Below are 70,322 nucleotides of genomic sequence, written 5' to 3'. Positions count from 1 at the left end.
TTCGCAGAAGAAACATTTCTCTTGTGCTTTCCTAGAGCGCCTGCAGGGAGATTACTATGTCGAAATAAAAACCCAAACAAATAAACCAATAGCTGTTTATATTGGAGAGCCCAATTTCCACCTTGCTGCTTATTAGAGTAGGGCCTGTGCCATCAACAAGATTTTCTGGAGAGTAAGAGCAGGAAAACCTGCACAAGAATTGCTCCTGCTGGAAGACAAGGTGCTCTTAGGAAGTTGAGAAAAGCTTTTGCAGAAGAAAGAGCAATGAGAGTACATTGTATTGCATTAAGAAAGATGTGGAGAAATACTGTAATTTCTAAATATTTTTAATACCCATGTGCTTCCAATTCATTTTGCATCAGTGGTTCAGGTAATTTGACATCCTGCTGTTTTTCAGAGTTGATCACTGGGAGAAGAAATATTATTTCCAAAAAGCCAGGAGATCTCAGGAGGTGTGCATGCAGCCTAAGGGAGCTGGGGAGGCTCCTGGTTCCCTAGAAGTCACAGATAGGTTTGCCATGCAGTGAAACAGACTTCTTGGGCAGTAAAATCTGTAACTGGATCAAGGTGAGAAGCCAGTGCTCTGGGGAGGCTTTCCCAGCTGTGAGCATAAGGATGCTGGCAAAACCTCACCAGCATTGCCGTCAGGCTTATCTCTGTAAAAATCAGAATATAACTTGTGAATACCAGGGACTGGAATAGAACTGATAATTGTGAGCCAATCTGCTGTGTTTATATGTGGCTGAATTGTGTAAATGGCCCAAATAATCTAATCTCTTCTCTGGCCACAAAAAACAAGGGGAAATCCGAAGGCCTGTGCCTAATTTAATTCTTGGAGTTACAGCTGGGTGGTATAGCTGCTGCTCATCAACATGACTGTATGGAGAGTAGCTTTAACAACAGAACAACTCCAGTGCAGGAGGAATAACTACATTTGGGCAAATGCAAGCTGATAAGCTCAGTAGTATGTGAAGTTTGTCCTTCAGTCTGATGTGTGCAGGGGGGTCAGAGTAAAAGATGGCCTGTTTAAGCTTTTAAAATCCACAGAGTCTCATCCTCTGGTTTGTATCATCTGTAATTGACTGTGGTAATTGACCTTTCAAGTCTGTCTGTATTACCAATCCAGGCCTGGGAGAGTTGTTGGCTTTCCAGGAAAGATCTCCTGGTACTGACCTGGACACCTGGACAGCTCTGCAGCTGTTTGAGTATGGAACAAGGGAGGCCATAGGCTTGCCTATGCCCCCTTTAATTGCTAATCAGGGAAGAAGCAGACAGGCTAATTTGTCAATAGGCCTTATCTTTGTGAAAGGGGAGCAGCCTTGCTGTCTAAGGGTTCAATCTGCAGCATTTGTGAAGCCCATGTAATTAAAAGAGCCTCTCTCCTTCTCTGCCTCCTCTGTATGTGCAAACAGAGCTGCTCTTCACTGGAGTCTATGGAGAAGACTTCCTGCTGGAGAAAGAGATTTAAAACCTACAACCAATGAACACAATTACTTGGCTGGGTTTATTTGTTTGTTTGTTTGTTTTCTATTTTGCCTCTGTATTTTTCCTTGATATCCGTGGTGATAAAGACGGGAAATCAATGTGTTAAGAGAAATGCTAGTACAACTGGAGTTCAGAGTGAGCTTTTAGTATCTCTTAGGCATCTATGCCTCATCTCATTTGTTAACAGTAGCCAGCCAGGAGATGACAAACAAAATGAACAAATTATTTTTACATCAAGGTTTAGAGTGGCCTGGCTTTAAAAACAATATATTTAATAGTCTACTCAGTAACAGGACCTGATAACTATTTGATCTCTAACAGAAAGCTTGTGCCCATACAGCAGCTTTGCAAGACCAGAGCCATACTTAATGTTGTTTTTGCTGAAAATTATCAAAATCACATGATATAACATCAGTGTGGGAAGGGCAGGTATGGTAGGCATGAAGATGAGTGAAAGGCTACTTTAAAAAAAAAATCTTGCTGTGGTAGTATGCATTTCTAATTATTTAGATGCTACTGTTTTTTACTTGTTATTGGAAAATCTACATTATTCCTACCATCTTAAGAACCCAAACAAGCCACTGAGGGTGCCTTGTAACTTGCCTGTGAAGCAGCAGTGTTACACCCCAGCAATGACACTGCTGGCACTGCCCAAAAGAGAGTCATGGATAATATTCCCTGGACAATCCATCTTCTATTGCTCTTGCTCTGAGACTTGGGCCTGCCTTTCCTCTTGTAAAAATCTATGTCCAATGGGACTGTCACACTGCTCTCTCTCTCAGGAGAGCAGCTACCTAAAAGATAGGTAGGATGAATGAATCTGCTGACCTGAAAGACTGGAAGGTATATCTACAAATTCCAGTAGGTATTGGGGGGTATATATACAAATTCAGTGTCTCAGCCTGGCTTCTTTGCCTGGAGGAGAGGAAAAGAGACCTCCATGCCCATGAACATTTGTTGAAATTAAGCCTTCCTCTTCCTGTCTTTGCTTAAGCCTGAATCAGAAGACTAGGAATAATCTCACTGGGAGTTTCTGTGATGCAGCACTCCTTTGCTGTTGATTTTTCAGTGGCCAGGTTTAGGGAGCCTGGATAATGTAGCTGTGTAATATGCCCTTGCCTGCACTTTTAGGGTAAAGCAGAGGTAGGATGTGTCAGGGATGTGGCAAACTCCTGTGGGATGTGGTGCCAATGAAGGTACAGAGTTCCTATAGTGCTCCCTTCAGGAGCTGGGTGCATAAAAAATGCTTTTCAGCTCTGCAAAGGGCACAGAGTTATCTGGTGACAACCTGCACCCTGAGATCTGTGTTCTCCAGCCTGGCACAGCCCACATGTCACTGCCCTGTTGCTGCCCTGCTGTCTGAGGTGAGACCAACTCAGCTACAGCCAGCAGTTGAGCTTTCTCCTTTTGCCTAATCAATTGCTGAGATGAGATCTAGTCTGTGTTTCAACAGCAGTTATTTTGGGTGCAGCAAATCAAGTTTCTCCATACGGAATGGATGTTCCTTCCCAAAATTGCCTGTCATCCACTGTGTTCACATTTTCCATGGGTGAGGAGAAGTCATTTGACTTCTTTGTGACAAACAAGACTCAGTGAAGAAAATAGCAGTGTTATTTATTGACTGGTAATGTGCTTCCTAATGCAAAGACCTCTGATGCTGCATACCCTCCTGAAAAGTAATTTGCCCTGTCAGCTGCCCCTTATTGTTTGATTCAGGTCCTGCTGCTTAACTCAGTTTCTTAGTCTTCTCTTTCCTCTAGTTAATGTATAGCTGCAGTTTGCATCCTGCTTTGCCTCCATATGCCAACCACAGTTTGCCATTTATTCTGCCAAATTTATAGCTACACACTCAACCAACAATCTGTCTAGGTAGCCAGTATGAATTATGTGCAAAATGTTATTTCCTAAATCTGGATGTGATTATCTCTCAACTGTGTATTTCCAAAATAGCAGCTCCCTTCCAAAGAGAGCTGGTAAGCAAGGAGGGAGAGTAGGGATTTGCCAAATGTATTTGTGCTTCTGTGCTTAATGAGAAGAAACCTTTTTCCCCAGATATTTATATCTGAACTATTCAGTCTCAGACACTTGTATCTGAACTATTCAGTCTATCAATTTATCCTATTTTCTTGAAAAAATTACATGTTTAAGAAAACATCCCCTTTGATTTGCTGATGGTAATATCTGTCAGGTATGAGTTATTACTTCAAATTTCATTAAAAACCCTTTCAAGTTTAAAAAATGTAGTATGCTTAACATGAGGAGAAATTGCTGGGTCTGAGGGATTTCTCTATTGGCACTTTTATTGCTTGCTGTACAAGAGGTGGCGGCCCCACCAATACCAGTTCAAAGAGGTTCACTGACATGCAGGACATGTTCTGGCTTTCCAAGCCAGAGCCAAAGTGATTCCTTGCTGCAGTGGAGAGGATAGCTCCTGCAGAGCTCCTGCCTGCATAGGCTTTGTGGGAAAATAGCCTTATCACCTCCAGGCTGAGCAGGCTGTGGGGAATGTCTCCATGATTCAGTCGAGACAGGAGAGGCCTTGACCCCGGCCTGCTGATTTTTGGTTCCCCCACAAAAACAAATCAGCGTCTTGGCCAAACAACTTCCTCCCTCTCTAAGCCCAGTCCCCAACTCTTTAATTTCCCTTCACCAGGCCCACAGATGGGTTTTTCCTCCCACTCCACCACAGGGCCCACACGGCCTGGGGCGCAGTGCCTGGTACATGTTTGCTTTCACACTGACTCAGCTCTGCCCCTGTCCCACCTCAGACCACAGTGGCCCTGGGCTGAGAGGTAAGAAAACTGCTCACAGCAGAAGCTGAAGCCGTGTGAAATCTGACAGGATTCTGATAGGTAGCCAAGCCTGTACCTGAGGTCAGGTTTGTTGACAGGGTCACAACATGCAAGCAGCACATGCTCCAGCCTTCTGCAGAAAAGATGCCTTGTGTACAGATAACCACAGATATGCAGGATGGAATCCTGGGTTGTGCAACACCTGGCACCTCTCCAAATTATCTGTTTTGCACTGGGCTCTTCCAGGAGCCACTCAGAAAGTGTGTCTTGCCAAAGGTTGGGCTCTGGGTTTGGTAGCAAGCTTTTTTGGACTCAGCTCCTCGTGCTGTGATCCTTGTGTGGCTGGGTATGGAAACATGACATGAGCTCAACATGGTAAGTGTGGAATGCAAAATCAAGGCTGCTGTGTGATAAGGATTCCCGGGATGCAATCAGGACTCTGTCATGCTCATCTCAGTTATGCACAGAGCAGCACATGGAAGAGTTGGCCCATCATCTCCCTGTCTACCTCTCCTCTGTCCAGCTGCGCTGTGATCCACTCTGTTTCTTGCAGCAAAGGGTTCTCTCTGTTTTGCCAGCAGAGCTTCATGGAGATACAGCTGGAGGGGTGCAGGGTGCAGAATCTTTCCTGTTGTGACCTGCCAAAACTGCTAGCACTTGGGAGAACAGGCATCTTGTGACTTTCCAAGTTTCACAATGCAGAGTGAGAGGATGCTATTCTTTCCATATCCATTCTGCATATTCAGATTTTTCCATTAGGGTCCTTTCTCGGTAGGAGGAGAAAATTTTGCAGTAGGATCAGAAACAGGGAACTGAGCAAGGCAGAGAGAGGGAAACAACTTGTCACAAAGTTTTTCCAATACTTGTCTGAGAAGCAATCTTCTGTAAAGCTGTTTCCTACTTTCCAATTCCTCTCAGCACTCAAACTGTGAGCCCCGAGCTGGCAATCCGATGGCTGCTGTTTTGTGAGCTTATAAAGGATTTAAGCACACACACCTCACCTCACAGGCTTTCCTTCATCCTGGAGCATTATCTCTGCAGCAGTGTTCAGACTTCAGACTGAGCTCAGCTCCTTCTCATCCTGAGATGAGAAGGTCTCATCCTCGTGTTCCCAAAAAATTGCTTTTTGAGGGTTACATACATTAAGAAATGGTACAGTTAGGAAAACATGGTGTACACATAAATTCTTTCACTGGTCGTTCTTGATTCTATGAGTACTTCAGACTATTATTGTGTTTGTTATTTTCCAGTCAAAACAAATGCATTTCTTCTCCTGTCAATTCAGAGCTGAAGCACAGCCACAAATCCAGCACTGAAAAGCTGGTGTTTAGCTCTTCACACTGGTAACTCTGATAACCTGAAAATAACAAAATGTTTCTGTGCTGGTTTAATTTCTGCTGCTACATGGACTTGAGTATTAAAATACATGAATTTCAATGGGGAAAAAAATCTGGATTTTTTTTCTAATTGGCTGTAAAAGTCAAGGGAGGGGACATCAGTGGGTCTTCATTTTAGAAGTTCTAGACAGCTTGTCTGTATTTATGCTGTTTCAGGAGCACCCAGTTGCCTCTCTGAAAGGTGGGATCTGACTGAGGTTGACTAACCTCCAGATTTGTGAGATTCATCTGCATGGCAGTTTCTCAAATATTAATTTTTTTCTTCACTTTCCAAAGCTGTTCCTAAAAAGCCAATTGAAAATGGCAATAGATAGTGACTAGTCCCATAAGCCAGAGACAAATGAGTGGGCTCTCTTTGAGTAGAGGAAGATAAGGACAGACCAAAAAACTGCAATCTGTCAGACACTGGCACTTGCTAGTACGCTGTCAGCCTACTGTGGGGTTGTTTCCCAGAAAGTCTGTCCCAATTTATCACCTACTCTATCTCTAGGTCGGTGTTGTGCCTAGTTCTGCAACTCCTCAAGGAAGTGGTAGGGCTGACTCTGGGAAAGTGAATTTAATTGCTCCAAGTGGTACAAAGGAAGAGACTCAGCTGTGCTGCAAAGCATTTGTTATCAGGGTGCCCTGCTCACATGTGTAAGGAGAAAATCTCTGTTGTAATTTCTTTATCAAACAGATCTGACACCCCTATCTCTACTGCATACCAAATATTCTCCTGGGCTCAGACACAAACACTGTGGTGGTCTATGTAGTCTATTTAAGAGGCAGAAGCCTTTAAGTCTACCCACTGCTGTAGGTAAGCTTTTCCTCACTACTGAAGGTTTAATTAAGAAAATGTAATGGCTTTGGGAGGTATATTGGTTAATACACTGAGTTTCCAAAGAGCATTTTATGGTAGTAATATTGCTTTTCATCTGTCTTTCACAGAAACCTATCTTTACTAAGTCTGCCTTTCTTGGAGATAGTCTAATTGCAAAACAGTATTTGACAGCATTCTTAATGCCACCAAAGAAAATAGCCTCTCTCTTCCAGCCTTAGTCTTTGCCATCTAGTCTTTTTTCATGTTCACCTCCAGACCTGTTTTTTGATGAACAAAATTCAACAAAAGCCAGCTGTCTTGAAAGCTGACTGACCACTGCAGGTCACTGCAGGGAGGCTGGGATTTCCCAAGCCAGCCAGAGGTATTGCTGGGCATCACACTGATGTCCTAGTTCAGGATCTTAGGTAATGTTGGAGGTTGCATAGGGAGGCACTGATACAGCTTCTTGACAGCACAAAATGACAGCCTAACCACATGTTACCAATATAGCCCAGGGTGGAAGGAATTGTGGTCAAAAGCTTTGTTTGACAGGACAGACAAGTAGAAAATGTCACCTACATGGCAACAAATCACAGCCAGAATCATGCTCTGCACTGACCCTGACAGATCTTGAAAGCCAGAATCACATACCCTCCCACCTGTACAAATTCAAGCACGCTGCTTCTGCTGTGCCACCAGCAGACAAGAGTTCTCTCCAGAGTTATGGATTTTAATGTGGGCAGTGAAAATGGTGAAAGCTCCCTGCTTTCACCAAAAGAAGCACAAATCCTACCAAGGCAAAGGATTTCTCAGCTAGATGATTTACAGGAGGAATAACCACATAATGACAGGCATGAGACAAGTGCTAAATTTACTATAGCTCTGTACAGGCTAATCTTGCATAAAATGAAGACATTTAGTAATAGCCATGGCTTCTCATCCTGCTTCTGGATTACTGCAAAACATCCTTGCTGCTCCTTAACTCTTACAAAATCTACCATATAGATTGTGTTGTGGATTGTGTAGTATGTTTGGCAACATGCCCAAAAACACTGTCATCTCCCAGCACACTGGAAACACCAGTTGTTTTCCATAAACAGCTCCCTGGGGGTCACACAGAGGCTCTGCTGGGAGACAAGGGTTCCAGGCTCTTGCAAAACATTTGCCTTGAGGTGCCACAGTAATAATTGACCTGTACAGGAATGTCTGTAATAAACTGCAGGAAGGCTCTGTTTCTAATGGCTCCATCAGCACAACTGATAACTGCTGCTGAACTTGGTGAAACAGGTTGTTTACATAATATGGATTTTCCCGATGGTCTGATACACTGTAATACGCCGTTATGTAGATTGCAAGTGTTGGTTTTGGCCAGACAGCAGCACAAGAGGATCTTTGAGCATAATGTTGTTTTTCAGTTCTGTGTCTCTTGATGAGAGGCTTGTAGGGAAAGTGGGGTTTTCAGGCTTAAAATTTAATTCAGGGTGTGGACAGGAGAGCAGGAACAGCACACCCAGTCCCACATGCAGTGGTGCGAGCCACTGGCTTCACTCTGTCTCCATTTTTGCTCTGTCAGACCAAAGTAGTTTTTTGCTGATGGTCCGGACTGGTGTTTGGGACAAAATGTACTTGGCTACCTAAGGGCCTGGCTTGGGGTTCCCTGGAGTCAACAGCAGTGGCCTTTTGAAGCCCTCTTAGTAACTAAGTAAGTATTGGCTACCACCTGATGCCCAAATCAACAGTTCCAAAGAGCACCCACTTCCAGCTGGAGTCCTGTATCTGCATTCAAGGCCTTCAGCAAACTAGTTTTCAGCAGCCCTGAGCTGCAGATATAATGGGAGATGGTAGATCTGTCTAAATCTGCATAAGATCTTGATGCTGAAATCCGAGTTGCTGAAGGCTTTTTTAGTTGAAAAGTCTTTCCTGAGTTATGTTATGACAATGGTCATATGGCTTCAAAAAGAAAAGCTAGGATGGTCCTCGCTCAGGTGGATCCTTACAGTCAGAACAACTAATGATATGCTATTACAATGTTTTTATCCAGTTCTCCCACTGGGATATTAGAACACTCTCTTAAGTACACTAAGTTGAACTTCCAGCTGTTGCTGATCTCAAGTCAAAAATATAATCAGCTAGTCTGTGTGATGGTGTAACCGGGAGGTGCTGAGCCAAGCATGGGTATGCTGCTCCTGATGTCTTTAAGCATGCCCCAGCAGTGCCAGTAAGCACAGGATAACTGGGAACAGGAGCTGCTACAAACAGGTCTTGTCTGCTTGGCTAAAGATACAGCAAACACCAGTGGGGTGTCACAAATGAGGAGCAAGATAACCACCTTGAAACAGTTACAAATATTCCGCCTTCTCAGAGGGCTGTTTGGAATGTTTTTCTGTGTTTGAATGACTCCTCATTGTTCTTTTAGAGAAACACCACACAGAAGGGTGTCTGAGAGTCCCCCAGCACATCCCAGCTGATGCAGAATCAGTCCAAAGTTAGGGACATCTAAGGGAGGCCACAATAGATTTGTCACCCATCAGCAGGGCTGATGCACTGCTCCAGAGCAGGCATGGAATTTCATCCCATGATGTCCTTTGCTTCCCAATGCCAATCATGGTACTCCTCATGCTGGAGCTATATCTGTGCTTTCTTTTCTTCCTTTTTTTTTTTTTTTTTTTTATTGAAAAATATCTGGTAACTGGTCCCTGAAGAAGGTTCTGAAATGGATTTGGTGCATGAGACAGCTGTAGCAGATGACTTGACCAAACCACCTGAGAAAGGAGCCAGAAGGAATACAAATGAACAGAAAAGGAGTAAGAATTCCTCATAATTCCTCATAAGGATGCACCAATCTTCTTTAATAAGAGCTCTTGTACATCTTTACAAACAAGTTACGGGATGCAGAATGCCTACACAGACAACTAGTACTACTAATTTTATTTTTTTTTTTTGAATCCAGGTAGACCAAAAAATGCAAAAGGCCATATTCTGCAACATCTTTGCAATTCCTGTAGCACCATGCATGCCCTGGAGAGAAAGTCCACAGTTCTGTGGAAACATTAACACATCTTTGGTGAATTTTATGTACAGATTTATTTCTTCCAGCACACTTTAGACATTCCTACCCCCTACAGAAGAGTGTACAAAAGATTTCTGGAAAGCTGGGCTTTTTACAGAAGTAAACCAGGCATGCCCTGAAGCCCTCCTACGCGATACCAAACAAACACTGTGCATTCAACAGACCTGCTGGTTAATTATCTTGCTCATAAGTAATGTTTCAACCTTAGAATGGTTTTTGTTTGCTTCAAAAGCCACAAAGCCAAAGAGGAAGTGTAGGAGAACGTGGGCAGGGCGGTGGCCACGAGCCTCATGACCTCATCTTTTTCCACCATACGGGGATTGGTGGCTGTGCTTGGGACAGAGTTTAAATTGCCAGAACTCCGAGATGTCAGGCAGCAGGGGACGAGGGGAGAAAGCCAGAGCTGCTGGGAGCCAACTGTCTGGAGCTGCTGCTGGGATCACTCAGAGTGCTCTTGTTGTGGCTGACTCCTTCAGCACCAAAAAAGGTAATTTTCTTTTTTCTTTTTTACCTGACAAGTGCCAGTCCATCTGCAGCTTTAGCCTAGGAAACACTGAGCAGAACTTTGAAAACTGCTTCACTGAGCAGGGATGTTTGATATTTCTCTGTGGAAAAAGCTGTGCTTTTATAGGAGCAAGGTTGTTTAGCAATGCCAGGTATTGCACATAATCACAATTTTAAATTTGTGTACTGATAGATGTTGGGAGAAGGTTACTGAAAATCCTGCCACTGAATCATGCACCAGAACCTCAGAGCTGGTGCTTGAACACAGAAAGCTTTCTTCCTCATGTAATCACTGCCTGCCAGTGTCCTGTTTCTCCTGGCAGGCTCACGGTTTGTGCTGCACAATCCTGAGTTGATGGGACAGTGAATGGGATACACTTCTCTGTGAAACTTGAAATTGCAATACCTCTAACAGAGTGTCCTGTCTCAGGGCCAGCCTTTACTAATGCATTTAAATGTCCCAAGCAGCTTTCTTTTCTGCTGTGATTTACCAAAATTTTGAATGACTCTTGTTCATCAGTAAATTGCTTTAAATTCTCAGTGATTTTCCTTATTCTGGGAACTGGTCAGTAAGCACTGAAGTTTACTGTTGCTCTCCTAATTTCAGCAGGAATCAGTTATTTATTAAAATGCTATTGGACCAGCTATTTCACCTAATCTCTTGTTTGGAAACACAGGTTATTTTGTTCTGACTTCTGGATGGGGAAATGGAGATCTATAAATAAAAGCAGTTTATGTTCATGTAAACTGACTTTACTCAGCAACTCAAGTTAAAAACCCTAAAAACTAGTTTCAAAATAGCTGACAAGACAATACAAATTGTTTGCCTTAACCTGCCTCTTTTTCAAAACAATTGTGTTAAATGAATGAAGATAAACCAAAGCTGGTATTTATAACAGTTTTTCACAGAGTTTTTCCTTTGCCTATGCAAGTCAGTAGACAGCAGGGGTCAGTTCACCTTTTCAGTGTGTTTTTTCTCACCACTGCTCAGCTCTTTTTAGCATTCATTTTCAAAATTCTTGTAACTTTTTTAGTTGCTAAATCATTACAGGGTGGGTGGGAGGTGGTGACAGAAGATAGAAGAAATAAAATTAGCACGGGCAAGTTGAATCCATAGCAGGGACCTGGTCTTGGCATAGTGAAGTATACAAAGATAAAGGAAAAGCCTGTAGTGTTTTTGTGGTATTGTACTTTATTGACTTACTGTTCCAAAATATTTTCTAGGTAAAATATCACAATGAAGGTGGCAGTTCTGTGTTTATGCCTTATCAGCATCACAGCTGCATGGCCAGTGAGTAAATCACAATCACTTTCCCCAGTACTTGCATTGCTTCCTTTACACATCAGCGAGAAACACTGATCAATGTTTTTTCTCTTTTCTCCCTTCAAGGTGATTCAATCCAAGCAGCATGCCATTTCTTCCAGCTCCAAAGAAAAATATGTAAGCTCATTTTGTCTTTCTGTTAATTTTCTTTGATAAGTACTTTTTGATTTTTGTTTTGTTGTTTGTTGTCCTCCAAAACACATTTTCTGGTACTTGTTCTATGATTGTAGATGCTTGCAGAACATGTCCTTACCTGGCTGTTATGAGCTAGTTTTAAAGCAGAGAGCCACTGATGTCCACAGACTTTTTCCTGTGTCATGTGTCTTGGTTGTGGACTTTCATTAGTTCTATCTCCAGACCAGCACTGGAAATCTTTTTTTTAAATGAAAAATGTGTTAGCTGTTAATTAAAAAGAGAAAGAGACTGCAGTATGGCAAAATTGCTATAACCCATATTCCTTAGTGTGGATCAGATGTCAATATTTGGTGTTGGAGGAGCACCTTAATCCAATTTATTTTTTTGAGTGATGTAAGTGAACTGCACTTAGTCTTGTTATATAGCTCTTTAATTCATTCCCCATTGCTAGTTGTTTCCCTTGTAAAATCAATTCTTGGCTCTGAGAACCAACTACTGCATTTAGTTCAGAGTCTTCATGAAGTGGGAGATAAATGACCCTCCAGAAAGGGCCTAAGAATTAGAAGAAGCAATGATTGTTAGATATAACTCCAAATTCTACTCAATAAAAACAAGCTGGAGAAACTGATCTGAATTTGCCCAGGCTCTGCCAGTGAGAGAGGCACAACTCTCTATCTTATCTATCAATGCTCATCTGGGATGATGACTTGCTCTGTGTCCTCTTCCTACTGCAATGAACAGCTGAGGACACATCCCATACAGAAGGACTAGGTACTGCAGATGCCACATCTGCCTGAAAGAACAGGCTGGGATGCAGCAGTTTTCCCTGCTCCTTTGAGGATTAACCCCTCCTTTTTATTTTCTCTTTAAGGACTCCAGGGGCCATCACTTGCATAAGTACCACAATGACTATGTGAATTCTCAGTCTCAGGAGAGTCAGCAGCACCCACAGAGTGACCTGGCATCATCTCAGCAGGTACAGACACCTAACTGGAAGAGAAAGCACAGCATCTTTCCATGCCAATATTTTCAAGTTATGATTAAGTGCTTAAAGAATAGTCAACATGCTAATCAGCTCTACTGTATGTGCCTTTGTGTATACTAACATTGAGCTTTGTGTTGCTTTCAGACCCTTTACTCTTCAGAAGAAAGTGTGGATGTCCCAGAACAACTGGTAAGTGTTTTGAAGGACAGCATGTCTGTTGAGTGCTGTAGGGCAGCCGGTGTGGAGCAGCTCTCATTTTCCTCACTCAGGTGTGGTTCTTGCAGTAACATCTCCCAAAATAAAACAAAGCTCCAGGCAGGGGGAGGTGAACTCAGTGCAGTGCCTGCACATAGCTCCTCAACAGTGCCTGTGCCCTGGGCCAATAGGACAGGCACCAGTCTGCCCCTCTCACCTCCATGTTCATTTGCCTGATGTGTAATTAATGTTTTCCAGCCCTTTCCTGACGTGTCAAGCAAGAGCCATGAAGACGTGGATGATGATGATGATGACGATGACAATGATTCCAATGACACGGATGAATCTGAAGAGGTTGTCACGATTTTCCCCACGGACATTCCAGTAACTGAACCATTCCCCACTTTCCCTTTCACCCGAGGAGACAATGCTGGCAGAGGTGACAGTGTGGCCTACAGGATGAGGGCAAAAGCTGCACTGTTGAAGAATATCAAACTCCGCAAAGCCACCAAAAAGGTGAATAACACTGACCAATGGTGCCCATGTTCTTGGAAATGGGGAGTGAACTTGAAAATGGGCATTTCATAGGGGTTGGTTTTAAAAACTGATATGGGGAAAGTAGGCATAAGTGAAGGAATGCATTTCCTTTCTCTGGATACCACAGATCAGGGGTCTTGATGACTGCCAATGCACTGGGGCAGGAGTGCAGCTTGCTGATGCAAGCTGTGCCAAACCGCAGTTTGCACTGTCACGATTTACTTGCACACATGAAATCTGAGGCCAGGAGCAAATGAGAGTTTCTCATGTGAAAGGCTCACGTAACTCCATAAAACACCAGAGTAGCTCCAGGCAGAGGTTCATTATGCAGGCTTTGAGCATCCCTGCAGTCCAAGCAGCCTGCATTAGTGCAGTAATGAATGAAACAGTTCCTCAGGGGTGACAATGGCTCTTATTCTGCTCTCTAACACAGCTCATCTATGATGCGACTGAGGAAGATGAGAGCGACATGGATGCAGAGAGCCAGCACTCTGTCTCCCGGGAGGATCCTGCTTCCCGCAGGTCCCTGAGGAAGCACGCCAGCAGCGTGGTGTGGTCTGAGCGGAGCCAGGGGCGGGACAGCAGCGAGCAGGACAGCCACCCGCATGACCGGAGCTTGGAAAACGACAGCAGGCCCAAATCCGACAGCCACGAGGCAGAAGGGGACAGTAGCAAGTCTGGTATGAGAGGGGACAGCCTCTCGAGTGTGGAAAGCAGGGAGAGAAGGGACAGCCTCTCGAGTGTGGAAAGCAGGGAGAGAAGGGACAGCCACTCGAGTGTGGAAAGCAGGGAGAGAAGGGACAGCCACTCGAGTGTGGAAAGCAGGGAGAGCCGCGACCGCGTGTTAGCCGAGCTCTCTGACCACATCAGCAGCCAAACGCTGGAAAGTGCCGAGGATTCTCAAGATCGTCACAGCATCGAAAGTAACGAAGTCACCCTTTAAAAAGAGATGATAAAAATAATATTTCCCTTCTTTTCCAATCTCTACCTAAGGGGAGCAGGGAGTAGCTTCATTTCGGGGCACTGTTTGTTAATGTAGTTCGCGTGGTGGCTTTTGGGGTTCGGGGCAGTCCGTGGCCCCTGGGGCTGTGCCGGCGGAGGCTGTGGGACACGGTGGGACACGGCGGGCGAGCGTCGCCCCTCGGGCCCGCTGCTCTCTGCGCTGCCGAGCGGTGTTTTGCTGTAAATGGAATTAAATAAAACCTCAAAACCCTGTACTTGCATTACTGTTCACTGGGGCTTGGACCGAGCCGGGGGATCTATAATACATCTTCTTAAAATGATGTGAAATGGCTGCTCCTCACAAATTTAACCAGTACAACCTCTTCGCGAGGCCTCCTCGTACTTTCGCCGAGGATGAGCGGGACTGCAAACACCCAGCGCCGACCCTGCCCCATTGCCGCACGGGCGGTCCGGGGCTGTCCTGCAGAGCGGAGGGAGGCGTGGGAGGAGGAGAAGGACGGCGGAAAGGAGGTCCCGGCCGCCGCTCCCGCCGCCCGCCGGGGGGACTACATCTCCCTCCGCACCGCGGGCTTTGCGCCAGAGGGCGGGGAAGGGGCGGCAGCGGAGGGGCCCATGGCGGGCGGCGGCGGCTGCCGGCGCGGCCGGGAGCAGCTGGAGCTGGAGCGGCTGGGGCAGGCGGCGCGGGCCGGCTCCTGCCCGCCATCGCCGCCGCTCTCCGTCTGCTCACGGCAGGCCTGGAGCCGGGACAACCCGGGCTTCGAGCCTGAGGAGGACGCGGCGGCGGCGGCGGCGGCGGCGGGGCCGGTGCTGGAGATGGACGTGGAGTGGGGCAGCGGAGCCGCGTCGTCGCTGGGCAGCGGCACCGGGGGCCCGGCGGGCGGCGGGCGGCGGGCGCGGCGGGGCCCTGCGGGGCGCGGCGGGGCTGAGGGGCCGGGCCGCCTCTCGGGGCCGCCCGACGGAGCCGCGCCCCGCAGGGCGGCCTGGGCCAAGCGCCTGGCGCGGAGACTGCGAGGTGAGAGCGCCCCGGGCCGCACCCCGCACCCTGACCCGGCTCCTCAGGCGCGGGTGCCGCTTCCTGTAGAGTTGTTTGTAGTCTCTCCTCTGTAGTTGCCTGCAGTGCTCCTTTTCCTCTGCCCGTGTCCTTTTCCATTCTGTGCCTCTGTGTCTTCGTGCACATGTGTCTTCCGATCCCCGTCCCGGTTATGGGCCCAGCACACGCAGACGCACCCCCGTCTCGCTCCTTCCTTTCCCCACCTCTCTGCCTCTCAGGTCTTGCTCCTGGCTGCTTTCCATGTGCGACACTCCTGCACAGGGGAAGTTTAGGTTGGACATTAGGATGAGTTTCTTCACAGAAAAGGTGGCACTGGAATGGACTGCCCAGAGAGGTGGTGGAGTCATTGTCTCTGGAGGCGTTTAAGGAAAGACTAGATGTGGTACTCGATGCCATGGTCAAATTGTCATGGTGATGTTGGGTCATAGGTTGGACGTGATGGTCTCCAGAGGTCTTTTCCAACCTTGGCTTTCTGCCCCACCACCAGGTCTTTGGAAGGTTGGGGCAGAATGCTTGTGCTTCATTTTCAGCAAAACCCCATTCTATAGAAGTGGTTAGGATGGGTTGGGATACTTACAGTGGGCTGCTGGGAGGGTGTTTGAATCACTTTTCTTTTTCTGCAGTATTGTGCAGTGCCTTGGTGCTGCCCTTTACAGTCAAGTGCTGTCTGCTGTCACACAGCTGGTGACCAGGGACAGAGTTGGAAGCAAAAGTGAGCACATATCATGTGAACATTTGAGGTGTTGTTATATGCTTGCTGCAGTAACTTCCTGCTGATCTGGTCTTGTACAGGGTTGATTTGACAGCAGCAGAGAGAATGCTGGATGGGGAGTCCTTTGGATTTAAGGTTGTGAGAACACATTGAAAACCCTCCTTTCTTTTCAGAGAAGCTTAAAATGTCAGCTTCAAAGTACAAGGATTTTAAACAGAGCATCTATTTAAGTGTTGGGTAAATCCTTATGGTTATGAAGCTGCAGAAAAAGCAAACCATATTTAGAAAATAAAGATTCTTCTTCTGAAATGTGGATTTTCTGAAGATAGGAGATAGTACTGCTGTTACTGGCTGCCACGGCATCAGTGGAACTATGAAAATAAGCTTGACTCTAAGGAAGGATTTGTACCTTCTCTGATTTTCATGGGCATTCAAAGATTATTTGCTGTAATGATTTCTCTAGCTTTGGCTGTATTGCACCGATAGAAATCCCTCTTGAACATTGCAATATCTTAGTGGTATGCAAATCAGACTTGCAGAGATTAGGGAATAGAGCATGTTTTCTTTTTAGCAGATTTTATTGGGACCATGTTCAATGACCCAAGTCACTTCATAGCAAGAAACCAGAATAACCAGGAAAAGCTACCAGTAATAATTGTGTTTGGCATGAATTGGCACTGTGCTGTTTGGAGTCTCCAGTAGAGTGTTTGTTTTAGTCCATTGCTGAGATGTGTAGTTTCCTAGGAAAAGAGCTGCTTCACATGGAGAAAGTTAAATCCTTTCATAAAAAGTTTGACAAAGTTTTTTTAATTCAGATGCTCCCTTCATCGTAGTTGTTGCCAAGAATGAGCCTCCTGTGCATGTTTTCAGCTGTGGTGAAAAACAGCAATGTTTGTACATGAGGCGAATGTGAGTCACCTGGTGGTGACCTGGCAGGTGTTGCTCCTGTTCCATCTCTGTTGTGATTTGTGCAGTAGTACTGAAAACAGTTTCTGATGATTCCTGACCTCCTTCTGTAGGCAAGTGTAGCTAAAGTTACTGCAGTCGACAGATCCTTTTCCGGCTCTTTGATGAGAATGTTGCCATAAATTCCTGGGCACAGTAAATGTCTGGGTGAGCCTTCAGTGCTGTGGAGGTGCTGCAGGGTGCTGTACTTCTGTGGAATAGGAAACACCTTATCTGAAGGATGTGATCCCTGTGCTGCACAGTTTAAAGGGGCTGATTGCAAGCCTGACATTATTATTGGGCACTTGAAGGATAACTGTGAGTTTACTATGGGAAAGAATACTCCATGGTTCTTTAGATATTCCATGGATGTCCATGAGTATCTTTGAAGACTGGAAATGGTGCTTTCAGTTCTATTTCAAGGACTACAGGAAAGTTGGCATAGATTTATTTAATAGAATTGCATCTCACTAGACAGAATTCAACCAGAGGGAGCAATCGTTTGGATATCACAAGTGATAGAGTCACCATGGCAAAAAAGATGCCACTTAGTATTGAAGGATGTTCAATGACAGATTGCACTTTGCTTGCCATGAGTTATGAAAGAAAAAGGCAGAGAGGATTTAAAGTATTGAGATTTTGGTAATTGCTGTAACAGGAGTTGCTAAGTGAATAGAACCGACCATCAGTAGTTGAGGTTCTTCTTTATGTGGATTCTGTTCAGATTCTAACATGAATGTTTGTGAAGTGCCTTTAGTTCCTCTAGTTTTACAGCTCTCTTCAGCAAATATCCCAGATGCTGAGACAAGAGGGACTGATTATTCTACTCTCTTAAGGAGGAAGTTGCCAGAAGTTTTGATGGGTAAAAACAAGGTGTATTTCCAGAGCCAGCCTGGAAAGGTAATCCTGCCTTGTAGAGCTGTGCTTGGTCACCCAGTGCTGCCATGTCCACATGTCTGTCATCACTGATGTGTGTTGGGCATTTCTTGAAAGGTTTTCTTAGTTATTGTTATATAAAGGTGCAAAATACCCATCCCAGTCACTCCATTAATTGGTACTTCCATGAAGACTGCTACATACAGAATGAGTATGAGCAACTGCTAGTTGCAGATTTATTTGATAAAAATGCACAGATTATGTCAAAAAGTTGATGAATAGCAAATGTATATAGGAAAACAAAACAGGTTTGTTGTTTGCAGCAGATGTCAAATCCAGCAGTGCTTACCTCTACTATGTTTGATGCATCTAAATCAATATTGTAACAAGAAAAAAAGGGGAATAATATTTATATTGCAAAAATGTTACAGCTAATGAAAGCTCCAAGCTAGCTCATTTAACAAATCATTGTGTGATCCCTGGTGCTGTTTAGTTGGATTTTTTCTTTGCTGTAACTTTCTGTTCTTTGCTGACTTGATTCCTAATGGTAGTCTGATATGACAGAGTTTGAGTTTGGAAACTTTCTGCTTCTGCTCACCACATATCTTATTGGTGAGTAATTGCTGACAGCCAGGACTTGGCTTTCTCACCAGCTTAGCTCACTGCCTTTTCCAGCCTTTTCTTCCTCTCTTCCATAATGTCTTCCTGCCTTTATTATGAAGGTTGCTAGTGCAACGTAGTGCTGTGCTAGAGGCTGAATTTATTGAGTTATTATTATTAGTGGCTCAGTAAATGTTCTTGGATTTGTGTTTTTGTCTTCAAGAATGATCTAATGGGGAGGATTTGGCATTCGTGTAGTAAAGTTGGAGTCTTTATCTGCACATTTTCAAACTTGGCCTTAAAGAACAGCTTTGGAAAAGCTCTCCTGTTTGGGGGCTGACACTAGGGAAGGCCCTAAGTTACCAATTAAACCATGTGAAGAGAGATTAATGCTTAAACTGTTAGTGCTTGCTGTGCCCATGCAAGAGAGGTTTCCAGGTTTATGTCACAACTTAAAAATGTGGTAGCTGAAAGGCTTCAAGAAACATCTAAGACATTTTTTTTCCTCATTTCTGCAGGTAGTGGTAAGAGCTTCCTTATTCCCATCTCTGTTAGCAAACAAAGGTCTGCAGCTGGCAGCTTAGCCCATTGTCTTAGCCTTGCAGCAGTGCTTGCAGATTGACTGAACTCATGCTTCACTGTCAGGTTTATAAAGCATTTTGGCTATCCCTTGTTACTGTTCCATTTCAAATTACTGTGGTAAGTTTGATGGACCCAGGATTTTTCCTAGAGAGTTTGAGGTTACTACATTTCCATCTACTATGAAGGTAAAGGATGTTTTGAAAGGTTAGCTGTTTAAAACACCTGAAAAGGATGGACGTTTACTGCAGTTCTGTAGGAGTGAATTTTTAGTTTTAAATGCTTTTTCACTGATCAGAAACTGAGGTCAAATTGCCTTGCTTTAGGTTTAAATGAGGAGAAGCTCCATGAAGGGAGCAGTCTGAGCAACAGCAGCTGTTCCCAGCTTTTTTTCTACTCTGTACTAGACATGGGAAATAGGGATGGTGATTGCTAACTGCATTTTATTTTGAGGTGGTTGTTCCTTTTAAAAGACTCTATTTAAAAGATCCTTTTGCTTTTTTACCCACTTGGAAGAGATCACCAGAGTTCAATAGCTTCTTTCCCTGTCTTTTTGGGAATGTCAAGCATTATATGGAATGAGGACCAGCCAGAGAGAGTTCAGCTGATGCAGTTGCTCAAGCTGACAGCTAGACTGTACAGCAATTGCTCATTTAGGCTGCTGCTGATATTTAATTGATAACTCTTTGTTGTGCAGGGAAAGAAACCATGCAGAAATGCTCACCAACATCCCTGCTGTGTCTCTTGCCTGTCTGAGGAAGGTTATCATACCGTATTTAAAAAAAAAAAAATGACTCAAGTATCCTCCTTTCATGTAGAAAATTAAGACTGCTTCTAAAGGCTCAATAATGAATGTGCATTTTCATTCATTGAACAATGATTTGCATGTTTAAAAGATAACATACCAAAGCACTGCATTTCCATTTCTCGAAGGATGGCTGTCTGTGCATGTCTCTGTATGCTTGTATCTGTTTTTATACCATGTAGCTCTAAGCAATGGTATTTCTGCAAATCTTCCACAGATTCTGTTAGAGTTCTGCTGAACTGTTCCTAAATTATTATGGTATCTCATTGATAGTTGATACTGCCTCAGGCCCCATTCTGTCTGCAAACAAAGCTCCTCTTTCTTAAACTTAAAATCCAATGAAGGACTTGCAGCAATGACAAAGGTTAAGCTTTCAACACCACTTACTGTGTCACTTGTGTATCTGTACCAGACATCTGTGCCCATCATTATATATATCTTTTTCCTTTTAAGGTCTGTGGGGGACAAGACTCATGGAAGAGAGCAACACCAGCAGAGAGCAGTACTTGAAAAGTATTTTACGGGAGCTGATCACGTACATGGTTTTCCTCGTGGTCCTGTGTGTCTGTAAGTACTATCCAGCACCAGTGCATCAGTTCTGTACTACCTGCTTGTTGTCATTCCAGAAAGGAGGTTGTTTGATGTGGGAGAATTAATAGACAGGTAGGCAAATACTTGGAATCAAATATTTCTCTTTTTTCTGTTGCTTGGGACTGAATATACTACAACTTTCTGCATCTTAACAAGCTTAGAATCTTCAGGCAGGATGATAGTAGACTTATTCTTTGGTTTTAGACAGCATTTTTTTATTGTAGTACCACATTGCAGTGTAATACTTCTGCTAGTGATTTTTGAAATCACTGAGAAGAAATGGTAAATGAAGAGGAGGAGTTAGCCATCCAGGACAAATAATTGAATCACTACATTTGAAGTTCATCAGCAAGGTTATATACAGATCACAGCTGGAGACTTCTGTGGTTTATGCCATTTGTTGTCTTGATACCATATGAAGTATCATAACACTAATGACCACAGAACATAGTAACATTAAATTTACAATGCAAGAAAGAACTTCTTGTGGAGTTACAAAATATGTTTTATTTGTTTGCTAGGGAGAAAACCAACAAAATGTGTACATTAAGTTAGTGTATCTTTAGAAAGCCAGTATGTTTCAAGTCTCCAGTTTTTAGTGTGAGCAGTTCTGCCCTAAATGGCTGAAATGCTGGTGATGACTCTTGAGTTGCCATTTATGATCAGTTTTAAAATAACAAAATGATGTTTTAAATTTTTGTGAGAGGGAATCTCAGAGTGGAAAAGCAAAGGCAAAACTGCACTGATAGACTGTCTCTGAGAGCAAGTCTGCTCTGCTTGAACATAACAGAATTACTAAAAAGCCCAAATTTTGTACTATTGACACAACTGTTTTGATGTTGTACTGCAGGCATGTTTATATATTAAATATCATGCTTTTTTCCTTCCTGAGTAATTTAAGAGTGCTTAGAGCAGGTTTATGAACAAAGCAGTGCAAGGGTGCTTGTGGCTGGCATACTGTAGCACCAGGAGGAGTGTTGCAGTGAGAGGTCTGCTTTCACAAAGTGAAATTTGTTTCAGCAGGAGAAGTTTGGCTCTTAACAGGCTGTTAACTGTTTGTTTTGTTACAGAAAAAGATTTTTGCTAACAGAATAAAGGAAAAATATAGTGTGTTAAATATCTGGAGATATCGCTAACTTATTAGTATTTTTTAAGTATCCTTTTTATTTTACACATAAGCAATAACTGGAGGTCAGTCTGGTCTGTGGCTTGGCATGCCCTAGGAGAGTGCTTCCCATTGCAGGCTAAATGCTGTGAGCATTTCTTGTTCTCTTGTTGTTTGGAGAGTAATGTTTAGAGAGAATCCAGGTATTGCACAGTCACATGATATATTCCATCCATGTGTACAGCAGAACTCTGTTAAAAATAGTTTTTGCTCTCTGATTGTTAAGGGAAACAAAAAAAAAGTTATAAATTTTAAACAATTATCAAAACTGACAGTGATGTTCAGTGTAGGCCTAATCTTTCAGATTCCTCTGAGTTTTAGCCACAGAGTGGTTCAAGTATTTACAGGTGGTAACAATACCTATCAGCAATGGAGAGACAGGAGCATCTGAGCTTGGATCAGAAGCCAATTTTATTGAGAATACAAGGCATTTATATATGGTTTTACTGGTATGGCACTTCATTAAGGTTCTATTTTTGGTAACAATTTCCCATTGGTTACACATTTTTCATGACATGACATGACATCACATCACATCACCTGGTTACATTATCTTATCACAAAATTTTCACAACATGTCTCTTGCTCACTTCTTGCCCAGGGAGAATTTATCTGTGTTTGTCTCTCCCAAGGTTTCTGCTTGATCAGGCCGAGGATATCAGACTCCTTTATCAGTTCCATTGTACTCTGTTTTATTCCCCATAAATACCCATGCCAAAGACTATTTCCTCAACCCATCTTAGTTTTGTACATCATTTTATAATTTATGCTCTGTGGCCCTCAGTCATACCTTTGGCCCTGTGTGAGGAAAAGGAGTAATACAGTCATTTATTTTCTGTGGGGAGTTTCTCTTAAAGGCACTGCACATCTGTACTGAATGTTCATTCCTTAATCCATGTCATTCCCAGTGCCCTGCAGTATCCTGGTTGACTGTATTATTTGCTCAAGCAGAGCATAGTTGTCCTGAGGTCTTTGTGCCATCTGTGCCAGTTCTCCATGCATGCCTTGGATAGCACAAGCCACCTGAAAGGCCCTGCCAGCCTCTCTTCAGGCCCTGCCAGCCTCTCCTTCTACTTTGGTAGAAGCATTAATAATAGAATGAGATGTGGAAAGGAGAAGAGAGTATTATAAATTGATTGATCAGTCTACCTTCACTGCTTTTTGTATTTTAATCACAGTTGACAGATAAATGCTGCTTGGTGTGGATTTTGTTTTGGAGCTTAATAGTTCCACTACAAAATCTGTACAAATTCAGCCTGATGCATTCAAAACAAATAAAGGCTTTTGTTGGTTTTTTTCCCCCTCTTTCTTTCATTCCTTTATCTCTCACTCCTTACCAAACCTTCTGCAGTGACTTATGGGACAGTGAGTTCCAGTACGTACTATTATACAAGGGTTATGTCACAACTCTTCCTGGAAACACCTGTGTCAAAAACAGAGAAAACTGATTTCAAAACTTTGTCCACAATGGATGACTTCTGGAAGGTAATCTAAACCCAAGTTTTTGTATCTCTGTTGCTGTGGTTCACTGGTACTGTCATGAACCTTAAATTTAACCTTTAGAATCTTATTTCCTAATGTGGTCAGGCTTGTGCATGAAAATCTATGTGCACAATGTCAAAGCTATGGAACAAAGTAGGCCTTTAATATGTGAAAATTTAGAGCTCAAATAATGTTGGTGGGGCAGGGTAGGGCAAGTTTGTGGGATGTCTTTGGAGGGCAGGTAATAGTAAAGTCTTATGTCAGAGAAATTATTAACTGCAGTTCTAACACTTCTGTGGAATGAAGAGCTACAAAAACAGTGCTGGCACCATGCAAACTGAAGTTCTGTCATCCTCCCCAGTTCACAGAAGGCCCTTTGCTGGATGGTCTTTACTGGGAAATGTGGTACAACAACAAAACCATGGCAGAAAACAAAAGCTTCATTTATTATGAGAACCTGCTCCTAGGAGTGCCTCGCATTCGGCAGCTGAAAGTCAGAAATGGTTCCTGCTCCATACCTGAGGATCTAAAGGAGGAAATCAAAGACTGCTATGATGTCTATTCTGTAGCTAATGAAGATACTGCTCCTTTTGGGCTCCGGAATGGAACTGCGTACGTAGCATTCCTGTAGATACATACTCATTTTTTATGTACTTTCACCCATTTTTCTGTCTTAATTTTACAGTGTTAGTCAAAGGAACTTTGTAACTTCTTTCTCAGAGGTTACATCAAAACTTTGTAGCAAGGACCCTCTGAATTAAAGTATATTTAATAGCTAATGCATGTTTTTTGGTCAGGTTTGGTTGGTGTCTGTTTTATTAATTGTAAGTTGAAAGTGGAAAGACCAATGTGCTCTCTTTCACTTCTGAACTAGCTGGACATACACCAATGAGAAGGATTTGAATGGCAGCAGCCACTGGGGCTTGATTGCCACATACAGCGGGGCTGGTTATTACCAAGACCTCTCGAGGACCAGAGAAGTGACAGCTCTGCAGATTGCAAGCCTGAAGGAGAACCTGTGGCTGGACAGAGGGACCAGAGCAGCCTTCATTGATTTCTCTGTGTACAATGCCAACATCAACCTGTTCTGCGTGATCAGGTATGAACAGAATCACCACAGTGTTCAGTTGCACAGTGTGGGTTGTAGACCTGGGGTTTTCTTGTGATGGCTTTGTTTTGGGGACATAGGTGTATGGGTGATATTTTTGCCTGAAGTCCGGGAGAAATGATGAGGACTCCTCCATGGATATCAGAAAACTAATTAATTAATTTATTTTACTATATTATTCTATATTATATTACACTATATTACATCTAAACTGAATCTGCACAAGCACCCAACTGTGCAGAATCTTGTCTGCTGACTGACAGTCTGCACATGTGCTTGGCCCTGATAGGCCAAGGAAACAAAACACCATCGCTTTGGGTAAACAGTCTCCATATTGCATTCTGCTTTGGCACAACACAGGAGCAGCGAATGAGATAGGAATTGTCTTGATCATTCTTTTCTCTGCTTCTCTCACTGCTTCTCTCAGGTTCAGAGAATGTGAATCCCACATAGGTGAGTGTATGTTTTGTGTAAAAGAGATAGACAGCTGAAGTGCCATACCTCCCTGTCAAAGAAGTGAGACTCCTCATGAAGTCTGTCCCGGCCTTCCTGATGCCACCATGCCTTGGGTGCACTTTGCAGGAGACCTTTCCAGAGAGTTGGCATATTCAAGTAAATACATGGATATAGAGCATCAGCCTTTGGTTTAGACAGAATGAAACAGGCAGAGATGAAAACAAATCTTTCAGTCTCTGTTTCCTCACCGTTCCTGAAAGGCTTTGAGTTTTAGTCAGAAGTGAGTGTGGTCACGTTTACAACTTCTGTGTGGTGTGAAAAATTGGAATCATAGATGAGTTTGTGTCTATTATTTAGATTATTGTACAAATAAACCCAAGTGTCTTTTAGTAGTGCTTTTCATCAGTTCTTGTTAAATTAAATTCTTTTTTTCTTTGCCTTTTTTTAAATGCAGGTTGCTAATAGAGTTTCCAGCCACTGGAGGCCTGGTTACATCTTGGCACTTTCAGCCTGTGAGGCTGATTCATTACATCTCCACTTTTGATTTTTTCCTGGCAGCCTGTGAAATGTCCTTCTGTCTTTTTGTTCTGTATTATATGGTGGAAGAGGTCTTAGAAATTCGCATTCACGGACTGCGCTACTTCAGAAGTGTTTGGAATTGCCTTGATATCCTTATCATTGTGGTGAGTAATCTTTGTAATCAGGCTAAAATTGCTTTCTAGAGTGCACTTTGTGGGAGACATGAATTACTCAGTGTTCCTGTTGTGGTTTTAAAGTACAGGACCATCATTAGGAGGGATACTTCCAGACTATTAGGGTATTCAGTCTGAATATGACAATTTTAGTCTGTGTTTCACAAAGTTGGTTGTTCTGTCTTCAGTGCTTTCAACCTGGTGCAAAGTTAGAGTATTTGTCCATCATGCATTTTCAGTTTTTGTTTATACAGACTTTTACTGAAGGTGTCAAACTTGCCCTCCCTTCTACATATCTGGTACAGACTATTGCACTGGCTTTCAAATAAGAAAATCATCTGCTTTAAAGAAGTGATTTACATTTCAAGGAATAGGACTTGGATTTGAATATGTTTGCAAAGAACCACAAGGAGATTTATCTTGGTATTAAATACTCACCAGCTAATACCAAGTTTGAAGAAGTGCCTCAGAATTGTAGAGTGCTAGCAGCTGTCTGGGTTAAGTGGACAGTGTTGCACTTCAGTAATCTTAGTGTGCCAGAAAATATGAGCTTTGGATATAAAGCTGCATAATGTAATTCTCTCTGGACTCAGATCAAGCTTTGCTTACCAAAAGTATACAAAGCCAGAAATGCTGAAACAGTTCCAGTCCCATACTTGTTTTGTATCTTCAGGCTTGGATTAATCAAAGGCTTCAAGTCTTGAAGCCAGTATTTGTAATCCAGGGGAATATTACTTGCATCACAGTGCTTTGTAAATGAAGGGCTGCTTAGGAGGATGTTTACATGAATTGTGTGCTGTTTTTTACACTTAAAGGTTGGGCAGGGAAAAAATGCTTTGCTGTTACAGTCAGTGAAGAGTATTCTACTGTGAGTGTAAAATTCAGATCACACAAGAGGTCAGAATTCTATGTTTATGCATTGCCTGAGGGGCATTGTTTAAATGTAGGATTATGTACTTATGACTCTATATGTGGTGAAGTGTTCACTTACAGTAATGAACAGAACATTTGCAGAAGTGAAAGCAAGAAACCTCTGTGGTAAAACTGCAGCTTCTCTGCTGTTGCTTGTTCTGGGCAATACTGCTCAGTCTGTGCTCTGGAGAAACTGTAGTACCTTTTTGGCTACTGCTGTCTTTCTGTTCTGTGTTCTTTTTCACCTTTGTCTGTTTGAATTGTCATATTCTCTTCCTTACATTTTCTTCTCTGCGACAACATCACTTCTGTAATAGTGCTAGCTGCCACTGTCATCTTGTTGTTCACAAACAGTGGCAAGGAAATTACTTTTAAATCTTCTTACTCCCAGACTATTTGTCTGTAGTCCAGGACTATAATGGTTTTATTGTGAAATGCATGAAGTTCCACACATCTTAATTTTATCTGACATAGATGTCTCAAACAAGTTGTTTTAAAGTCCTAATTACTTTTTGTAAATTTCTGTGTTTCTTTTGTCCTCAGCTGTCTGTGGTAGCTATAGGAATTAGCATCTATAGGACATCAGCTGTTGATATGCTCCTGAAGAAGCTGCTGGAAGATCAGAACTCATTCCCTAATTTTGAACCCTTAGCATATTGGCAAATGCAGTTTAACAACATTGCTGCAGTCACTGTGTTTTTTGTCTGGATTAAGGTAATTCAGGACACACATCTTTATTCTACCGTTAGAATGTAAGCAGTATTCTGAGTTTCATGAGACACATTATTTGAGGTTTACTCATGTTTCTCTCAAAGTCAATCATGTGAGAAAGTTAGAACAGTGAGAACTTCTTGCAGATGAAAAGCTAAGTTGTAATTTGCCACAGGTGTAGTCAGCTCTTGTTTAGGTCTAGAAAAAGTAATCAGTCCTTGTGTTTTGTCAGCAGACATGTTAAGAAATGTTTTTGTTAATCCTCAATTGATAAGTCAGTAATTCTTACTGCTTGGTCTGTAGCCAAGTTCAAGACATCTCATGTAAAGGAGTGGAGAGCAATTATGTTAAGAAATTGTCTTCCTTCTCTTTTCATCTTTTTTCTTTGTTTTTTTTCTTTTAACAGCTTTTCAAATTTGTTAACTTCAACAGAACGATGAGTCAGTTATCCACCACAATGTCTCGCTGTGTCAAGGATGTAATTGGCTTTGCCATTATGTTTTTTATTATTTTCTTGGCATATGCTCAGTTGGCCTATCTTGTCTTCGGCACTCAAATTGATGACTTCAGCACTTTCCAAGATTGCATGTAAGTACAGGTATAAAAAATGGAAAGAAGATTTTGGTTGGTGAATCAGTTACTTTATCAGAGGCAAATCCTGTGATGTCCATCTAAGCAGATAAGCTGCAGTCACACTGCTGTTGATATAACCTGGTAGCAAACACGTTTTATTACATTTTAATCTCTGTATTATTGCTGTCAGAGCAGTAAGCTAAAACCAGGGCTGGGTTGGCATGATATGATTTTTATAGGGGTTGGTTACATTCCTAGACAAAGCAATGACTCCATGTTCAGTGGTTAAATGCTTATTGAAATACTGGATGCATAATAAGGTTGTGTTCCTGATAGTGTTCATAGTTGCTTGACTCAGCGTCCATCTTAGACAACCACAAAATTTATAAGTATCTGGAATCCAGGAGAGAGAGAGAGGACTTAATATAAGATTGCTGATCAATTTTTCCTTGATTGATTTGGTGCAACACAACCTGATTGTAACTGAGGAAATTAGTAGGTTGTTCAGTCACTGATTTCCCTTGCTCCCTTACACTGGGGCAGTGTTGCAAGGAGTTTCTTGCAGAGAAGTGAAGGAACTGGAAATATGCTGATGGTGCCATAAATTGTCAAGCTTCTTCCAGCTTAGAGGGAGAGGGTTGGGGTTGTGTGTGTGTGAGGGAGATGGGAGTGGGTCTAAGAGCTTCACAGTAGTAATTGTTAGTTTGCTCTCCTTCCTGTTGTGACCAAAAAGGAGAAATAACCCCCATGGCTTTGTTCTGTGTGTGCACCTGACTGGGAGTTGGGTTATGCCTATAAGATGTGCTTGATGAATTGTTTTTGCAGACCCTGATAAAGTGTTACAAGAGTGCAGATCTCTCTGCAGCCTATCAGTCCCACTGCTAGAATAAAATAGTTTAAGAATCCTCACATAGCTCCAGTAATATTTTCTTCAACTCCTGGATGTGTTTTGTTTTTTAAGATTTACTCAATTCCGCATCATTTTGGGAGACTTCAACTTCACAGAGGTTGAAGAAGCTAATCGAATTTTGGGACCTGTTTATTTCACTACATTTGTGTTCTTTATGTTCTTCATTCTTTTGGTATGTACACTTTGTTTATATGGGGTGTGTCAGTGGCTGTTTTTGCATCACTTGTCCTTTGATTCCTCCTGCTACTTTTGGGGCTTTTTTGATAATGATGAGTGTATGGCCCATGAAGGGGCCTGACTGCCACATGGCTTTCCTGTTTTTCCTCATTTAAAATTGATTTGCATGGTATATTTTTTGTCATTCTCATGTAGTGATCCACATTTTTAATTTATTATTATTATTAATTTTATTTCTAAAATCTGAATAGTGCCTGGTAGTCAGATACAGCAAGGCTGTCTCTTTTGGTGAAAAGTACCTGTACTGTTCCATGCAGTCTCTTGATTCATAAATTGCTCTAATGTGTGGCTGACTGGGTTTACAACAGCTTTGTTCTTGCATGCCACACACAGCTTTGCCTGCTGCAAGAGCATGGTTCTTCAGCAGTCCTGTATCATCATAATTTTTAGTGTTATTTAGTGACCCTCAAACTTAGTGCAGCTTTTTGTTACTGTTTGAGATGAGGAGGAATGGCATTCAGATTTTATTTGTGGGAAAATACTTCATCTTGGATGTTCACTGGTAAGGATGCAGAGAATTTTAAATCTTTTGTGAGGAATTTAAGTGTTTGGTGAGATGGACCAGGATTCAATGGGAAAATAACAAATGTGTCACTATGTGCCAAAGGTTCACATAAAGCAGGTTTACTATTTGCTTTGTAGCACCTAAAGTGTTGCAAAGGAACAGTCTAATGCCCAGCAAGGGGAAGAAATCTCTTTTTTCTAAGGGGCAACAGAAAAGCACTGAAAGGTGAAGTCAGAGCAGGTTATCCAAAATACTCACTATAATTTGTGTGTTTTTTAATATCATTTTGTCTGAATGAAATGTTGATGCAAGTCCCTTCAGACCAGTCTGGGACCTGGAAATTCAGTTAGGGAAGATGGGCAGAAAGCACTAACTCTTAAAGCTGGGCAGAATAGCAGCAGAAAACAGCACAACAGTGAATTGTCAAGTTACCTCTTACTTCTCTGGTGTTGGGCATGAATACATAAAGATACAGCATTGAAAGATTGTCCCAAAGCATGTTTTAAAAGTCCATGAGGAAACAGAGGATAACGTTGCCTTTCTACATTGAGCATGCCAGTAAATTGAGTAACTCTTCTTGAATATGCAATTTGTAGTTCAGTCATGTTTACTCCATGTCTAGCAGGAGCCCTTCAGCAATGACAGCATGGTTTGATTAAGTCACATGCTTGGCACAGAGTTAGTGAGACCAATATTTTCTCCTTTCTCTGTACCAGAAAGAGCTCTTTCCAGAGCTGGTGCCATAAATGCCAAGTGCCTGATTTTAAGCTTTTTGATTTTATCTTTAGTTTGAAATGCAAGTAGAGCTGTAAATAGATAAGAACATTTGTTTTGTGCTGATTATTACAGGATGAGTAGTTAACTTGATTCCTCAGGCATTTTTGTTGCCAGCCCTTTTGCCTGGATTAATTCACAGCTGTTACCTATGTAAGCTTTGCTTTGCAGGGTTTACTGCCACTGCTGTGTGTAGTTGTGAACTGTCTCTGGAAAGGAATCCTCCAGTTATGTTAATAACCAGTGGTGTTGATTAAAATTTGTTATACTGCAGCACATCATATTTCAATATCAAACTCTGGATGTTAGTTTCATTTTAAACAGATCACCATTTTCTTCTGGCCTTTTGAAACAAAATCCATGTTAAGGTCTGCACAACAAGGTCATAGGAGTAGTAGGGCTTAGTCCTGTTGAAATTTGAAATTTCAACATTTTTGTTTTCTCTTATGAACAGAACATGTTTTTGGCCATTATCAATGATACCTACTCTGAAGTCAAATCAGATATGGCACAGCAGAAGGCAGAAATGGAATTGTCTGACCTTATCAGGAAGGTAAATGTAGTGTTTTGTTTGACATCTTATTCGTCACATCTGAACTTATTTAATAAAATACTATGTAAACTGTACAAAGTAAAGCTGGCAGCAGCTAGTGAGAGTACACATCTCAGTTAAAATAAATTAATCTGAGCTGAGTGTAAATTAAATGAGTGAAAACTTCCCATCACAATGTATTTCAGTCATCTGAGACTTTGCCTTGAATGATCACACTGAACACACTGAATGAGATTATACAGTAGCTGATTTCTGTAATCAATAAACTTACTAGAAATCTCGTTTCATGAGAAACAACAGAATTTTACTTTCTCTTTAGGGCTACAACAAAGCCATGATCAAACTTAAATTGAAGAGAACTACTGTTGATGACATTTCAGAAAGTCTGAGACAAGGTGGAGGAAAACTCAATTTTGATGAACTCCGGCAGGATCTCAAAGGGTAAGGGAGTTGTTACTTCTTATCTTCAATAGTATATCCAGGGACTTGTGATGTTAACTTTGTGATGTGATTTTCCTCTAGCAGAAGCACACTAATGTGGGTAAAGACACACATCAAAGTGTTTTTCTCTGCATTATGGCTGGTGTTGGCATCACATATCAGAGAAAGGTTTTTGGGGCTCTGGGGTCCAACCTCCTTGAACTTCTGTGTTTTGGGGAGAAAAACACAGAAATCTCTGAGGAAGAGATTTCTCCTCAGAAATCTCCTCAGAAATGACAGAAACATTACCATTTCCTCAGAAACATTACCATTTCTCCTCAGAAATGACAGAAACATTAACATTTCCTCAGAGACCTTTGAGGGAATGGTAATGTTTCTGTCAGACTGCTGCAGGAGTTTGTGGACAGTTGGGAGTCCAAGGCAAGGGTACAAATCAAGGAGATATAGAAGGGAGTTGTGAAGGAGAAATGTTCAATGTTGGGAAGATTGATGCTTTAACTAATGAAGAATAAGGACTGAGGAGTTTTTATCAGTGTTGTGAATCTGTAGAAAACACTGGGATGTCTTTGTCTTGAGGATGAAAGTCTATTTGAAGTGAAATGTTTTCTAATACACAGAGTTCTTTCAGCATCTGAAAAATGGAAAGTGAAGGAACTGCTTTTACTGCCTTTTCAGGAAGGGGCACACGGATGCAGAGATTGAAGCAATATTTACCAAATATGATCAGGATGGGGACCAGGAATTGACAGAGCATGAACATCAGCAGATGAGAGATGACCTGGAGAAAGAGAGGGTGAGCTCAGCATTAGGAGTGGGATGCTGCCAGCATTGTCTGCCAGTCTGCTCCCTGTGCTGGTTTCCTGCCTCAGAAAAATCCTCTTGTCTCCCTTCACTTTTGGTGTCATTCCTGGCTGGCTGAGCAGAACTGTGAAAAGGCACAGGGGAACTGATAGAGGACAGGAGCTCTTTGACCTTGATACCACCATCCCCCATGTACAGGTGAAGGGTGTTGACATCCTCTCTCTCTCCCTGGCTTGTGTTTTCACAAAGGAGGATCTGGACCTGGATAGGAGCTCTCTACCACGACCTCTGAGCAGCCGCAGCTTCCCCCGGAGCCTGGATGACTCTGAGGAGGATGAGGATGAAGACAGTGGACACAGCTCCAGGAGGAGGGGCAGCAGCTCCAGTGGGGTTTCCTATGAAGAGTTCCAAGTGTAAGTTTGTCCTTCTGAGGGGGACAAATCTGCATGTTGGGTTTTTGTTTGTTTGTTTGTTTTATTGTGGGTTTTCTTCTTTGGGTTATATAGTATTCTCTCCTTGATATTATTCAAATTATTTATGAAAGCAAGTGTTAGGATTTTGTTGTGCATAAATCACTCCTTTTAGTGGCTTTCAAATAATATCTGAACTGGAAGTGCCTTAGAGAGCCTCATGGGAGTTGGTTAGAATATAGAAAATCAGAATAAACAAAAAAAAAAAAACAGCAACAAAACCCCTGTCCTTAAAACCTTGTCACTGAAAAGTCAGAGAAAAGGGTCATGTTGCAATAATGCCAGAAAATACTTTTGTGTTTTTTTCAGTAGTAAATGCTTCAGTTTAAAGTTCAGTGAGAGCTTTAATGATTGTTTCTAGTAAGATTTAAGTTACTCATGAGTGTGTATTTTGTCCGAAGTGATAGATCTCCATATTAATTAATTACAGCAACACTGGCTAAATAAAGAATTATATAACTGGAATCAACAAATTTCCATGATGATGCCCTAAGAGCAGTGAAAGCAGAGTGCAGGATGTACTTTTTTCCCCTGCTGTGCTTTGCCCCTGTTTTACTTTCTTCCTCTGGTATACCTTATCCCTCCTGGATGGTAGGTTTGTGGGAAGTCAGAGGCTTGGATAACAGTGATGTCTCATCCTTGTCTGCCCTGGTGTTGACATGCTAGAACAGTGCTGTCTGGGCAGTGTCCCAGTCACTGAAGCTCCCACTTGTTGCCCCCAGGCTCATGAGGCGGGTGGATCGCATGGAGCATTCCATTGGCAGTATCGTCTCCAAGATCGATGCTGTTATTGTGAAGCTGGAAGCCATGGAGAGGGCCAAGCTGAAAAGAAGAGATGTGTTGGGAAGGCTGTTAGATGGAGTGACAGAGGTAAGAAACTCACTCTCTGTGATCTGGTCACAACCTGAATGTCTTCTTTTCTGTTGGCAGTTCTTCCTACTGCCTGGCTTGGCAGGATTGAAGGAGTGGTTGTAAAGAGGAGTGGTTGCTTTGGCAGTAGGTGAGTGATTTCAGTTAGGTGTTAGGAAAACATGAAATTTAAAACATGAAATTTTGGGAACATGATTCAAGATTCTGATATGACAACATGTTTTGCAGCAGCCCTGTGTCACCATTTAAACCTGTGATCTGGACAGCAGTAGTTGCTGAAGCAGCTCCTCCAATCCTTGGTGTCTGTTGGGATTAATACAATATTTTTTGTGGACTAGTATGTTAGAGTCTATGGGATCCAGTCCAGTCTGCTCTTATTCTCCTTTGTTGCTTCTGGGACTGTGTGTGGCAGGTGGGGGATATTGCGGGGGAAGGGTAGATATAAGTCCAATTGTGTCAGGAACCCACGTCTTAAAAAAGGAACCCACTATGCCATGGCAAAACGTCCAGATATGGACAACATTGTAACCAGACCAGTGAAGAGATTTTTGCTTTTATTTCCAGCACATCAGTCTCAAAACACAAAATGGAGACATGACAGCTCACTGATCCACACCAAAATGTCTCTCTAGGGTGGGGTGATACAGAAAGACATAAAATCATCTCAGTCTAGATTTCAGCCAGTCATACACAGAAAAACACATATTGACAAGCATTCTATCCAATCTTATAAAACACACGTAATGATAGTTAAAACAAAGACTAGTTCATAGGAGACAAAGAACAAAGCTCTATTCACGCTAACCTTCTAAAGATATACATTAAATAACCTTGTTGCCATCCTAAAGCCAATTCTACAGAGGCCTATTGTTATTTGTCACGTCTACTGCTTGGGAAGCTTTTCTGCTTGCTTGGGAAATTTTTCTGCTGTATCTGCAATTCTAACAGTACTTCAGTCTAAGGCCTACATACCTTTTTTAACCATTTCCTAAAACCCCTCTAACTTTATGGATTCCAACAGGGGAGGTCACTTCTGTCAAGAGGGTGACCTGACTTCTGCTGCTTCCCCTTTCACTCTCTCTTTCCTTGAGGGCCCTTTGAAAATGGCCAGTGGGAGAAATGTGTTCTTTCTGTAGATGCTAAAATCTGTCAGGTGGAACATAAGTTGTGCTTTCCTAGGTGGCAACCTGGGCATTTAATTTCATCCCTGGAAATCAAACAGTTTGCTGTGGGAGCCGTATCCCCATTAGCCTATGGAAGTACTCAAGTGGTATAAGAATTTCTTGTGGTTGTATAGGGTTTTGCCTAGACTTCAGTTTGGAAGCTGCACTTCCAGCTTGTGTCCTTTAATGTGTTTAGGATGAGAGACTGGGCCGGAGCAGTGAAATCCACAGGGAGCAGATGGAGCAGCTGGTGCGAGAGGAGCTGGAGCGCTGGGAGTCGGACGACACGGGCTCTCAAATGAGCCACCGGCTGGGAACGCCGCTGGGACCGAGCGGCCAGCCGCGCTCCCGGAGCTCGCGGCCATCCTCCTCCCAGTCAGATGGCGTTGATGCAGGAGCAGGAAATGGGGGCAGCAACATCCATGTGTAGCTTCAGCTTTGTAGGGGATCCCACATGTTGCAGGTCAGTATTCAGTCAGCGAATTCCCCAGCACGAGGGGATCGTTCTGATCAGACCCCTGAGGACATCTTTCACTGGTGGGTAAAAGTAAATATTCGCTCCATAAATCATTTTCAGGCCTGCATAAGCCATGTGTAATGCCAGCAGTGAGAGTGTCACCCTTGGAAACAAAAATGCTGGAAACTGAATGGATAGCAAGTGGGAAAACATCTACCAGGACAGAAATCTGATTCCATAAAACTGTTATTGGGAACAATTGCACGAGGGCAGCAAGCTTCAGACAAAATAATGTGCAGTGGCTGACATAAGAGGCTATTAATTTTCTGCTTCCTCTTGGAAAGTACAATTTTTAAAGGCTTTCAAAAGCAAATTTTAAAATAATATGGCATCAGTTTGTCTTATTCATTATAACAGCTGGCAGATAAAACGGCACTTTTTTAAAAAATAGGAGTTTCTACTTGTCTTTCTGAGTTATTCTTGTATACTTAGTATTTTACTTAATTTAAAAGATTTTTTTCCTGTTTTGAGAGGTACATTTCTTTAAGCAGAAGAAAGTGCACTTAGTTTGTACAATTGTAAATTGCATCATTCTGTGGTAGAAACTGAATGCTTTATAAGTGGCATTTAGCAAGAAATACTCTTCACACCCAACTAACATAATAATTTTCAGCTAAGTTGCAAAGTGCCCCTTTTTTAATGCTATCTTTTAATGTGTTTCTGGGATAAACATTCCAGAGGTTCTTAGATAAGTACAGCTACTTTGCAGAAAATACATTATTTAAAAGCACACAAAATTGAAAACCACTGAGTTTTCCTTGGGTGTGACAGGGAAGGGGGCAGAGAAGTTTCTGACAGTTGGGAAAATCTGATCTTGTGCCATGTGAAGTTCTAATCACATCTCAACGATGTGGTCTGTATTTACATTTAACTAAACTGCTTGTGAAATGGTTAGCTACGTTTCTACAAAGACTTCTCTGCCGAGGTGCAACACAGGATTCCTTTGGGAGGATGTTTGTATTACAATCACTGGTTTTTAGCATTTTTAGTATTCCCTCTGCTCTGTGTCATAGAAGCTTTATTTTTGAAAGGACATGCAAGGTTGAAATTCTGTTGGTTTCCTGTAGAGAGCACCGAGGCAGTGTCTGCAGTTTTGCCTAGGAATGTGTCTCCATGTGTGGAACGCTGGTTTAGGAGGAAGGCTGTCAGTTGTGCTTTTTTCCTGAAGATGGCAGTGTTCTGGTGTTTAAAGACTCAGCTGGTGAAAAAGATAATGGGAAGCCACATAATCAACCACATCTTAGCTATTAGTAGCATATGCAGAGGAGAAAAGGCCAGTTTAACAGAGTATAAGTGGCATGTGTTATGTTGGTGCCTTCTGTTTCAACAAGCAATTAGTGTCTCTTCATTCTTGTGGGAGTGCTGCCCAGGCAAAGCTTCCATGTTCCATACCTTCTTGCAATGGCATTGCCTGGATGTGTGGAATGCCTTTCCTCTAACCAGGGAACTTGCCAAAACTAAAATAGAATTCACACCTTTCCATTTTTGATTTTATGACAAACCATATGCACAGAAATCTAATTAATGTAAGCTGGAAGAGGACTAAATTCAGTACTGGAATTTCTTAGCAGCTGTGTCTTGGGAACAGAATTATGTAGGAGAGCAGGTTGTGGTTCTTGTGTGGGTTATTTGGTCCTGTATTGGGAAGGAATTCATACCCTTTCACAAGAGTCCTCATGAACCTGCGAAAACAGTGCACAGCACAGTGGGGGTAGGGCATTTGGGTAGGGTGAGGGCATTCAGATTAAGCTCTCACTTGCCTTGATTGAGGGGTTTTACACCTCAGAAACCTTTCTGAGGGAAGCTTTTCAGTGTTGAACTGCATTTCTGACTGTAAACAGACCAAAGAGAAACACCAGCTGTATTCATGGCCATCAGGTGTGCAAGAAAATAGAAAATACTATACCAAAGCAATTTAAATATACAGAGCCTTGTCTTTATGTTCATATCCAAAATATGTCTTTCAAAATGTAAATTCAGTCACTCAGTTCACCTTTCATTTGTACTATATGTTTATTATGAAAGTGTTTGCATTAATAGCTGTATTTTTTGGGGTATATTTCTGTAACATGTCGTTACTTGATAACAAACTTCATCTTGAAGTGCAATAAGTTTCCATGGGGTACCCATGTGCGTGGACAGTGGGCCTTGCAGTAAGTGCATTGCCACTTGATAAATGTTACAAACATTTTATTGATGCATTTTTCAGTTTTAGATTATAATATCATTTGTCACTTACTACAAAGGTACAGTTTTTTGCATAGTAATGTACAGTGTTTGGTCTTATTTGGAAGCTGTTAATTATGCTAGTCTTCTACAATGATCAAGAATGAGCACTTTATTTCCTAATAAACATTTTATATAACCTACAAAGCAAATACTGAGCCTACACCTGGTTTGTTTATAGTGGAACATGAAGAATCCTGCATTTTATTTGTGTTTCTTTTAGCTCATATCCTATTCTCAGATTGCCTAATAAAGGGAGCAGAGGGAGTAAATGGGCTGATCCTGCTGATTCATTGCCCAAGCAGTCCTTTTTTAACACTTTATTTCAAATCTGCGTTTCTGCAAATGCACAGGTCTGCTTTCTGCTACTTCTGGTAGCAGCTCCCACTGCTAGTAACTGTCTCTTCATTAATTGCTGGGTAATTTAAGTTTTTTTTTTTCTCTATTCCCCCTTCCCCCCGCCTTCTATCAGGAGAGAATACTACAGCATCTGGAGGGTTTGAATAGAGCTTGGAAAACCCAGGCTGTGATGTAAAACCCATGATTCTGTCTGGACAGCTATATTAATGAAACTGTATTAATGAAAATGGAATTATTAATGCAAATACATCTCAATCTTTAATGAAATACATACATACTGAATTTATTAAGTATACTAAGCCTTTAGTAAGTGCACTATAAAAGTCATAGTGTGTGGGGAGTGGGAACTTTATTGATTTATCTATTTATTTATTTAATATTGTGTGTATGCTGTAATATTGCTGATTTTGGAAGATTTCTTCAGGAAGTGCTGTTTGAGTTGCATATTTGGAGTAAGAGCTTTTTGGAGTAATTCTTCCATGTCCACAGGCATTACTTGGATGTCTTGTATAGTCCAAGATTCTTCTCCAGTAAATCCAAACAAGAAGAAAAATTTGGTCAAAAAACTGAGGAAAAGGGGACCTTTATGATTAAAAGTCTGCAAAAAATTGTCACTTGTATATCAAGGACTTCCAGGTTTTAAGCACTGATCATGCAAAATAGGTACAGAAAGGTGGAGTGGCAGCTTAATGGTTCAGATGACTGGCATTCTAAGAGTTGTGTTTTATTTGTGTCTCCTCACACTGATGCCTTAGCACACACTCAGCTGCTTCCAGCTTGGATCAAAGGGCTGCTACAGACATGCTGCCTAATCACCAGTAATGCTAAAACCCTGGATTTTCCTTGGATTGGAGATTCTGGCAGCTCTTCTGCTTTGTTTCTACTCCAAGGAATAGTCAGGGAGACTAAAACTGCATCCCAGGATGCAAAGAGCAGCAAACTTGTGCCTTCTGTAACAGGCCTGAAATTGGATGAAATGTGAGAGCAGATCCTACAGCCAGATGTTCAGGTGTTTTGGAGCAGGCCTAGCAGCAGTGGGCTACCAGGAAGGGAGCAAGAAGGGTTTTGAGATGTGGGGAGTGTACTGGGTTTGTGTGGTTTTCAAAAAGCCATTGGTAGTCAATGCAGTAAGATTGCCAAAGGACCAATCATGACAGCTTGCATCAGCCGGTTTTGCTGGTGACATTTTGCCAAAAGTTGACACCAGTAATTTCATTCATTTGCAAAGTCATGGAAAGAGTTAAAGATTAGCAGAGACTCACAGGGAACAAAGTGCTCATTAAGGAATTACTCATGAAAAACAAATCAACAATATCAACAATGTCTTTCAGAGTTAGAATTTGTTTTAACTCCTGTTCAGGTTTTAAGACTTCTAGTTTTGAAAAAAATAATTTCCAGTGAGAAGAGTTAGGCTTTGTTTTCTGGGAAGTCACAGTAGAGGTGTTTTCAAAATAAAAATCTAACACTGTTAAAAATGCCTGTGTGTGCTGCTCAGGCTGCTGCTTTTCACTGCTGCATGGAGAGTGGTGTGATGTAGACTCCGAGAAACACTCAAAGGAAAAGAACGCTCCTTTCAGGCTAAACCTGAAATTACCAATTCATTCCAAAGTCTGAGGTAACCACACTTCTGTACTGCTACTAGCTTTTCCTGGAGCTGAGGTGGATGCTGTCAGCCTGGGTTCCCCAGCTCCTCAGTTTCACATGTCTGTGTGCAGAGGATGCAGCCACGAGAAACCTTGTGCTGCAGGAAGGCAGAGCTGGCAAGCACTGGAAAGAAATTTCCATCTCTCTCAGTGTTCCTGTGATGCCACAGCTGTGTAATAAAGGCCAGCTGTGTTTCCTGGCTTAGTTATTTGAAACAGGTTTGACAAGGGCTTTAACTGTCTTAACTATCTTAACTGATTGTAATTTCATGTCCAGCAAGAAGAGGAGGGAAATGTCAATTGGGAGAGGAAAAGCATTTACATTCAGGATACTTCTCCCTTTTTTTATGACACAGGAAGATGAAAATAAGATCTACCTGACAGGAGGACTAATTTTTTTAAAAAAAGAAGGGAAATATTTATGTTGAAAGAAGTTGTTCATGTCTGTAAGAACCATAATCACAGATTATTTAGCAAATAGAAGTGTGTCACATGGAAGATCAAGGGGAGCAACTCCAGGAGCCTTGGTTGGCATTGCTGCTGTTACATTATCAGATTATACTCTCTCCTCCTGCTATGTAGCTTTTGTGTAAAAAAACACAGCTGAACACAAAGTGAGCACTTGCACTTCCATGAATGCTCAAGAGACAACAAGCTGATGCTTATAAAAATGGCATTTACCAGTTAATATCAGAAAGCTATTAATCTTTTTTTAAATTTTCTAAATTATGATGTTCTCTTTTAGAAGAACATTTGTAAAAAGTGTGCAGAAAACCTGGCACTGTAGCAAGGAATACTGAAAATTTTTATCCAGGAAATAAAAGTTTGAATACTTGTAGTGTATATCAGCATCTCAGAGAAAATTTGCAAACTGAAGTAACTACAAATCCATAACAGGGATCATTCTGATGTTGCTATCCTAATTGTTTTCTTTCTTCCCTTTCAGTGGATATATTCATTATCATTATTGTTTGACAGCTTCCAGTGTCCACCTGACATAAATTCTTTCTGTCCTTTATGGTGTTTTTTTCCAGTTCTTGCTCTGTACTGGAAAAACACAGAACTGCAAACCTTTTTATTGATTTATTCTCTGTTTTAGTGGAGTGCTAACCTACAAGTACATTTCTCAATGCCTCTGGAAAATCCAAATGAAACAAATGTTTTTCCTCACAGGTGGTTAGTATGCAGCCTACAAGGCTCTTATTTTATCCACCAGCACAGAAGTCAAGAAAGATGGTGACATTTTTTTATGCAGCCCAAAGCATCCAGACAGTGGTAGTGGCTTCATCAGTAGAACATGAGGGCCCATGGTGAGAACGAGAGGGTCAGCAAGCACTCAGACACTTGTTAAATCTTTGCTTTTGAACAAATACAATTTATAAACCCTTGGTACACTGTGAAAAATAAGTACCAATCCCCTAGTCAGTGTCATGGGCCTTTTACATGTGTCATTTGAAAAGTCAGCAGCCTATATCATGGAGTTGTGTATTTTCCATGCTGTCTAGCCTTCTGCCTCCTCATCAAAAGCCATTCATACTGCTCGCCCACCAAGCTTACTAACCTGCTTCACAAGTCACTGAAATAATTCTTTATTCCAGAAGAATTGCTCCAACAATTGTAATTATTGATAATTAAATATTTTTAGCACAAAGAAGAAGCTAAAAGAGTAGAATTGAATACCAGTGATTTCAGTTTTGCCAGTGCCCTTCTGCATATTAAAAGCTCTCAATCAGTACGGATTTACTCCTTGGGCTGCTCTTAGCATTAAGTTGCAGTTTACTTCTTTCTTCTTCTTAATAAATAAATATAGAGCTCTGAATTATGGCATTCCAAATCTGTGTAATTTTGAATATTCTTCCTGGGACATGACCACTTCAACTGGGTGATACATTAGCTGTATCTAGCCCGTTTGCTATCTATTCTTGCCTTCATGAACATGCACTACAAGGAAAAAGCAGTTACTTTCAGTTACTGGCCCAGAAAATATCAAAACCTTAGTTTCTGTACTGAAAGCAATAAAATTTAAAAGTGGTATCCTTTAAGATTATTATCATAAAGTTTCATTTAAACTAATTGAATTAAATGAGTTTAGTAGCTCTTTAGAAAGTATTAACCCTCAGCTTGTGATTTATTTTAATTGAAGTTGTTCAGACAGAGGATGTAAAGAAAAATCTTCAACTAGATTGAGTACTCTAAAACCTAAATAAAAGTAAGTCTTTTATAGTTTCCAAGAGTACAGATTAAATCACTTGCTGTCAAAGTGTACGCAAACTAAAGAGGAATTTTCATACATGAAAACACATTTTCAGTTGAATTAGTGATATAATCTGAATCATTAAGTTATGTACATCACAGTTTTTAAATGCTAAATGCAAATGACAAAAAAATCTCAGGAAAACAATGGTATCAGGCAGTTCTGTCACTTCTAAGCCTGAGCAATACATGGGTCTTAACACCATAAAGTACTTGATCCTTGGTACCTTCTCTTGCTAAGATCCTGCCGAAAGGAGCAAATGTCAGGGATAATTCAGGTTCTGAGCCAGTTGCAGAGGAAAGCAGGGATCATTTCAAGACCAATTTGGAGCAGATTAATGAAAAAAAGGCTTAATGAGGCATGGACCCCTCAAAGAATGCTGGACAAATCCACCCCTGATGAGGGTGGGGAGATAAGAAAGATTGTGAGAAACAAGTCAGGACCATTAACCTTGGGCTATGAAGGAGTTTCTTGAGAGTCTAATTCTTGTCACAAGGTCAAGCTTTTACAAAGCAATTAAGGATCTCCATAATATCAACCTACAGGCACACACACACACTCAAAGCCTTCTGACCTCGGGGACTCTGGACTCGTTTCCGTTCTCTTGATTGTCTCTCCCCCCCTGCTTGCACTGCTTGCAAAATACACCTTCGAGTAATGGTAGGAATGATGTGTCTCCTGCCTTGTGCAAGAAGTTGTACTTGTACTAATCTGTAATTGTACTTGTACTAATCTGCCCCAAACTAAAGGGGAGAACCAGATATATGATAGAATAATAGAATTTTGGGATTAGAAGGGATTTTAAAGATTGCCTATTGCCAACCCCTTGCCATGGGCAGGGGCACCTTTCACTAGAACATGTCATGTGCTGTGCTGGACAAAAAGAGAAAAATAAAATCTTAATTTAAAGCCTGTAGTGTGACAGAGAAGTCTGATGTTACTACTACTGTAATTTCTGCCCATGCAACTGAGGTATAGAATTTTACAAGTTTACAGAATAAAGTACTGGAAAGCACTGGAAGAAACATTTCTTTTATGTAAATACATTCTTGTGGATGACCAGCTGCTGAAATAAGTAGTAGAAAGCAAGAAAAGTATAGGAGTTTTGTGGTAAATATTATCTGTGCAATAAGGTGTCAAAGCCTGTTCAAAATGTGAGTAATTCAACTTAGTTTGATTATTTTCTTTCTCAGAAACCACTGCTATATACAGAAATCATTTTCTTTTATGACTGGAACACAGTCTGTGTGATCATGCTTATAACTTGTTGAAATTACAAGGACCAGCTGCAATTCAATCAAATGTAGATTTCTACATTTTAAAATCTGGGATGATTTTTCTTTTTTCCAAAGGCAAAAATTCCACTTTCATTTCTTTGTAGTACCAGGACCTGGTACTCCAGGACAGGAGTTCCTGTAATTTTTTTTTTTTTTTAATAACAACACAACTCTTATCTCCTCACTGCTTCCTTTGGCTTAAAAAGGGCTAAGCTAAAGGTGCAGAACACACTCTGCCAATGTTTTGAAGCTTTTATTTTCCCCAGCAGCATGACATCTTACCAACAAAGCAATACGAGAATTAGTGAATCCTAATATCATATGTATGGAGATTAAATTTACAACATATGTAAGCTGCCCATTCTCGAGGAGTGGTGTAACTGAAGGTAGAGAGGCCTTGAGAGTGTGGAGGATCTGGAGGGGAAGCATGTGAGGAGTGGCTGAGGTCATTTCGTCTGCTCAGCCTGGAAAAGAAGAGACTGAGGGGAGGCCCCAACTCAGTCCACAACATCCACATGAGACGAAGAGGAGGGGCAGGCCCTGATCCCTTCTCTGGGGAGACAATGACAGAACCCAGAGGGAATGGCCTGAAGCTGTGTCAGGGAAGTTTTAGACTAAATATCAGGAAAAGGTTCCTCACCCACAGGGTGTTTGGGCACTGGAACAGGCTCCCCAGGGAAGTGGTCACAGCACCAAGCCCAACAGAGTTCAAGAAGTGTTTGGACAATGCTCTCAGGCACAGGGTGTGACTCTTGGGGATGTCCTGTGCAGGACCAGGAGTTGGACTCGATGATCCTTGTGGTCCCTTCCCATTCAGGCTATTCCATGTTTCTAAATCTCTTACAGAAACAAGGTCCTGTAAGATTTTTTTTGTGGCCTACGCAAGCTGGGGCAAACACTGCAGGAGCAACAAGATGAACAACAACAACCCAAGAAAGAGCTGTAAAGTCTGTAAAGTTGTCTTCTGTGCATTATTGTGCCTTTAGTATGCATAACTCTGCAGATAAAAAAGAGATGAGCTAGCATTGCTGCACGTGGCCAGGGAAAAGCTGGCCTGCCAGGAAGTGATTGCTCCAATCTATGGACTTTTACAAAGGTGCTGCCATCCTGTTTAGTCATGCACTTGAAATTGGTCCCCATAAAAATTACTAAGAACTACTCTTGATAGCAGCACTAATGAGACAGTGAAGATGACTTGCACTTTTGCAGAGGAGATACAAATTTCAGGAAAGGATCATGGGAACTGGCCGTGTAAGAACAACACCTTTATTTAAAAACACAGTGCTTCTACCACTTGACTGAGGCAAGAAAGGCTTGATGGCATCAATAAGTACATTCTAGAGCAGTAATGATTCCCAAATAAAAAAAGGCACTGGGATTAAAGTAATTTTGTCCCTGTCTCACATATCCCGTGACCACATAAGCAGCTGAGATTGTGTTGGCGTCCTGATAAGCATCATTTTAGACTTAATTTCTTCCTGGTGAGGGTAGGTGCTAATTAAATTATGGAACTATTTATTTCAGGTTAAGCCACTAAATATTAGATATAGTGTTTGACAAGATCATAGCTAGAACATGCAGAAAGACTGATTCAGTGTCTTGAGGAAATGAACAGCTGTACACTTTTTCTTTTCCTCTGTGGCACAGAGGAAATGTTAGACATTGTTAGACAAATGCTAGACATTTTGACAGAGTAAATTAACAGCAAGTATTTATTATACAAGGATGGCATTCATGTTGTTGACTTGGGTAATAATAAAAGTACAAAGAAATGTCTCCTTAAAAATAATCAAGTCAGTTGCACAATCCGTTCAGCAAACTGCTGAACAGTGGGAATTGCGCCTTTCCCTCTGGTTTTAAGAGAACTTCTTCATGAAGTGCAGTTTGAGGTAGGCGATGGTGAGGAAGATGAGTGTCATGCAGGCCAGAGCCAGGTGGTTCTGCCACAGCCCCCAGGTGCTCATATCGATGCCTTGACTCTCCAGATACTCCTCTCCAGTACATGGCCTGCAGATAAATGCACACACATTGATAAGCTTAGTCACTTGATAACCCACTCAGCACGATCTAGGAAGGTCTCTAGAAGTTGTAATGTGGTTGCATGCGTGTAGTAGGCCGGGCAAGCACCATGTGTCAGTGGTTAATTTTCCATCGTAAATTTGCTTTTCTTGTAGCTCCAGTTTCACATAGGAAGATGAAATGGATTTTGTGAGGGTGTACAATTGTGTGTGTGTGCATAGCTCTCACTAAATACAGTTTGAAGAAAGGTAAGAAGCATAATACGAGGTATTTCTAGTGTCATAAATACTAAATATGCCAACAAGCAGAATGTTCCATGCAGTGGAATGCAAAAACCCAATCAAAGGTTCCTTTTCCATGTAAAAGCTCACAGATTCTCTGATCATCAGTGAGTATCTCTGATACTCAGACTGATGTTCTAGGACTTCTAAGGCTGCTGCTGGTGGGATTCATTTCAGTGTACCACGATACTTACATGCGGCCTGTCTCTCGATAGCTACCGCCACTGTTCAACACTGTGCTGTTACTGCTGCCACAGAAGTTCAGACCAGGCAACTCATTGATCTGTAAAGCCTTTTAAAATAAAAGAAACAATGACAACAGAAAGTAGTAGTTAAAGGAGTGATACATTAATAAGATGAGAAATAATGCAATTAAAGTAATCCTAAAAATGTGCTGGTATCACTATTATATTTGCCAAATCCCCATTTTTTAGCAAAGTAGCAGAGTTCTTTTTTTTCTTTTAAGAAAGGGATGTATATAGCCTGTACACCCCTGGTAAAGCATGCACCACAACAGGCTTTACCACTTCTCCCAGGCCAGAATATTTCTGCACAGACACAGTAAAGCCCAAATTTCTCTGCAAAACATCACTCTGACTTAAATTTTTGCAAAGTAGGAGAAAAGCTTTAGCCTGACAAATTTTTGTTTGATTGATGGAAAAGACAAATAGGAGATTTTTACTTTTTTGGGTGGGGATAACATTGTTCTTTACTTTGAAACATTTCTGCCAGCTGAAGTCCAGTGAATGTAGCAGTTGTGTCTCTCATATGAGGTATTTCCAAATTACTGAAATGAGCTCTTCTGAACAGCAATTGGTGCTAGTTGATGAGAAGCCCTTCTTGTTTCAAGACACTGCACAATACTCCAAGGTTGTTGTGCTTAATTAGCTTTCCTTTTGCTCGTTAGGCCACCAAGTGTGAAGATTTCATTACCATGATTCAAGACATTCCTTTCTAGCCAACCATTTCCAGGTTTGTACGCAGAAAATCAGAGCACTTACTGTCATTCCATAGCGAGGGATGCTAAAGTATTTGAGCCAAGAGAGCCAGGCCATGACGCTTGTGAGATTGACCAGCAACCCAGAGAAAATCTAGAGGCAATGTTTACAAAAAAAAAAAGCCATAACAAAAAGAAAAAAAACAGATTACAAATTACATGCTTTTATCATGGGTCCTTCTCTAGCTCTTGACTTTGTTTCTTCACAGAAAAAGGAATGGGAAAGCATTCCTAGAGGAAGAAACTCTTCCAGCAGAAGAACAAAAGGGAAGGATTTAAATGTTATCAAGCTTGGGCCATAACCTCAGGTCCTTCCCCCAAAACAAGTAACAAGGAATGCTTTCCCCTGTGCAGTAAACCCACACACTTCCTGTCTAGGGGTCCCACAGAGGTTCATATGAACTCTCTGCTGCTCCTCAGTGTGGGACTGCTCTGGGTTTTGCCTGAGTGCCCTGAGTCTGAGGCAATGTGGATTTTGGCTGTAGGTTCAGCTCTGCCTCATCGTAAGTGCCAGTCTCCTGACTGTGGCTGTGTGTTGCCCAGTGTAACATGCCCAAGGTGGGGCCTGCAGCTGGGGAGGACAGCTGGGCTTGTGGTCTCAGAAAACAGGGGGCTGCAGGTCATGCTCTCAGTCAGACACCTTTGCCTTTCACAAAGTTAAGGGAGAGAGGATGAAATGTAGCCCTAAGCAGCTTTCCTACTTTCCAGGCAGTTTTCTGTCTGCAAGAGCCCAGAGAAGAAGTCAGAGGAACGACTCTCCTCCTCACACCCAGCCCTCCAGCCCCTCACTTACTATTCTTTCAGAGGACAAATATTCCACCCCACAGCATCAGGATACTCAAACCAGAACAAATCAGGATATGTTAACCCCAACAGACTTTTTGCAGAATTCAGCTGAACTCCATGCTAGTAGGATTTCTGAATTTCAGCATTTCTGGGATTTCATGATCCAGACTAGAGAACTGAAAAGTGCTACTCACAATCATAAAAACAAATGCAACAGTCGAGAGTAGGTTTGCTATAGTGACCACGCTCTGTCCTGCTGCAATGGCAAGTGCCATGGAAGTGGCTGTGTAGGACACCATCATAAGAGTGAACATCATTATAAAGAAGGCTTCTGCTGTTGGTTTCAAACCTTAAAGATCAGAACAAGAAGGGCTTCAGAATGATCCTGCTGAAAGCTCTGCCATAACCTGAACATTATTGTGATTTTCCTAGTGTGTCCTGCTTACAAATTACATCTTGTCTGCCAGCACAGGCTGTGTCACTGAGACCCAAGACTGCTGTGGTGCTTGTGACAGCCCTTATGTGTCTGTCTTGACAGTGGAAGAGAGGATGAATGGGTAGTGTGCCCAATACTGCAGTAAGACTGAAGGTAGTAGAATGTGTGGAAGTACAGTACTTCACAATCCAAAGTGGCTGCAAGTTGTCCATCAAAGGAGAAACTTCCAGTGCACTTCCATGAGAATCAGCTGTACATCATTTCACTAGCTCCCAGCAGAGAGCTCTCCTAAAAAACCTAGCAGCTTTGAGGTGGTTATGGATTCAGTAGCAAGGTCTGTTTCTCTCCAGTTTCACAGTCTGAGAGCCTCTTGCTGATGTGGCCTTGTTTCCTATTCCTTAGGGTAAAAACTCAGACCAAAGCCAACAAACTGGTATTAATTCACACAGTATTAAGATCTTAAAACAAAACCTTTTCTTTTAGGTATTCTTGCAAGGATCGGAAAAGTATCTTGTAAGAGTCATCAGAAGCCAAGAAGGCCATAGATGAAAAGGAATAAATGAAAACAATGTTGTAAAGGTTATTGCTTCCTTCTAAGGGCAGTGAAGATGAGACATGTCACAGATTCTCTGATGAATGTTTTAATCTTTGTGTCTTTTCTGTAGAAAACAACATGGTGTGCTAAAAGTAAGCTCAGTAGCCAATGCCATGCCAGTGTAGGGATTTAGCTTATATAAATATCCATGTATGCATACACATCTGTAAGATGGACATGCCATGATTTATTGGGGGGGTTGGAATGAGACTGTAGGAGACCATACTTGCCTAGCATGAAGTAAACTATGCAGGTGAAGATGATGCTGGGCATGGTCCTTATGGGTATTAAATCAGCCATTAGCTTTGCTATGAAGTATGCAGATGTTCTGTAGTACCCACTGATATATTCATGCCTGGAACACACAGATAGGTACAGCGCACTACAAATTTAACCATTAAAAACCAGTTTGATTTTCACCCCTTGACAAATGTATTCTAGCTCAAACTAGAAGAAAATCTTTTATACTTGGGCTATACTGCAGCTGTCCAGTAAGCCTATACAGTATAGAACTGGTGACATTTTCATGTGCAAGTGAACATGGGTATTTGTGCACATAATTTTTAGTAAATTTATGTCTCATGTCATCAAGAGAGAGTGTAAAGTTTGAATAATTTCCATATTTTATACAGCATAGCTTTAAAGAATCCAGTTAGATGACTTTTATTGCCCTCACTAGCAAGTGACACATTATTAATCAATGCCAACATTGAGTATTCAAGGGGTTTTTACCAGCTGTGTCAATAATATTACACTCGAAGCCAGTTGTAATCACAGGTACCTTTTGAGGGGTTTGCAGACAACTCACTGATAGACTAAGAGAGTAAATTTGCAATGAGCACTTTCATTGAAATAATTTGAAAATTCTTCACTGACTGTACTTAAATGACATTTACAGCATGTCAGAAAAACTCACAGTCTAACAGCAGAGTCTGGTATCTTTTTTGTATGCTTTACTTACATAAATATCTTCTTTTCTACAACAAAGAGTTCAAGAGCTGAGACACTGCTGAAACACTGGTTGGTGGTCAGAAAGAACATTGCACCCACTCTGCAAAATAGCAAAACAGTGAGCTGTTATTTAAAATGGGATGTGAATGTAGTGTTTCCACAACAGAGTACATAAATCCACGTGCAGTTCCTGAAGTTTAGCAATGCTTGACCTTCCATCCCAAAATCCATGGAAAACTCTTGGCCATGAGTCTGAATCTGTAACAAGCCTGACATAGATGTGGTACAGTCATTATTTGGTTTTGACATGCAATGATAGCACATTCTCTGATGCAGCCAAAATATAGAAAATCAACTGAGGTTTCTTTTGAGGGGCTGTGGTTTGGTTTTTTCCTTGATGTAATTTCCTTCACATTCTCAGATGGTGAAGCATTTGTCTGCTGCAAGTAGAGAAGAACCAAATAAAGAGTGTGAGAAGTATTTTTAACCTTTTCCACAAAAATTTAAGGCACTTCCTACTCAATTTAAAACTGGGTTGTTTTTAAACAAATGCTATGAAGTCTTATGGGATTAAGAACCCAGAGGTTTCATAGTGGCAAACTCATGTGTCAGGTCAGGCCAGGTCATACAGCTGTCAAAATGATACATAGAGCAGCATAATTTGAAAATCTCTTACTGCTGGTAAATTCAAGTGTGTGAGTAGAAACAGTTGCAAGATTACAACTTTAGTTACCTAGGTTTATGTAGCCACAAGTCTGTATATTTTAACACCCTCAGTTCTGCAGGGACCTTGCTGGAGGAACAAAATCACATCCTCACTTCCAAGCCACACAGGCCTGGCCTTACTCATGTGAAGGGAAGCATTTGCTTTAAAGAGGTATTAAGCTCCTTTAAAGGGAGCTTTATCAAGTTTTCAAACATCCATTGCCTAGACTGACTGACCTGTTCTGTAGTCCAGCAGAGCTCTCCTCAAGCCCAAAGAAGATGGCACCTACAACCAGTCCCAGAAGAGCTGTAATACCAAGCTAAATGGGAAAAAGAGAAAAGAGGAGGGGAAGTATCATTCTTATTGCTTCAAAGGTTTTCCTGAGTGCCAGGATGAGGATGACAGTTTATTCTCATGCTCCACAGTGTGTGGTTACTGGGCTCTATCATACATCTTCCCCATGGGATTGTTTGTAAGGAGACGCTACAACAGGGCTACAGATATGCTGATATTTGCAGTCTGTAACTATTTAAATAGCAGAGATAACAGGACTTACTTAAAAGACTGAAGTGGGTGCATCACACTTTTTAAATGCTAAATGCAAATGACAAAAAAATCTCAGGAAAACAATGGTATCAGGCAGTTCTGTCACTTCTAAGCCTGAGCAATGCAAGAATCTTAACACCATAAAGTACTTGATCCTTGGTACCTTCTCTTGCTAAGATCCTGCCGAAAGGAGCAAATGTCAGGGATAATTCAGGTTCTGAGCCAGTTGCAGAGGAAAGCAGGGATCATTTCAAGACCAATTTGGAGCAGATTAATGAAAAAAAGGCTTAATGAGGCATGGACCCCTCAAAGAATGCTGGACAAATCCACCCCTGATGAGGGTGGGGAGATAAGAAAGATTGTGAGAAACAAGTCAGGACCATTAACCTTGGGCTATGAAGGAGTTTCTTGAGAGTCTAATTCTTGTCACAAGGTCAAGCTTTTACAAAGCAATTAAGGATCCCCATAATATCAACCTACAGGCACACACACACACTCAAAGCCTTCTGACCTCGGGGACTCTGGACTTGTTTTACCTCCACACCAACCCTCATTATATAATTCCCTCATTATATAAAACATGATGAAGTTAATTTATACCCCTGGCTACAGGCCAACTTTTCTATTGGCCCCTCCCGAATTGCTGAGAATTGCAGTGGGAGTTTTGGTGGCGCTGTGGTAGCAGAGTTTGGCCCATGAATTAGGGGATTCCTGAGGATTAGTCACTCTGCAGACACCAGCTGGACTTTCTTCATTTTGAAATCAATGTGCAACTCTGAAGGAGTCAACATTTTTGGTTCTGATCCTTCAGAAAAAGCAGCACTGACAGAGCCAGTGATTATCTTTCATGGTGGGTGCTGAACCCCATTGTGGACTTCATGACATCTTGTCCAGAAGACATCATCACCAATCTGAACAGTCAAATAACCAAACAGCACACACATTACAGGGCTGCAAAAAAATTTTTGCACTTGAGCCAACTACCAGCATTTAGTTTTGTGTTGAAGTTTAATGAAGTACGCAAACACAGTCTGTTAACTTTTCCTGGCGGGGGAGAGGATTTGAGGCCAAACCCCACAGTGCCAAGCCGGGGCAATTAGAGTCAAATCTGAAGAATGCTCTCGAGCAAACGTGTGAAACTTCTTGGGACATAATGTGCTCCTGGCTGGGAGCAGCAGAATACCCTGCTAGGACAGGTCTTACCTCCCAAAGCCTTTCAGTAGTCCAAAATTAATTACTGAGCAGTCCCACATTTGGGAGCATTCAGAACACCTTTTATCCTCAGACTCCTAGACCTTGAGCACTCTTTCTTCAGATGCTTACTGCAGTCAAGATATCAAGAGGCAAAACCATCCCCGTGACTTATCTAATACTCCAGGAGCCAAATAAATTCAACATATATCACAAAACCATAGATACAAATAGCCTTACCTGAGCTATGGAAGCCTGAGGGTTTCCTATCAGGTTTTTAAATGTGCGCCTGGACACCCATTTCAGCTGGTGGAGGAAGGAATTGGCATATGTGATTTGCCGGAAAAGTGGTTTGGTTTTCTTTTTGTTTCCTGAAGAAATGCTCTCTAAATGTTCTTTTGTTTCTCGGTAATAGGCAGAGTTGGAGTATTTTTCTGCTAATTGCTCAGCCAAGGTCTTATCATATTCAGAATATTCTTCAGTTCTCTCTGCTGGAAAGATTAAAAAAACAGAAGAATTAAGATGTACACGTAGTTCCAGTGATTCAGTGCACTCAGTCCCATAGGACAGTTCAAAAGAATTGGTATAAATAAGATAAAAAAATTGTGTTTGCCTGTGCAACCTGTCCCACAAGCAGCGGCAGCCTCTCAGCTCTCTGACAAGGCAAACCCTTGTCTGCCCATGGAGTTGCAACATGGCTTTTAATCAAAAAGTGATTTTTACATCCCCTTTGTCCCCAGAGGCTTCTGTAAGTGATGTGTTTCACAGATAATGACATAATCCTGGACTTTCCAGACTTTTAGATCCAGGTAATCCTGCATTAATCCACTTTGGTCATATATAAATTTCAGCTGGACCTCCTTTTTTTCTGAACTGTGGTATAGTGTGAGCTTTTGCAATGACAGATGCAATGTGTCATATCTGCCAGCCATAATATTTGCTAGACCCTGATCAGAGCACTTTTGTAAAGCGATGGCTGCTTGTTTGGTAAAGGTATAGTGAAAATGTGCTTGGACACACAGCATATTCATTACTTCCTTTGCCTTTTCACTCCTGTGAAAAGAGAGTAAGCTATTACTGAGTGGCAGCAGCAAAGTATGAGAAACCATGCTCCAAAAAATAGGTGAGAGCTGATTCATTAGTTTGGGGATAATTTCTGCCTTAGCACAACTTCAGAGAAACATCAGATGAACAGTGGTACCCTATGTCTACCCCTTCCCACCCTGCTCAGAGGAAGGAAAACAGTAATTTCCTAACAGAAAAGTTGTTACATTAGGTAAAAAGGTCAAGTCATAACTGCATCAAATGATGTCCTTAACTGGAACAATTATCCTGGTTTATCATCTCTGCTTCTGCAGGATTTCAGCTGGTTTGCCTTGAAGATGAAAGAAGCTCTTTCTGTGTGCTGAGAGTTACCAAAACAGTTTTTTAATCCCCATTCCCACACATGTGAGGATAACTTGACTCAGCTATGGGTTTCATACCTGTATTGCTGTCATCAGCCTTGCTCATTGCCACGGCGGTGGAGTCTCCATTGATGACGTCCAGGAAAAAATCGGCGGGGTTGTTGTAGGGCTCGCACTGGTAGCCTGTGGTGACATTGACACTGTGGTGACATTGACACTGTGGTGACACTGACACTGTGGTGACAGCGTTTTGAGCCCTGCGTGGGGTTGTGTGAGTGGCCAAGGACCATGCTTGGCTGTCAAGAGCACAGCCACACATCCTGCCATGGAGCAGCCTGCCCCAAAGCATGGCAGCCTTTGGGAAGTCCACACTCTCTTAAGGGATGAGCGGCACTGCCAAGCAGCACCATCAGCAAAAGCGAGGTGACAGCTAGCCCCGTGCTCTTCCCAGCCCTAGCCCAGGCTTCCTCTAATTAAGATGCACCAGGAACAGCTCATCCAAATCCACATGAGGGCCAAGAGGAGAAACACCCAGAGAAGCGCTCAGCCTGTTAAAATACTGGACCTGCTTGGACACACCGTGTCCAATTCTGGCCCAGAGCTATGGGCATTGCCCTCGAGTTGGTGCAAACCAAAGGTTGGCCCTGCTGGAAGTAGTGCTCACCAATGGACTGAAAGTACTCGATGGCGTGCTGGGCTGGCCCATGGAACAGCACTCTCCCTGCAGCCAGCAGTGTCAGGCTGTCAAACAGTCGGAATATGGAGTACCGAGGCTGGTGGATGGAGAAGATGATTGTCCTTCCTTGTTTTGACATCCTGAATGTGAAGAATGACAGAGATGTCAGCTTTGCAAGTTGATTCAGTGTTTAGATAAGAGCATTTGAAAGTTCAGTTAAGTCTTGGTGAAGTCTGATTAACTTGGTATGCCAGAGAAGGAAGAAGAAAGAAAAAAAAAAGAAAAAATATTTAGGTCGTATTTACAGTGTCTGTATGAGAAAAGAATTCTCACTTTGGAGAGAGAGAATTCATTCAGTTTTTTTCCTACTCCGTTCACATCCTTGGCTCACTGGTAAATAATTACATGTCTGAATTCCCTGTTTGCTCCTTTGGACTGTAATTCAAGTCAAATACAACCGAAGTCTAGCAGAGCGGAGTGCTGAGAACAGGAAGCTGTTTCTAAGGCCACCACCTTTTCAGCAGCAGTAGGACAGCATTAGCAGTGCTGGAATCAAGTCCCGTGGTTGGCTCATCCAAGAACAAGATGGCAGGATCCGTGATGAGCTCCATCCCAATATTGGTCCTTTTTCGCTCTCCTCCAGATACCCCACGAATGAACTGGGTACCAACCTAATAAAAAAACCAAGAAACTTGTCTTGTTTGGCCCAAGAAGAAATCCTTCAACAAACAGTATTGTACCCACATGGCAATATCTGGGGAGAGTTGTGAGAAATTCTGGCTCTACACTCAGAAGCAGATGTAAATGTTATTTTACACACATCCTTGTTCTTAATGTTAGCATTACTTGAGGTCTCATCTTTTTCTCCAACCACTAACTTTCCCTTTCACCTTTGCCTTTCCCTTTCTTTTTACCTGCAATGTAGTACCATATGGCAGCATCAGCACCGTCTGTACAAGTCTCCATACAGAAATGTCACTAATTATTTTATTGCTGAAACATCCTGTTGAAATTGACTTTTTTTTTTTAAATCTGCCATGATGACTCATTTGGTTAATTAATAAACCACTTACTACATTTTAAGTAACATGTTTACAGGCCTTACCTTGGAATCTGCAACTTTGCTCAAGCCCAGTTCCTTGATGATCTGATTCACTCGTTCATTTTTCTCCTGTTCCTTCACTGACTTTGGCAAGCGGAGTGCCGCTGAGAACTTCAGATTTTCTCTTACAGTCAGGGTTCCCATGACCACATCATCCTTCATTTAAAAAAAGGGGTAGATACTTGGTGGTTGCTCAGCAGTTTCTGTTTATTCCTCTGAGAACTGTATCTACCTATGTCTTATGCAGTCCTTGCATGCAGAGGGACAGTAGCAGCAGCCAGAACATGCAGTAAGGTGCATCTTCAATGCCCGTGTCATGGAAGAGTTTGGATTTCATGCACGTAATTATATTTGCCTTAATTCATAAAGCAACGCCACATAGGAACAGTGTCCATCATGCATGATATAAAAATACATAAACAGGCAAGCACTGAAAACAGGCCCTTATGTATTCTTACCTTATTCAGTGTTTTGGAGGTGTTGAGGGAGAGACTCAGGGGCTGAAGGGAGTTAGGGAGCAGCTACAGCTCAGGTCATTCTCACAGTGTGTGTGCCCGTGCAGCCTCAGCCCACCGCAGGTGAGGAGAGGGAGAAAAGAGGGAAGGTAAAGAGAGGTTGGGTCCGTGTGGGTTAGGGCGATGGTGTTCAGCATCCAAACTTGTTTGGTCAAAGGAGGATGGAGGGGAGGTTTTAAGATACCATTTGCTTGTCTCTTGCAAAGGGAACCTGCCAGTTGTGGGAAGTTGAGATTTACATGTGGTTTGAGAGACCACCTTTCTGTAACATGTTGACATAATTTTAAGGAGTTTTCATTGATTCTTGGATGAAGGCAAGGTATTTGCAACAAAGCAGCAACTTCTTACAATAGAATCCACAGATAAAAATTACTTACCTGTACCACATAGCCAGAGGTACATTTAAAGTTGGCGGGCTGGGGAGCTCCATTGATCAAAATGTCACCAGAGAGTCCATGGGGATCCTTCCTTGCAGCCAAAATGTCCAGTAGCCTAAAGGAAAAGTTGGTTACTTTGTCAGATGAATGTACAGGAGGCAAAGCTCTCTGAACTTCAAACCCAGCTCATGGAAAGAACAGCTACATAAAAGCAGATCAAATTCAATTTCTGCAATCTAGAAAACCCCCAGCAACTTTCAAGGACTGAGTTTCTTTTGTCCTGGTTTCCTAAGGAAATGAGATCCATGCAGGTCCATGTCCATTTTTTCAATAATTTGAGTTTATCCTCAAGCTGGTTACACATTAGCAGAATGGTGAATAAGGAGTGACTATCAGTAGACTGTGGACTAAAACTGAATTTCGCCTTTCTCATATAATCTGTCTTTTGGAATTCAAGTATTTCTCAGAAAACAGTGAGACTTACACAGCCCTAAATAAAAACTCAATCTTTCTCTGAAAGAGAAGGCCACTACTGCTAAATGTGTACAATTTCACTTTCTCCTTGGTGCAATTTCTGTGGTGGGTGAAGGGGGCACTTACGAAGATTTACCACTGCCAGTGGGTCCCAAAATTGCATTCAATCCTGGTTTCATGATGCCACTGTAAGACAAAATGGATAAGTTTTACCTAATAGTTAGGGTGAGGTTATTTCTTTGCCTTTTTCAACTGGTAGACCAGTTGAATGTAATTTATCTGTACAACTACTTTCTGCATGCCATTAATTTTGGAATTAATGAAGCTGCCTAATCACAAGCAATATTTAAGATCAGACTTCACCTTAACTTTTTATTCTTAATTCAAGAAAAACTAATAATCATATAATAAGACAGAACAGAAACATGACGAAAATGTAGCAAAATCTGTACATGTATTTTTACCACATGGGTATCTACAAGAGAAGCACGCACTTGCTTTAACCATACTCAGTTCTAAAGGTATTCTCTCAACAGAGAGAATAACAGTCCCTGTAGTCAGAATAAACTAGGGATTTGTCTGTGCTTAAAATGTAATAGATAGTTTCTCTTTATCTGACATTAAAGCCCCATGAAACTCAAAAGCCAGATGGCAAATGTCACAAATGACCCATGTTAGTCAACTGAGGTACCACAACATATGGCTTTTGAGGAAAGCAATAAAGCCTTTAAGAGCTCATGTTTCGTGGAAATTCCCTGGGCAAAGAGTAGGGTAGACAGAGCTACAAAAAAGGGTAAATATTTATGATACAAATTGGAGTTAGGGAGCTGAAAGTCATGGGTGACTTGGAATGGCATATTGTATGCCAATGCCTTGCACTGAGTTTAACTACTGAGCTGTGAATGGGCAAGTTTATTCACTGATTATTGAACAAAGACCATAGTGACATGACTGCTTTATTGCAGTAGTGCTCGCTGTTGGGGAAAAAACCGCAAAATAACTCAACAAAAAATGCCAAAACTCCAGAAACCTTTACATCTCTGAAAGTTAACCTAACCCTCACTAATATTAATGTGTTAAATGTTTTAAGTTTAACCCCCCCAAAAAATTAACCTTTCCCAAGGCCACCTAAGGGAAGGAGACAACCACAAAGGACAGGCTGCTGGTATCTCAGCTAAACACCCTGGCACAGTGGGAGGATTCCCAGGCAGTGCAGAGCAAGCAGAGCTGGCTGGTGTGCCCAGTGCAGTAGGAGCCAGGCGGACTGTATGCCCAGGGCCAAAGGAAGTGTGCTCTCTGATGTACAGGCTCAGCCCAGGGACTGGGCACCTGGGCTTTAGCACAGCTGACAGCAAATACAAAGCAACCACACATATACATAATTTTTCTAAACCTTGGTCTGCATGTTGTGCTGTATGGCTCAGTGACATGAGTGAAGTCAACTCTCCGGACAGAAATAAAACTTACAGGTACTCTAATGGGATGTTTAAATACGTACTTGACATCTTTCAAAACTTGTTTTTTGGTGGTTTTTCGGAAACACGGGAACCCAGTCTTTGTCTTCACATGGTAGCAGATGTTGTGGAAGGTAAGCACGCTTCCTGCCCTGCCAGCCAAATCTGGCAAGGGCTGCGTTTTACTGGGAATGCCATTTGTACTGGATTCTGACATCTGAATACACAGGTGTGGCTGGTCTTCTGCCATCTTTCCTCTGGACATGAAACACAGGAAACAGAAGATTTGATTCAGTATGAAGAGGAAAGGTGTGTTTTGGGCTCAGTGTTTGGCACGGGGCCCATGGTGGGGCTGCAAGAGGCCCATCTATCTCTTTTGGATAGGAAGGTTTGGTCCTTTGGGCTCAGACCTGGAGATGACACAAAGCTGAGTTTCCCTCCACCCTGCTGGTCTGCAGGGTGGGCTGACCTTGGGAGACCACAGCTGCCCACCCAGCTGCCCTCTGAGGTGAATATCTGCTCTGGCACTTGGACTTCTCTAGGGTCTGTTTCTCCCACATTTTCTCACTCATCTCTCACAGTTGCTGAACAACATCCTTTGCCTTTTCTTACATGTTTCCAAAGAAGCTTTATCAGCATCCCTGACAGCCTCAACTTTGCCTCAGCAGCTGGAAGTGGCTGTGTCTGCCACAGCACCACCTTTCCCACAGAATCCTCCCCCTCCAACTACCCCTACAATCCTTTCCCACAGAATCCTCCCCCTCCAACTACCCCTCAGCAGCAGCACCTGGCCACAGGTAGCAACTGTTCTATTAATATAAATTATTTTGTGAAGGATATAGAAACATGGAAACTGACACTGCTGCCAAGTAATTCTCTTCCTTGGGTTTGCTTTCCATGTGAGAAGGTAGTTGTGGAATAATTAAAGTTATCTCACCTCTCTCATTAGCCAGGCTTCTGCCTGTGAGCCATCCACTTGCACAGTGGAGCATCCCTGGCTGTCCCTGTGCACGCAGACCTTTGTCCCCTTTGCTCCTCCTTAAGGGTCATCTGGGGGAGAGGCAGAGTCTGGCCTCTCTGTATAACATGTTGACTCATCAGAGCCTAGTTACTTTAAATATCACTATGGGAAAAGTTAACAATGCAATAGTTCCTGGGAATCAGGAGGGAAGGTGATCAGCGGGGAGCTCTGGGGTGACCAGTCCTCTCCCTCAGCATAGTTACACTGCTCACAGCAAGAAAGGAGGCAAATCATGACACAATTTCAGACATGCTGAATGAATTTGAGAGCTGTCAGTAAAAAGAGCACTGGGGGGAAAAAAAAGCCATTTAATCTAACAGGCTCATATGGTCATATAAAAGCCCAAATGCAAGCACTTATCTTGTCAGTTTGCTCAGGGTGCTTGACAGACAGCTGAGCTCTCCTTGGTGGCTATCAGCACAGTGAAACCTCTGGAAGCTCAACATTCAGCAACCAGCCTATCTCCACATAAAGGCTGGTTCATCTGTCTCCCAGTGGTACTATCTCAAATCTAGCCCAAGACTGCCTCTTCTGAAAAGCTGCACTCTTCTGTGCTGACAAAAATATAAGGTCTTAATGTTTTAGTAGCCAGTAATCTTGGCCCAGTGCAAATAAACCATGTTTGCAATGTAATTACAATAGATCTAGCTTTAATTTTAGCTGAAATGCATTTTGAGTAAGTTAAACATCAATCAAATGTGCAACATTTAAAATATAGAGGCCTTTTACTGAAAAACTGCATCCACTCTCGCTGGTGCCAGAGAAGATTTACCTGCCTGGAGGAGGACAAGTAATTTTACATGGCTATTTTTCCTGCAGTGTCTAGGTTAATCTGTCTGGACATCGATCACTGCCTTTGAAAGAATGCTTTGGTAAATTAGAGACATGCATTCAGAGCTGCAGAGGGAACCCATCACTTAAAGTCTCACCTAGTCCTGAGCAGATATTTGCTGATCTAGGTGCCAAATACACAACCACAGGGGCAACACCACATGTAGGCACTGGAAAATCCCTTGAGCTGTTGGATAACCCAGCAGCACAGAGTGCAGAAGTCAGGAGACAGTGTGACTATGACCTGGATATATCATTACATATATAAAGTATTTGGATCAGTATTTTGCTTGATCACATTTTTTGCTCACCTTAATATTTCAGTATTACAGATGCAACATTATGACCAAATGAGAAAAAAATGAGGTAGAGTTTGATGTCAGACATAATCAACAGAATGGTTACATTTTTCTTTGTTTAATTTGGTTTTGTTTGTTTTTGGTCTTTTTTTCCAAAGACCAGTATAAAAACCTAGCTCAGTGCTTGCACTGAAATTTCTGAAATGCTCTTCAGGAATTAAACCTTTTTTTTAGCAATTGAAGAAATTAATTTTTCCAGATTGAACTAGACAGGTAGACAATAAGCAGAGAATCAGAAACTGCTTTCACAAGTGAAGGATCATGCTGCTTTTACAGTGTTGTCCCTAAGAACAGTCTGTTGTAGTCAAATTTAGTCTATCAATCAAGATAGGATGAGATTGTACACTTCCTTGCAAAAATGTGTGTAGAAGCTATATAATTAAATCAGGTATGGGAAGAATTATGTATATCTATAGCAAACAGTCTCTAAATGGCTATTTAATACAGCTGTCAGCAGGAAACTTCCAGTTCAGGAAGGCTTGATAACTCAAATTTCCAGAGAAAAACAACATTCTTTGCTATTGTCCCTTGGGAAAACATTAACTACAGGGAGCTGTGAGCAGAGGTTGGATTCAGGTCTCACTGGATCTCAGGTTTAAGTTGTCACAGCCCTTCCTGGCTGCAGGGTGCTTGTGCCACTTGCAGGGACAGGGTGGGGTGCAGCAGGTAGAACACCTGGTACATGGATTTACCTGTGTTCTGTTCCTTCCTTTAGGAAAAAAAAAAGTGTATTATTGAGGACATGCCATTTATCAAAGTAAAAAACTCCATCTATTTCAAATGCTACATTAATACTGAAAATAGCATTTCACACTTGCAGAGCTACTAAAATTTATAGCAGAAAAAAAACGCAGAATGCTCATTCACTTAGAGCTGGTGTGGTTATTTCTGCTGTATAAAATCCGTGTTGCCTGCTCTCTTCTGAAAGGGACATAACCACTGCAAGATCTCCACCACAGCAACTCCTTGGTCTGGCAGGATGACAGGGCTCTGGACATTCTTCTTCCCTCTGTGTCACAGACATCTTTTCATTAAAATCCTTTGGTTAGGATTTTTCCTGCTGAAGCTGAGAAGTTTCAGCAACAAAGTGTAAACAAGGGTTATCTGCTGCTGTGGAATGCAACAGGTGGATCTGCGATTGGTGTCCTGTGGATGTTTGGATTTACTGACCACTCCCAGCAGAGCTGCTCTCCCTCTCTGCTGAGACACAGATCTTTGTTATTCATTCTTTTCTATTCTTAGCTTAGCTAGCCTTCTGAGAACTTTTCCTTCTTTTTCTTTTTAGTATAGTTACAATGTATTATATATATCATAAAATAATAAATCAAGCCTTCTGAACGTGAGGTCAACATTCTCGCCTCTCTCTTCACCTCAAGACCCCTGTGACCGCCGTCACACCTCTGGTGGGAAGGGGCTTGGGGAAGTCCCAGACTCCTGCTTCTCCCTCAGAGCAGGTCTGGCATCAACACGAGACTGGGTCCGCTGTGGATCTGCCTGGGGGATCCGTGGAAGCCTCTGGGAGCGGCCATTTGGATCTCAGCCAACAGTGTGCTCGGAGAAGATGAAGTGCAAACAGCAGAGAATATGCACTCGTGCTAAAATCTGGCATTGGATTTGCTTTGCTTTTTGGGATGCCTCTTTTTTGCTGCGGTGTAAAAAGTTGCAGTGAGATAATCCGTTTAGTATGTCACAAAACAACCTTCCCATTTCTGATCTAGCAATAAACTTCAGAGGAACAGAGGGTCCTGCTCCTTCACAGCTAATGTAATTGTCAGCTGTTTGCAACCACGCCTCAGAAATTGAATCCTTAAAATTCTGCAGATTCTATATGTTAAAAAATAATTATTTAAGTTTAATGTGGCATACAGCCATGAAACGTTTTAAGCCAGAACACTTACAGGACAAAGAAACAACAAATGTGAATGTTAATCAAATCAATTTCTATGCAAATTTTAAATTAAGTTTCTCAGATTTCATTGCCATTGCTTACAAATATTTACTTTAGATCAGATATGAGCAGGAGATTCTATAACAACATATACTTCCCGCTGTATTCAGAAGTATTTGTTAATCTCAATAAAGTGTTACATATTCTCATCGTATCAGCCATGAGTATAGTACACTTTGCATCAGCAGAATAAAAAATTTATAAACTCTCTGGAAATTTTGCAAATTTTGTTCGTTTTGCCAAATAGTTTTGAAATATTTCTATTGTCACTGATTTCAGCATAATTTCAGCTCAGGTCAAATAGAAAATAATTTTCTTCAGAGATATGTAGTCTCAAAAAATTTTGCCAGGAGACAAAGTACTGGATCTAGAGATTTAACCTTTTATTAGTGGCAAATGAAACTACTTTTTTTAAAACAACCAAGAAATCTCTTTGCCCGCTGTTTCAATACAGGTAAAATTAATGTCTCAGTACGGTCATTTTCCTGAGTATTCTTCTGAGACTTGTAAAGTACAAAGTTTCATTTTTTCCTACACACACAAAAGGGAGCTAAACAAAACCATCAAACAATAACAAAATGTGCTACAAAGTTCAGTTGATTCAAACATGATTGACTCCACAGCAGAGTCTTTCAAACAGTTTCAGTAAATGTATTTGTGTCCTTCAAGATACATTTTCTATATAACAAAATAAGGAACATTTATTCCTGTCAGTCTTCCTGCAAAGCCTTTGGCACCAGGGGGATTTCCAGTTCAAACAGAAAAAAAGCCCACAATAAAGAACAATACTATAGGAGGGGTAGTAAAATTATAAATAGCAAAATTCAGACGTGCATTTTTTAAAATCCAAGTAGATACTCAATAGATTTTATCCCTATAGAGAATAAGTATTGAAGTTACTTAAGGAGGAAGAGTTTTAGAGACAGAAGCAGCTTTCAGCATAATTTTCTAAAGGAAGATGCTCTAAACCATTTTAAAAACAGTCTTTTTCTTTTTTCTGGATACTTGAACATGCCAGAGAAACCGCAGTTAAGTGTGCTATTATTTCTCCTATTTTTAGTGGTTACAAAGTTAGGTCTTGCAGCCTGCAAGTTGAAACAGTACTGTATGTGCATTTTGGACTTCTGAGACATATATATAAATTCAGAGAAGCTGTAACCTTTCAATATATATAAATTCACAGAACCTTTTCTCCCCTCCTTCTTTAGCCATTTCCAGGGATGTGACTGACCAGAGAAGGGCTGTGGGGATGCAAAGGGGGCAGGACCATACATTCCTCTTTCTCAGGAACATGTGCAGGAAATTAAAACCGTTTGAGTAAATGAGGATAATGCGATTGAGGCAATCTGTAAATTAATTGCCAGCCTATTTACCACGGATTTGTAATCTACCTTCAATGAAAAGAGCACAAATGTTAACGTGCGTGAGGGAGCACTGAGAATAGCAGCTCCAGCAAAATTTTCTCATTTTTCACTTTTTTACTGGTTTTAATTTCTGCCTTGAAGCTTCCGCACCCCCACCTTTTATAAAGCATATTTTCATTGATTTTTTGCCTTCCCAGTAAAATCCCTTGAAAAGCCGGGAGAAGGCAGGTGAGCGTTTTGCTGCGGTTTCCTTGGGTGTTGGAGAAGACCAGCTGCTGAATATTATCCCACAGCAACGGCAGTGCAAGCAATTCATGGACGAGGGAGCAAGCCACTACATGGAGCTAAACCTGCCTGAATAAAAGGGCTGAGCTGCTGCACCTGATCCACTCACCAGCAGCAGGTCCGGGTCGGCGCCGCAGGGCTGCCGAGGAGGCGGCAGAGGCGCTGCGAGGGATGCAGGATCCGGGGAAGGGAGGAGCGAGGCACAGCTCCGAGGCGCAGCTCCGCGACACAGCTCCGAGGGACAGCTCCGAGGCGCAGCTCCGAGGGACAGCTCCGAGGCGCAGCTCCGAGGCGCAGCTCCGCGACACAGCTCCGAGGCGCAGCTCCGAGGCTCGCTCAGCGTGCAGGGCTGCGCAGTGCCACGCACATCTCACACCTGCTGCAGGACGGGCCCGCAGCTGTGCTCCATCACCCCCGCGAGTCTCCGCCCTCTCCCTTTGTAGGGAGGGCAGGGCCGGGGCGAGCCCCGCTTCCACCTTTTCTCCTTTCGGCTGGGCAACTCGGCAGCTGCCACAACCCACCCACGCCCACAGTGGGGACACTGTCAGTGAAGGAGAGCATCCCCACCTGCCCAAGGCTTGCAGCCAAGAACAGGGCTGGCAAAGCCGGCAGGGTGGGGTGAATCCCAGCACGGCATGTCACACAACGCTCAGCTGGCTGTGATATCTTCTCACCCAGTATCCTGGAGACAGATACATTTTCCTTCAGTTCCAAATACCTGCAAAAATGCAAAGGCTTTTCTGAGCCCATCAGAGTGGGGTTTTCACAGCACAGTGTGTGGGTATGACATTGATGCTGTGGAAAGAACCAAAGGTAAGGCAGCCCGTGTTATACAAAGTAGGAGCACTGGTCCCCAGCTGAGGTTACTGGGCAGCATCAGCCACAGATTTCCAGGAGCTGTGCTAACTTGGAGCAGGACCACTGACAGGTATACCTCTTCTCCTATGTGATGCAGTTTTGCTTTCCAGGACAGACGTAGCTTCCAATAACCCCAAAGATGATTTTGGACAAACTCTGGGGGATACTGAAGGAACTCTTTCAGTTCTGTGGGCACTGTACCACATGAGGGCTCTGCCAGAGCTTTGACAAATGCATGACCCCATGGAGTCACAATCTTTCTCCTTGGGAGATGACACAGAAGAGTACACGTTATGGATGGTTTCCATTTAAAATCATGATTTTTTAAATAATCTCTTTTTCCTAGCAAGACTCATCACTAATTATTAAATATCAAGGGCACCCATAAGAGCTCTCCTGGACCAAACACCACAGGGCAAGATCTTTTTATGTAGCTGTAACCTGGGATGGGTAAGTATATAATTGTTCATGAACCATGCTTCTGAGACTTTGGTCTTTCTTTTATCAATGACTTGATAATAATTAACTCTCTACTGTATTTATATAAGACTTAGAAGCATGCCACCAGCTAGTGAAATCATTGCATGGTCCCAGTGGCATTTGGAAAGGTGCACATGTCTCCAAGGAGGCACAGAAATACTGCTATCTTGTTCAGGGAGAGTGTGTCTGCAGCCTGGGCTGGAAACCTCAGCAGACAATTTGTAGTATCAGATCTGGCCTTTCCCCAGGCAGCTTGGATGAAGGACTTAAAAGTGTAATAAGTTGCTACACTGGGATGAGCTGTTGACTCCCTAGAAAGCCCTGCAGAGAGACCTTGACAAGCCGGAGGGCTGGGAAATCACCAACCACATGAACTTTAAAGACAAGTGCTGTATTTTGCTATTGTTGGGACAGGACAACCCTGGATGTACGGACAGGCTGGGGAATGAGAGGCTGGAGAGCAGCACTCTGCAAAGGGCCCTGGATGTGCTGGTCTATGGAAAGTTGAATGTGAGTCAGTGCCCTGGCAGCCAGGAAGGCAAGCCTGTCCTGGGGGGGGCATCAGGGACAGCATCACCAGCTGGGCAAGGGAGGGGATTGTCCTGCTCTGCTCTGGGCTGGGGCAGCCTCACCTTGAGTGCTGGGGCAGTTTGGGGTGCCAATATATAGGAAAGTATGAACTATAGAGAGCATCCAAAGGGGGACAACAAAGATGGTGAAGGGCTTTGAGGGGCAGCCACACCAGGAGTGGCTGAGGTCACTTGGTCTGTTCGGCCCGGAGAAGAGGAAGCTGAGGAGAGACCCCATTGCAGTCACAGCTTTATTGTGAGAGGAAGAGGAGGGACAGACATTGACCTCTTCTCTGTGGTGACAGTGACAGAACCCTGGGGAATGGCCTGAAGTTGTGTCAGGAGAGGTTTAGACTGGATATTAGAAAAAAGTTTCTTTGCCCAGAGGGTGGTTGAGCTCTGGAAAGGCTCCCCAGGGAAGTGGTCACAGCTCCAAGCCTGCCAGGGTTCAAGAAGGTTTTGGGCAATACCCTTAGGTACATGGTGTGGTTCTTGTGACTGTCCTATGATGGGCCAAGAGTTGGACTTTATGATCCTTCTTGGGTCCCTTCCAACTCAGGATATTCTTCCATGAGCTAGGAAAAACCAGAGCACTTGCACAGGATGCAGAGAGAGGTGAGTGTTGCTCTCAGGATGACTGGTGCTCCAGCTTAAACCAACCAACCAACCAACACAACAACAAAAGGAGATGAAAAACTGTGGTTATTTTGTTTGCACAGGTATTTGCTCGACTTTTAAGAGCCAATATGACTTGGTTTCTTTTTTTAATTGTGGGCACAGGTATCCTTGAGATTGTTTCTGAATGTGTCAATTCACAGTTGTTCCTGTCTTCAGGAGTGGAGCAGACTCCAGAGAAGGAAAGCCCCAACTGATGCATGCATTAGAGTCTGAACATGGAGTGAAAGGAGTTCTGCCTTCCTGCAGTTTCAGCAGCTGGCCAGGAGCAATTTAACTTCACAGGGAAGTTTTTTCTCTTAGACACATGTATAGACAGTCTGAAGGGACTGTGTTATCAGCTCTGGTAGCTGCTAGGATTTTTAGTGGTCCTGTATAAAGATAGCACAGAGCCATTCACATTCAAATAAGCAATAAAAGAAATGCGTTGTAGGAACATGATTCCTCAGAGATAAGATTACATATTTCATTAGGGAGAGACAGAGCGCACTTTGGCGCCTCATCAGCTTTGCTGCTTCAGGGCTCCCACAGGGATCAAGGTTCACATATTGCTGCAGGGCTTGAAACCTGTGCCCTCAGGAGTGCAAAACTCAGTAATGAATCCTACCCTAATAAATTTTTTTCTATCTTACTGTTTCCAAGGTCATGCCTCCCCCACGTGCTTATTTGTCAGACAATGCACAAAAAGTTATCATAAATTTTCCCTCATCTATCTTTGGGCAAACCTGTGGTATGTCACAGGATTACTTAAGGTTAGCAACTGATTCAATACAGAGTTCAACCTTTCACACTTCTGTTTTGTGCTTGGTCACATGTGAGGCACATCCATAACATGCATGAGAGCTTTAGTCAGTCCACAACACATAAACCCTGAGATGTTAAACACAACGTAAGTGAGGTATCACCTTATCAGACAGTCCCTCCAAGCAGCTTGCATGTTCTCTTTAAATATTAAATCTGGCTGAAGGTCACCACCAGCTGTCCATTAACCAAAATAAAAGGGTAAATCTGCTCAGCAGCAACACCAGCCAAGGTGTGTCCTGAGCTGCGCCCCTTCTTTGTTTGGAATGAATGGAGCTTTCACCTCAGCACTGCGAGGCAATGTTTAAAAAAATCATAAAATTTTATTGCAAGGAGAAGGAAACACACCTTGTATGAGTAATTGCTGTTGAAAGATTAAAGGTGACGAACCTCAAGGAATGGATGTAGACATTGAGTCAAATGTTGATCAACATGATGCTTACCAGGAATTCTCCTGAGCTGCAGATCAGGCTGGCATGATACTGTGCCGTATTTGCAGCTTGGTGTCAAACCTCTCAGGTGTCACCCTGTTCTTCTAAGTTCTTCTAAGCCTTCTGATGTTTACATTTTTGTAATGAAGTTTCTCACGCACATTTCATGTAATAATGATTGTTTTGCATTCCTTTCTGGAGGAGGAGAAATTTGATAAACTCTTGGTTTGACCAGTGTAGCTGGAGAAGTGGCAATTTCATCCTCCAATCCATGGTCACTTTTAAAAATCTGTAAATATTAGAGTAAAAAATAAACTATGCTTTTTTGCCTTAGATGTTTCATGCATGTCGTATGCATGTTGTTTAACATTCCCATAACAATGACTTAAACTGTGCCCCAGAAAAGTACCAGTTAAATCACTGTGATGTTAACATCACATATTTCACTTGAGTGGGAGATTTCCTAGCAGGTTCCCTGTTGCTCAGAGTGAGCTGCATTTCACTGATGTGTTCCAACCTCCTGAATTTAGGCTTAGAGCTATAATCCTTCACAACCTTGCTTTGTCTTACAGGTGTTTTGACTCTACCTTGCTTTGCAGGCCAAAACCTGGCTTAGTTGAGAATTAACACACCTGGGAGATATCTAACACCTCTCAGTGAACACAACAGTCTCTTAGGCTGCTAACACCAGATATTCTTCTAATATCTTTCCATGTCTGCAGTCATGTTTTCCTCCCCTGCTCTCTGATTTCTTTGAGACAGCAAGTCCCAGGGAGGGAGTTAAAGCACCCCAATGTCAAGCACTGCACCCTCTGTGAAATGTCCTGAACACAAACAAAGGGCAAGGACAACTTTATAGATACCTTCAATTTTTGCACCCATTCATATCTGTTCTAATACGTAGCAGTGACTGAGATATTTCTTTCTCACTGCTAAATTGTTGTGATCTTTGGCTGGAACAGAAATGCTTTGTCATGGTGAAATTGCCTGTGGACAAACAGCAGCAGCAGAAGCAGCGGGGCAGTGCTGAAGAACTGTCCCTCCTTCATGTGCTGAACTGCAAAGCAGAGAAACAAGAGGAGCTCTCAGCATCCTTCTTCCCTGGTGCCCTCTGGTGACTGACACTGCTCTCCCAGCTCCCACTGCACAGAATCCTGAAACACAAACCTGCTTAGGGGCCAGGCCTTGGGGAAGAAAAGAAATAGTATCGATTTGGTCCATTAGCAACAGTGTGGGATGTGAAACTTGGTGGTCTGGTTTATTTCCCTGTAGCTCATGCAGGCAGCACCACCACTGCTTTGCACCAAAAATGAAGGAGCAGCAAAAGAGCTTCTTGAAAACATAGAGAACCACCCTGGAAATGTAGGAAGGCTGTATCAGGAGAGGCTTGCATTAGTTGTGCTTTTACCACCATCCACTACATCAATACTCACACTGCATTAGCCTTGAAGAGAGTGTCTGATCTGATGCTCAGGGTCATACCCCACTACATCATCTCGTGTCCCTGTGGGATCAGTGCAGAGCTGGGGATGTTTAGCCTGGAAAAAAGGAGGCTCAGGAGAGACCTTATTGCTCTTTACAACTACCTGGAAGGAGTTTGTGGAGAGGTGGGGATCAATCTCTTCTCCCAGGTAAACAAGTGACAGGATGAAAGGAAACGAAAGGAAACGTCCTCAAGTTGTGCTAAGGGAGCTTTAGATTGGATATTAGGAGAAATATCTTCATGGAAAGAATGGTCAGGCATTGGAACAGGCTGCCCAAGTGGTGGAATCACCAGCCCTGGAAGTGTTAACAAAATGTGTAGATGTGGCACTTGGGGCTGTGGTTTAGTGGTGAACATGGCAGTGTTAGGTTGATGGCAGGACTCAGTCTTGGAGGCCTTTCCAACCTTATCAGTGTGCTTTGTGAGACAGCCTGTCTCCCATTTCCAGGAGCCCTTCAGACTGTTTGCAAACATCCCCCAACTTAATTTCTGCCTCCAGAAGCAGTGGGAGCGCCACTCCTCTGGTGTGTACTGGAGCCAAAATAGCTCAGGGTTTCAAATAACCCGAGGTGGAACACCCATTGCCTGTAATTAGCATACCACGTCCAGGAGCTGGAATGACCTGAAACTCAAGAGAAACCCAGGCATCCCTAACACTTGGGGAGAAGCTCTGCTGGCAAGAGCATCTTGTGCCTCAACAGCAGAGCAGCCAGAACTGTGATCTGGAGCTGGAGGATGCAGGAGTTGAAATCACTTAGAGCATCAAATACCTTGAGCTTTAAGCAGCTGGAGCATTTATCAGTCAGAGCTGTGAGAAACAGGAGCTTCCCTAATCCAAACTAGCTGGGGTGTCTATCAACTGGAGCCAGGGTGTCTGTCACCCAGGCACCACATGGGGTGTCCTCTGCAAGGAGCTCTATGTTGTCCTATATACCAACAGTTCTATTATCATTATAGTACAAGGATTCCATATCACCAGAATTTCATACCCCCCTCAATGTTTCTCACCGGCAACTCCTCTAAGCACTGACTGTTCCTGGTCCTTGCAGCAGCCATCTGACTCCAGATCCCACCAATCCACTCTTTTATAACACTGTTCTTATTGGCTACAGGTGTGGCCTGTTAACATCAGGCCTGCTCCTGATCTTTAGTGATTGGTCCAGCTGCAACTCGTTGGGGGATAAGATTACATTCTCTACCACCTTCATTTACCCACACTGTATCCCCCTACAGCTCTACCCAGCAAGGAGCCTGGCCCCTTCTTTTGTGGATTATATACCTGTCACATGCTCCTCACTGCAAGAAGGGCCCCTCTCAGTCTCATTCCTGGCAGCAGAAGTGAGATGAGGGTGAGCCAGGCTCCTCTGGGCAGCCCTGCTCCGAGGGGCTGCAGGTGAGGGGGCAGCACAAGGCAGTGGAGTCCCCTCTGTAGCTAAAGAAGGAGAGGCATCAGTCAGTCAGAGCTCCTGGTGGCACACCCCAGAGACCCTCAGGAGATGCCTGTCCCCCTCCCTATCCAGAACAGCCACATCCCTCCCAGAAGGGCACTCCAGGAGGGGCATTTGCACAAACCCCTCAGTGAAGCAGGGTGCACTTTGCCCTGACTATGTGCACAGGAGCTGTACCCACAAACACTGGGCTGTCCCCAGCACTACACAGAGCTCCTGGCAATGGGGTGCAGCTGGGCCAGACCAACTCTTGGTTCACCTTTCCTGAGCTCCCTTCCAAGATCCCAAGGCCCCCAAACATTAGGCACAAACCTCCTAGGACAGGCTTTGGTCTGGGGGGCTGTGACAGATCCCCACATGGTGTTGACCTCCCTCTGGCATTGTTTGCCCCCACCCATATTGATACAGTGCCAAGAAAGGCAGCAGGAACAGAACCAACCCAGCCAGCCCTCAGAGGGGATCTCAAGTGCTTATCCATCACCCACAATGAGGTTTTCCTGGTTATGCTGGGCTTCTCCCACCCTAGGCAGCAGGGAGAGACCCCCTTGACAGCATGGCTGGGTGTGGGGCTGTTTGGCCATCACTGTGGGCACTCACCAGGCATTGCCTGCAGCTCCTGAGCCCCTTGACACTCCTTGGATGAGGTAGGCACTTTTGGCTCTCCCCCAGGCTTGGGGCTGGCTGCTCCTGGCTCCTTGCTGCATTTCCACAGCACGGCCTGGGCAAACAAAGCCCCGTGAGGACACAAGGGAAAAGCTGTGTCAAGAAGGACCTGTCTTAGCACCAGCAAGGAAAACGATCATCACGAGCAT

The 70,322-nt window shown here is 42.6% G+C and overlaps 3 protein-coding genes across 5 annotated transcripts; 2 read left to right on the top strand and 1 right to left on the bottom strand.

The window, feature by feature from the left end:
* Positions 1 to 11,279: 11,279 nt before the first annotated feature.
* Positions 11,280 to 14,166, top strand: SPP1 (secreted phosphoprotein 1). The gene is made up of 6 exons (XM_054295865.1): positions 11,280 to 11,338; positions 11,438 to 11,488; positions 12,378 to 12,482; positions 12,636 to 12,680; positions 12,945 to 13,202; positions 13,657 to 14,166. Exons 1-6 carry the CDS (start codon positions 11,285 to 11,287, stop codon positions 14,164 to 14,166), a joined length of 1,023 nt encoding a protein of 340 aa, XP_054151840.1. The 5' UTR covers positions 11,280 to 11,284.
* A 632-nt stretch (positions 14,167 to 14,798) lies between these two features.
* Positions 14,799 to 37,063, top strand: PKD2 (polycystin 2, transient receptor potential cation channel). 3 transcript variants are annotated; one of them, XM_054295531.1, is made up of 16 exons: positions 14,799 to 15,198; positions 20,208 to 20,321; positions 22,862 to 22,995; positions 23,354 to 23,604; positions 23,867 to 24,091; positions 25,011 to 25,239; positions 26,704 to 26,874; positions 27,278 to 27,459; positions 28,406 to 28,526; positions 30,325 to 30,423; positions 30,743 to 30,864; positions 31,540 to 31,657; positions 31,915 to 32,078; positions 32,858 to 33,005; positions 34,365 to 34,631; positions 34,746 to 37,063. In XM_054295531.1, the coding sequence occupies exons 1-15, from the start codon at positions 14,799 to 14,801 to the stop codon at positions 34,596 to 34,598; spliced, it is 2,712 nt and encodes a 903-aa protein (XP_054151506.1). In that variant the 3' UTR covers positions 34,599 to 34,631; positions 34,746 to 37,063. The 3 variants fall into 3 exon arrangements, with proteins under 3 accessions (XP_054151506.1, XP_054151505.1, XP_054151507.1); XM_054295530.1 differs by having other exon boundaries at positions 34,365 to 37,063; XM_054295532.1 differs by lacking the exon at positions 14,799 to 15,198 and adding an exon at positions 15,389 to 17,794 and having other exon boundaries at positions 34,365 to 37,063.
* Positions 37,064 to 44,184: 7,121 nt separating this feature from the next.
* Positions 44,185 to 62,938, bottom strand: ABCG2 (ATP binding cassette subfamily G member 2 (Junior blood group)). Its single transcript, XM_054294535.1, has 16 exons — positions 62,875 to 62,938; positions 57,002 to 57,214; positions 55,630 to 55,689; positions 55,030 to 55,144; positions 54,141 to 54,293; positions 53,549 to 53,706; positions 53,024 to 53,175; positions 52,438 to 52,542; positions 51,194 to 51,441; positions 49,453 to 49,535; positions 48,521 to 48,610; positions 47,790 to 47,914; positions 46,723 to 46,877; positions 45,747 to 45,836; positions 44,940 to 45,037; positions 44,185 to 44,452 (listed from the first exon to the last, which is right to left on the bottom strand). Exons 2-16 carry the CDS (start codon positions 57,205 to 57,207, stop codon positions 44,302 to 44,304), a joined length of 1,989 nt encoding a protein of 662 aa, XP_054150510.1. The 5' UTR covers positions 57,208 to 57,214; positions 62,875 to 62,938; the 3' UTR covers positions 44,185 to 44,301.
* Positions 62,939 to 70,322: the final 7,384 nt, after the last annotated feature.

This window comes from Melozone crissalis, unplaced genomic scaffold, assembly GCF_028551555.1.
Source record: "Melozone crissalis strain CALT ecotype California unplaced genomic scaffold, PUWL_Pcris_2 ptg000006l_1, whole genome shotgun sequence".
Taxonomy (NCBI): domain Eukaryota; kingdom Metazoa; phylum Chordata; class Aves; order Passeriformes; family Passerellidae; genus Melozone; species Melozone crissalis.
The sequence above is the reverse complement of the archived record's forward strand: the minus strand, read 5'-3'. Positions and strand labels throughout refer to the sequence as shown.

Excerpts from the sequence above, each read along its gene's own strand:
- SPP1 (XM_054295865.1), top strand. The coding sequence starts at position 11,285 with ATGAAGGTGGCAGTTCTGTGTTTATGCCTTATCAGCATCACAGCTGCA. Across the intron at positions 12,483-12,635 it reads ACCTGGCATCATCTCAGCAG|ACCCTTTACTCTTCAGAAGA; the intron begins GTACAGACACCT and ends TGTTGCTTTCAG. Across the intron at positions 13,203-13,656 it reads TCCGCAAAGCCACCAAAAAG|CTCATCTATGATGCGACTGA; the intron begins GTGAATAACACT and ends TCTCTAACACAG.
- PKD2 (XM_054295531.1), top strand. The coding sequence starts at position 14,799 with ATGGCGGGCGGCGGCGGCTGCCGGCGCGGCCGGGAGCAGCTGGAGCTG. Across the intron at positions 30,424-30,742 it reads TGTCTGACCTTATCAGGAAG|GGCTACAACAAAGCCATGAT; the intron begins GTAAATGTAGTG and ends CTTTCTCTTTAG. Across the intron at positions 30,865-31,539 it reads CTCCGGCAGGATCTCAAAGG|GAAGGGGCACACGGATGCAG; the intron begins GTAAGGGAGTTG and ends CTGCCTTTTCAG.
- ABCG2 (XM_054294535.1), bottom strand. The coding sequence starts at position 57,207 with ATGGCAGAAGACCAGCCACACCTGTGTATTCAGATGTCAGAATCCAGT. Across the intron at positions 46,878-47,789 it reads CATAGTTTACTTCATGCTAG|GTTTGAAACCAACAGCAGAA; the intron begins GCAAGTATGGTC and ends CTGATCTTTAAG. Across the intron at positions 45,837-46,722 it reads TTGCATTTGTTTTTATGATT|ATTTTCTCTGGGTTGCTGGT; the intron begins GTGAGTAGCACT and ends CATTGCCTCTAG.